At 37.6% G+C, this 55,078-nt stretch overlaps 1 protein-coding gene across 2 annotated transcripts; it reads right to left on the reverse strand.

The window, feature by feature from the left end:
- Window positions 1-2,525: 2,525 nt before the first annotated feature.
- On the reverse strand, window positions 2,526-42,528 carry FRRS1 (ferric chelate reductase 1). 2 transcript variants are annotated; one of them, XR_010382199.1, is made up of 17 exons: window positions 42,496-42,528; window positions 31,180-31,375; window positions 30,184-30,320; window positions 29,030-29,124; window positions 27,287-27,437; window positions 23,875-24,057; window positions 19,618-19,716; window positions 18,275-18,422; window positions 15,999-16,112; window positions 13,322-13,434; window positions 11,645-11,731; window positions 8,472-8,569; window positions 8,179-8,237; window positions 7,197-7,340; window positions 5,888-5,949; window positions 5,546-5,793; window positions 2,526-5,044 (listed from the first exon to the last, which is right to left on the reverse strand). XR_010382199.1 is itself a non-coding variant. In XM_031457667.2 (16 exons), exons 1-16 carry the CDS (start codon window positions 42,496-42,498, stop codon window positions 5,701-5,703), a joined length of 1,782 nt encoding a protein of 593 aa, XP_031313527.1. In that variant the 5' UTR covers window positions 42,499-42,528; the 3' UTR covers window positions 2,526-5,700. The 2 variants fall into 2 exon arrangements, 1 of the variants encoding a protein (XP_031313527.1); XM_031457667.2 differs by having other exon boundaries at window positions 2,526-5,793.
- Between the last annotated feature and the right edge of the window lie 12,550 nt (window positions 42,529-55,078).

Here is a 55,078-nt window from a genome sequence, read left to right on the forward strand (position 1 = left end):
TCTAAGAAATCTCAAAGTTTGGTCTCCCTTGATTGGTTGACAACTATGGCCCAAGGGCCAAATCAACCCCACAGCTTGTTTTTGTATGGCCCATAAGCTAAAAATGATTTTGCACATTTTTGAAGGGTTATTTAAAAAAAAAAAAAAAGCCTATGCTACAGAGACCATATGTGATCCACAAAACCTAAAATATTTCCTACCAGGTCCCTTAAAGAAAAGGTTAGTTAATCCTTGCTTTGGAGAATGGGCTAGAGTTTTTTGATTCTTCTTAAATCAGGTAATTTTGAATTGTCATCTGTACATCATAAAATACTGAATTCTCTTATTTTTCTCCAATGAATGTTGCTTCTTTTGTTTCAGCAGGCAGTTAATTGAGGTGGACTGCAAACTCCATTTCTTGTGTTACAGCTCCAATCTCAGGTCGTCTTTTTTGTTTGGTCTAGCTGCTTTGTGTCTGTTTCATGCATGTGAACATATTCAGGGGTCAACCAGACCTGTGGGCAAACAGGATTTGGGATGCCCTCTCTGGTGTTTTCCTTTCCAAGAAAGGAACTCTCCTCCCTTCACCCCACTCCCTACAGCTGCAGCTGGCCCAGCCATCAGTCATCTGGATTTATGTGCCAGGAACACTGCAGATCCCCTGCCATCCAGCACCACACACACAGTTGACTTCAACTGTTCTGAAGCAAAAAACAGTGAAAATCTGGAACTCCAAACAGTTTTCCTCCTCTGAGTGTGGACACATCGTCTAAATCTTCCTGTTTCTCTTCATTCTCTGGGGCTTCGGGCAGCTGCCTTTTGAAATTTACTCTAGTTTTTCAAAGGAGATTCTATTTGGCAGGATCTTAGCCATTACTGGCAGTGGAAATCACAAATTTAGAATGTTCAGGAAATTCTTCTTCCCAGAGCTTGATTACCATATCTCAGAGTCTGATTGGGAATCAAAAAACTTGTTTAGTCCTTACAAGAAACCCAGAGTACAGTACAGTTTCTTTTATACACGAGTAAGATATCACATGAAGAAGATATACTTCTAAAGATAACGCTCTAGGAACTTCCTCGCCTCTAAACCAGAGCTATAAGACCAGGCATAATAAAAAATCACATTAACTCTTTGATAACGAAACAAGAAATTAAGCTGATACCAAGTTTAGGGCAAGAAAGAAAGAAGCAGAATGAGGACAAGGACAGTGTGTTTCCCAACCTGACTGGACAAGAGCTTAGACGAATCCTTCCTTTCATTCCCATCTACAATGGATTATCTTAAACAAGAACCTTTGTTCTTTCTTTCTTTTTTTTTTTTTCTTGCTTTACCAGAATATACAGATAAATAGAACTTTCAGCCAAAAACTACAGTCCCCCAGGGCTTCCTGGTTGGCATCTGATGCATGTCTGTTCCCACTGCAGCCTGGACTGAAGCAGGATGTGGAGGGGATGACTATCACTTAACACACATCAGAGCCAAATCCTGACAAAAACAAAATAGGTACTGAAGTGAACTTGAATCATTTACTTGATAAGTTATGCCATAAGCTATCTACATCCTTAAGACTGATTTCCCCAGATAAGAAAACAATAAAAACAAAAATAGCCTCAGTTATGAATTCTACCCCAACCACAACTTTCTAGACTTTCATTTTTTTCAAAAAAAAAAAAAAACTCATTTTTATTTTATAGAAGAACCCATCTTTAAGAAGAAAACTCATGATTTTGCTATTTGGGGCAACACTGCTGAAGATACGAATGCATTTATTTTAACAATCACTCTTACCAAAAGATACCTTTAAAAAAAACAGGCTGTATCTTATAAAAACAGGAAGGAAAATTGAGAGGAGTGAAGAATAGGTATTCTCAATTTGTAGATATCAATTATTCATAAGCAGAAGAATCACAATTTAGGATTAATGAAAAGGTTTGTTGTTCTACTGTTAAATGACAAAGACATCTTTGAACAACTCTGCATCAATTGATGATCTGTCAAAATAGTGCCAACAGATGAATCAGTGAAAAACAAAAGTTAAAATATGTTAGCCTGAGCACAGGAGATCCAGCAAGTTCAGGTATTTGAAAACCAAACACACCAAGGTTCATCTTCTCCTGAAAAGAATCTTTCCATGTCATATGTAGAATACAGTTTATTAAGAAGGATTTATTAACCTTTAAGCCCCTTATAATTGAAAATTAGAGGAAGATATTTTAGTATACATTCAATTATCTACTAAAAAAATGTTTTTTAAATAAAGGCATTCAAAAGGAAAGTTTAGACTGTAAGTAGCCTGGCACTTACAGAATAAGAACACAGAAAGTTCACATTTCAAACCATAAGGTACTTGTGATAAAGACCTATATAAATAACAAAAATATAACAGAGAAAGATGTAACATACACAGCTGAGGATATTACTTACACCAGATAGAAGTTAGGTCCTTGGACCAAGCAGAAACTATTAAATAACCACAAAGAACACCCTAAAAAGTAGAATATGTTTCCCTAAACATTTTATTTTAAGAATATAGAGTTTTGCTTGTTTGCTTTGCCTTAGATAGTTCATGTGTTCGTGTGTTACAGGGTCACCGGGATGTAAAGGGAAATACCAAACAATTGTTACAAATAAACGTGGTTAGAAAACAAACAGATCTTACGGTAGCTCACAGAGAGAAAAATGTGACACTGAATATATATATGTTCATGTATAACTGAAAAATTGTGCTCTACACTGGAATTTGACACAACATTGTAAAATGATTATAAATCAATAAAAAATGTAAAAAAGAAAAGAAAAGAAAAGAAACAGAAAATAACAACATTGGTCCATAATTTCAGTTTCTCACTCATAACCCCAACCTTACCACCCTCTCCAAGAAACAAGAAAGACAGAAATGTTTCAAATAAATATTGAGTTAGTAAATTTTAAGGGAAATGCCACCCCAAGATATATTTAAGTACTAAAAATGAAATCACAGCACAAGGAAACAGAAACAAAGAAGTAGTATTATGGCGACACCTACTGGCTAGAAGTCCTCATAGCAAACATGAGACCCAGTCAAAATAAGAAAAATTATTGGAATAGGAAGGAAAATTGATAATTCTAATTCACTACAGAATCAGGAACTTCTAACAAAACAGAACCACCTACATTATTTTATTGCCACAAGGAAAGATAATAACTCTTAAATATGTTCACAAGAGTGAATTTTATTAATTTTGAAATGCAAGTTTACAATCTCCAAAGGCTAGGACTTAAATTTTAAAGTCAAAATAATTAACATGTAAAATGCTATTTCAGCTTTGTAGCTGAATATATAAACACTTTTTTTTAAACTTAAGTATAGTTGATTTACAATTTTGTGTTAGTTTCAGGTATACAACAAAGTGATTCAGTTACATATATATATTCTTTTTCATATTCTTTTCCATTATAGTTTATTACAAGATTTTGTATATAGTTTCCTGTGCTATATACTAAGATCTTATTGTTTACCTATTTTATATATAGTGGTTTGTATCTGCTAATCCCAAACTCCTTATTTATCCCTTCCCCAACCCCTTCTCCTTCCCCTTTGGTAAACATAAGTTTGTTTTCTATGTCTGTGCATCTGTTTCTGTTTTGTAAATAAGTTCATTTGTATCATATTTTAGATTCCACATATAAGTGATGTCATATGATATTTGTCTTTATCTGTCTGATTTGCTTCACTTAGTAAATAATCTCTAGGTCCATCCAGGTTGCTGCAAATAGAATTATTTCATTCTTTTTTATGGCTGAATAATATTCCATTGTGTATATATACCACATCTTCTTTACCCAGTCATCTGACAAAGGACATTTGCATTGCTTCCATGTTTTGGCTATTGTAAGTAGCACTTCTATGAACACCAGGGTGTATATATCTTTTTGATTTAGCATTTTCTCCAGATATATGCCCAGGAATGGGATTGCTGGATCATATGGCAACTCTATTTTAAGTTTTCTAAGGAACCTCCATACTGTTTCCCATAATGGCTGTACCAATTTATATTTCCATCAACAGTGTAGGAGAGTTCCCTTTCCTCCACACTCTCTCCAGCATTTATTACTTGTAGACATTTTAATGATGGCTGTTCTGACCAGCATGAGGTGATACCTCTTTGTAGTTTAGATTTGCATTTCTCCAATAATTAGCAATGTTGAGCATCTTTTCTTGTGCCTATAGGCCATCTTTCTGAATGTCTTTAAAGAAATGTCTATTTAGGTCTTCTGCCCACTTTTTGATTGGGTTATTTGGTTTTTTGTAATTGAGTTTTAAGAGTTCTTTGTATATTTTGGAAATTAAGCCCTTGTTGGTCACATCATATGCAAATATTTTCTCCTGGTCTGTAGGTTGTCTTTTCATTTTGTTTATGGTTTTCTTTGCTATGCAAAAGATTCTAAGTTTGATTAGGTTCCATTTGTTTATTTTTGCCTTTATTTCTATTGCTTTGGGAGACTGACTTAAGAAAACATTGATTTTCTGACATATGATTTTTGTCAGAGAATGTTTTGCCATGTTCTCTTCTAAGAGTTTTATAGTGTCTTATCTTATATTTAAGTCTTTAAGCCATTTTGAGTTTATTTTTGTGTATGGTATGAAGGAGTGTTCTAACTTCACTGATTTACATGCAGCTGTTCAGCTTTCCCAGAACCACTTACTGAAGAGACTGTCTTTTCTCCAATGCATATTCTTGTCTCCTTTGTCGAAGATGAATTAACCCTAAGTGTGTGGGTTTATTTCTGGGCTGTTTTCTTCCATTGATCCACATGTCTACTTCTGTGCCAATACCACACTGTTTTGATTACTGTAAGCTTGTAGTACTATCTGAAGTCTGAAAGGGTTATGCCTCCAGCTTTGCTCTTTTTCCTCCAGATTGCTTTGACAATTCAGGGTCTTTTATGCTTCCATATAAATTTTAGGATTATTTCTTCTAGTTCTGTGAAAAATGTCATGGGTAATTTGATAGGGATCACATTAAACGTGTAGATTGCTTTGGGTAGTATGGTCACTTTAACAAGATTAATTCTTCCAATCTAAGAGCATGGGATATACAAAGATGTTCAATCAGAAGATGCATACTTGCATTTCATTGCTAAGAAATAAATAATAATATTAATAATATGTTTAAATGTTAATGAAAGGGGGTTAGCCCCACTTCCACCTTTACCACAGAAATAACAAAATTCATGGAACAAAGCACATGTCTGAAAAACCGGACTGAAAAATATAGTTTCTCAAAAATCCCTAAGAGAGACCATTTAAATAAACTAGTAAAAATAAATGTTTTCTTTAAAGTACCATAGCACCTTTATAGTCCAAAACACATTTACCTTAATACAACCCCCATTTTATCTTAATGACATCTTTTTTGCTTTTCCAAATAGTTCTTTTCTTAAATGCTAACATCCTTAAAATTTCAGCATAAAAAATATTTGAGTTATTTCTCCTCAAGCACAACATCCCCTTTAAGACTCAGAATTAGACCTGAAGGCTTGACATTGGTTTATAGCCCATAGACTCTGTTGAATGCTGACCTTTAAAGACCAGACTTCAGAATTCCTCTGTAGACATGGCCTGGTCTTCCTAATTAGAATTCATGAACATGCTCTAGGCAGTCGGTACAGGCATAGAGTTTTTTGGCTTGATGATAATTATCACCTGGTCTGCAAAAGCCAAAGTCTTCACATGCTCACAGATGGTTGATTGCAGATAAGAATACAATGAGAAAAGTCAAATTCCCACAGACATAAATTGCTAACACTGCCTTTTTAAAAGCATGACCCTGAAAGAAAAATTGAGATATGAAAAAAAAGGAACTAGAATCATTAAGGTTTGTGTCAATAATTAATAATAACAAAAAAAAAAAAAAGACTTACTTCTTCCTCAGCTACAGTAAATGACTGGAGGATCTGAATTCTATCATCATCCAATATTTCATCTGTCAAGAACAACGTAAGTCTGTAAGGCCAGTAGGCATGCAGGGTAAACTAACTCTCAAAAAAAGCCCTGATTTCTAGTGTTTGCTAATTTCCAGGATGCACGTTCTCCCATTTCAAGCTATTAAATGTTGCAAACTTCTTGAATATTTAAGGCTCTCACAATAGGACAAGCTGGCTACAGCATACATTTGTCAGGGGACTTAAAATATGCCCTCTTCTTCTAGTCAAACCAAATCACCACGTCAACATAAATGCCAAATCAAAGTCTTAACAATCCAAGTTTTAAGTACATATGTAGTTCTTTGTATGTATATTTTTTAATCAAAGTATAGTCAGTTCATATGTATTTTAAATGGCAAGCCATAATCTAGTGGTCGTCAAAGCCCCTTTAAGACTCAAATCCCACACAACATTGTAAATCAACTATATTTCAATTAGAAAAAAATTCAAACCCCATGTATGTGACCCCATCAAGAACCAAAAATGGTAGGACAGACATTTACTACTCTATTCCTAAAAGCCGCCCAGCCTCCTAGATTCACAACATACACACTAGACAACAAACATGTTTCGATCTTAGAAGGCCACCTTTGCTCATCACTTGGGGGGTGCTGACAACTAAATAGGACACAAAAAACACAGCCTAGAATTCAAGCTAGTTTAAAATGTCACTGGTTCTCTACTAATCTCTCCATTCCTACTGGCTACCAGCATGTTACCCTTGTCTGGCACTAGGACCAAAACAGACCTTGCCACTAGAGAGCTCTGGCATCAAGTCCTTCCTACCTCGCTCGCTGGTTAGCTAGCAATCATGATGTACATGGCAACCTCAGTGACAGCACACAGGAAGTCTGCCAAATTGGCGAAACTGGTCTGCAGCTCTGCCCTGTGTAGACCGTGGGCATCTCTTCTCCCTCTTTCTCAGGGGTCTCTCAGCTCCAGGCATTGAGGGCTCTCCATGCGTGCTGGCTCCAAGTCAGACCAGCATGCAAAGTGAAAAATACTTATAAAGAAAGCTTCTTCCCTAAAACTAAAATCTTTCCCTTACATTTTACTCACAAATTCTAATGAATATAAAAAACAAAGGCGGAAAATTTCTCCATTTCTACCACTGACCGAGTAATCACAGGGGAAATTTTTAGTAAGCTACCATGTCAGAGTCAACCATTAGTGTCAAGGAACTAACTATATTCCAATAGTTTGTATAACAGTGCTTCTACATCACGTGGCTTTTGGAGCAGGTTACCTTTTCGAGAGAGCCGGTAAGCATGTATCTCCAGAACAATCTCTGCCCCAACATGCCAGGCTACAAATCCAATCATTGCATAGGTTTTCTGCGGGCCAGGAAGATTCAGCCCTGGTAAATCCATTCCCAGGAACATTGCTGCCACTATGTTGGTAAGAAAAAAAAAAAAAAAAAATATATATATATATATATATATATATGTATATATTCAAATGTAATTCAAGAGGCAACAGTGTGTGTGTGTTACATGCTAGTAAAACATACTAAAAGAGTTTGTGAGAGAAATTAGATTAATATTTATGACCAAATAATTAGTCTTTTTTTTACTGTAAGACTACAAAGGCTAAGATGGGAAATTGTAGTTACGATCTACCAGTTGTTAAAAAAAGAGGCATCCAAATACGTTTTAGGTCTGCAGTGTAGGAAAGGAGAAAAGTACAGAAACCATTTCTGATTATACCTCCCCTTCAGTGAATTTCTACAGACTAGACATGTGAGGGCAGGAGGTATCAGCTTGGGTATTTATTATATAAAGCATCAAAACATACTGGATAATCACACTTGACTTTTGAAAAAGTCCTTCCGCTGGAAAGTACCATCCCCATGGAGAGGACCTGAAAACAGAGGGCAGGGACCCCCACACCCCAGGCCACATCAGCCCAACCCACAACTGACCCTCCATTTCAGCTGCTTAAATGTTTGGTCATCAGCATAGTTTATTCTGCCAGCAAAGGCAAACGCTAAAAAAAAGAGGCTTAAAGGAGAGTTTTGAAGTCCTTTTAAAAACCTTAAAACTGAAATAATGGCTTAAATAGTTACCTCAAGAAATTGCTTTCTGGGTTTCAACGTTTAAGGCTGATTTCTCCTCAACAACCAATTACTCCAATTACTAATGCATCTACAAATCATTTAAGCCAAATTACAACCTGCAGTATAAACAACCAGCAATTATATATGAATAAGTGGCATCGCAGTTACTTACCTGCTATTATTCTAGCAGCTGTTCCCATACTCCAGTGAGTCCAGTTAAACATTTGCCTTCTACCAAATAAAGAACCAGTCAGTATTCTTATAAAGCGATGGAACTACAATTAATTCCCAAGAGAATAAAAAGCAAGCAATTTCCCTCACTGCCTAGGAATTATATATCTGAAATACATTTTAGAAACTTTTAAAGTGAATATAATGTATATTTTATAAAATGCAAAAAAGGAATTAGCCCGCCCGCTAGTGACATCTGCATTAAGAGCATTTATAAATGAAGACTGTAAGTACCTTGGGTCATGCAGGGGTGGTCTGGAGGCTGCCAGGAGAAGCTGAAGAACTGCTAACACCATCACGATACAACCAAGATATGGATGATAGCCTGCGTGCTGAACAAAGTTACGTCATTTTAATGGTCTCAATCTCGCCCATCCATTTAAACCCTCAAGTTAAAAATAATGCACACAAATGTGTTCGTAGGATTTTTCCTGTGCTTTAAACATTTAATAACGATAATGATAGTAATAGGCACCGTTCACCGAGTGTCTACACCAGGCACATGCTTGCTACACGTTATCACTGATGCTCACTGTGATGCCTGCCAGTTAGTTATCAATATCCCACTTGTACAAACAGGGGAACTGAGGCTCAGCGATATCAAGTAATGCATGCGAGGCCACATGGTGTGTAAATGGTTGTGGTGGAATCCAAGCACAGAAGGCTGCCTATCTACCACAGGGATGTTCGATGACCACCAACCTCAGCACATCCCACCTGGGACTACCTAGTATCTGCATGTCAAGAGCAATCAACCTAATGCATTGTAATTATTTGCTCAGACCTCTGTGTTTCCCTGAGCTGAAGGTTCTGTATGATTCCCTGTAACCCATGTGCTTGGCAGAGCTTTAGTCACTCAATAAATGTTTGTTGATTAAGGGACTAAGCTGCACAACCACTGTATTAAAATCACATCTCCTCTGTTCAGAATGAAGGTCTAAGCTAAGAAAAAACATCAACACCGTATCTCAACAGTTTCCACTCTTCTCTCAGTGATGTATACCTGCTCAAAACAGCAAACAGTTGGATCAGACCACTTTACAGAACTATTTCACATAAAAACTGAAGACAAGGACTAAAAAGATGCTCTAACCCACAACATGTTTAGATGGAGGGATATTACAGTCTGCCGTCACTGACCCCCATGCTTGGGTAGACCCTAAAACCTGGGATCTAGAACAAGGACATAGTGGCTTCTAAGCCAAGACAGGAAGCTTTCACAAATCAGGAATTAAAAGCTGACGAAAGAGCATTATAAAACTTTTAGACCATGGACTCAGTTACACTCAGATACGTTATAACCTGGACCATGGAGTTGGAAAAATGCCTCTAATAAAAAACAGTAACAGCAGCAACTAAATTCTTCTATGTGTTTAGAATGTGCTAGGAGCTGTCCTACGTGCTTTCAGTTCATTAGCTCTCAACCCCTACAAAGCCTATGAGATAGATAGTGTACTATGCCCATTTTGCAGATGAGTAAACTGAGGGACAGAGAAGTTAAACAACTTGCCCAAGGCATCCTAGGTAATCAGTGATGACATCAGAGTTTGAATCCAAGCAGCCTGGCTGTAGAACTGTGTGCTTAACCGTTACACTATCCTACTCATAAACAGCAAAGGCTACAAGCTACAAAGTTTAGGAAGTAAGTGTTACCCTTGTCCTGAATACCTGGATAAAATAAGGTTTTAAAGTCTTGAGCTATATCAGAAAATCCTCATAATTTCCTTTCAAAATAATGAGATGCCCAATCTATAAACTACCCAAAAAGCAGGGGGTGGGGGTTTCCTAGGAACATCTGTGACCTAGGATTCATCCAAGTCAGGCCTTGCAGCAACAGCATAAACTGAAATATTAAGTTTTGATAACGAATTCTGCCTGGCTGTAAAACTGCAGGAGCATAATGAAAGCACAGGCTCTGACCTTGGTTAGGTCCATCTCTTACTCTTGATAACACTTACTCAATCATTTAATAAATATTCACCTATACCTTATGTACCAGAATCTGTCCTGAGTGCTTTGAGATACAACAGTGAACAACGTATCAGCAAATATCTCGGCTCTCAACAGAGCTCACCTACTAGTGTGGGAAGGCAGACAGAGAAACAACATAACATGTAAGTAAATTACACGAAATAGCGTCAGGTAGAGTGCTTTAGGGAAAAGCAGCGGGAAGGGGCTCTCTGAGAAGCTTTCATCTGAGCAAAGACTTGAAGAAGGGGGCGAGTAGACGGAGCACGAGCAAGGAGAAGGAAGAATCTCTGCTAGGCTCAGCAGCGGCAGCACGTCTAGCATCAGGCCAGTGAGGAATGAGATGAGCTGTGGGCGAGGGGAGGGGGAGGAGATCAGGCAGAGGGTAGCTGGGAGCCAATCATGCAGGATTTTGACTTTAACTTTGAGTAAAATTGAGAGACATTAGAGAAGCCGGTTTGGGACACAGGAATGGCATGATCTGATTTATATATATATATTTTTTTAATCACTCTGCTTTTTGGTTGAAAGCAGAGTGTGCATGGGCAAGGGTTGAAGCAGAGAGACCAATCAGGTGTCTACTGCAATAGTCCAGGCAAAAGATGACAGTGGCTCAAACCCACATAGCAGCATCAGTGATGGTGAGAAGTGTGTTCGACATGCAGAGGCAATGAGATTTCCCGACGGATTAGATATGCAGTGTGCAAGAGAGCAGAATTAAGAGTAATTCCAAAGTTTTGGCCTAAGAAGGGAACAGCCAACAACTAATATGGAGACGGCAGCAGACAGAGCAGGACTGGGAAGAAAGGTCAGGAACTCCATTCTGGACACATTAGGTTTGAGATGTCTTAAACATGCAAGTTGAGGTCCTGAGTAGACAGCTGGATGTGCGAGTCTCAAGCCAGGGGAGACGCTTAAGCTGGAGATACACACTGGAGAAGAAGCCTCTGTTTCTTCATCTGTGACATGAGGTTATTATCAGTAACTACTTCATTTGAGGCTTAAATTTGATAACACATGTAAGGCACTTAGCACAGCTGCTCACATTAAGAATGCAACTAATGTAGCTTAGTGATAATCATAGCATTAGTTAGAGAAAACCACTTACAGTGTTCGTGTTTCTTAGATACGGTGCTTCCAATTTTCACCACTCCAGTGAGAAAACTCACTAAAGCTATAGTGTATTCATAACGTCTGAGGCAACCTAAAAATACACTTCACTAGCAAATAATCTTCACTGACATTCTCTCTCCATCCCTGACCCCCAACCATGTGAAATCAGTCACCAGATGATTCATTCAAAGAGGAAAGAAAGAGGGGTACGTGCAGAAATATCTTTGTACCCATCATTTGAGAATAAAACAGCGAACCCCTTTGACATCAAAATAAATTTAAAACATACAAATAGAATTAGAACACTCTGTTTAAGATCTGCTTACCCAATTCCAGCCTCTTCTGTAAATGAAAGGCAGAAGAAAAGCAATGAAGGTGAGGGCAGAAGTAGTGAGCATGAGCATTCGATGCACCTGCAAGGGTGAAATGACAAAATGAGAACAGAGTTAACGACCTAAGAGAAAGGAGTTGGCATCACTAGGAAGATCGTGGGATGAGATTCAGTGAAGGCGTGCATTCGATTGACATCTAACCACGATTTGTGGTCAGTTTAAAAAAAAAAAAAAATCTTACTATACTACTGAGCTTTAAAGAAAAACCTAGGATGCCAACCTCGTCATTCAGAGGCATCTGCCCAGACTTCACCTGCACAGAGCAGCAGGAATGGATATTTCACACACAAAGCCAAGTCCATCATTTCCTTCCAAAGGTATTTATTAACTTCTACCACCAAGCACAGTGCCTGGATACAATGAGACTGCAAGGAAACAGAAAGTACTAGTTTCCTGAGGAGCTTGGAATTAATTGAGCAGATAAGAGAAACACATTCGAAATGTACAGTTCATTGTCCAAATGAGGGCAATACTGAGAGTGACCGTGGGCAGTTAGCTGATTACACCGGGATGACTGGTGCAAACTAAAACTACGCAAGGGGAAGAAGGACATATAATCACCATATATGTGTACATGCCATCAGAAAGTAGGACATGTAGTCACCCTATATATACAGACATCTTAGTTTTAAAGACAGCAGAGGATTTGAATTGGTAAAGAGAAGACATAAAGAGTTTTCCAGTTGGGACTATCCACGTGAGAAGATGAGAGAGAGTGAGCAATCAGAGGCAGACACAGACAGGAGCAAGGCATGTGATCTGACCCTGCCAGCCAGTACCTACCCCTCACCAAAAAAAAAACTAAAAAACAAAAAATAAATAAATAAAGCCACCTAGAAAATGTAAAGAGAAACAAATTTAAAAGTAAGTAAATAAAACTGTTTCAGTAAAGCAGTACTGTTTCCTACAAGCAGACACACACATTCTATCTCAACAAGTATTCACTGATCTTCTATATTTGCAAATATCTCTATGACAAATGAAAGATAAGGCTTGTTTTGCTTTGTTTTGAGGGGTATTTACTGGCTCTTGCTCATGTTTCTACCAAAACACTGCCTGCTCATCCCACGGGAAGGAACAGCATGAAAAGGAACACTTTTAGTTTCTCTTCCCACCCACACAGGACGTACACGATCCTGACTGGTGAGCCAGGGATGGTCCAGCATTCACTGGCCCATTAACTAGAGGACATGCTGGGCTGCTTTGCAATGTAGCAAGCTCCCACTCTTTCTTTCTTCTGCTCTACTGCCTTCCTTGGCCCATCTGTACTCAGTGTAGTGGGTGTATTCACTCTTCTAGTCTCTCCTGCAACTAGACATGTAACTCAGGATCATTTGGGTCCCAAGGTCCATGCAACAAAGGGACACACATGGCCCTGATACATTCGCCAATCCAGCCTGACCTTTCATAAAGCTGTCTTTATTTTCATCTTCATTAAGCATTTTGTGTCCATGCTCAGTTGGATAAGAAACCAAAGGGCAAAAAGAAAGGATTGTGAGGATTCCAAAATTACTGTAACCAAAAAAAAAAAAAAATCCCCATACTTCATATGTTTTCATGTTGCAATGTCCAAGTAATGTGGAAATTGCAATAAACCTTTTCTCCACTTACCTGAAACCAAGCTGCATTGCCAAATAAAGCCTTTGACCAAACAGGTTTAAAGAACCGGGCAATCAGGACACCTATGCTAACGGTCGTCATCCACGCCACAAACATTAAGGCACCTACAGGGAGAAAATGTGATGGTTGACAACACAATCTAATTAAGCTGTTTCTTAAATGATCAGGCCAAATGCTTAGAAAATGTAAATAGCCAACAAAATGCATTCAGCTGACATAAGTGCAACCTAAATCTCAATGCTTTTCCCACCGCCACTGCTACTTCTAATAGGTAACACTTCCAAAGCTCTTATATTATGCCAGGCGCTAAGTGCTTTGCATGAATTAATCTAACTGATCTTGACAACAATCCTATAAAGTAGCTACAGTGATTATTCTATTTTTTGCTGGATGGGGAAGGAAAGCATAGAGAAGTTAAGTAACTTCCCCAAGGTTACAAGGTTGGAATTCGAACCCAGTCTGGCTTGAACAATTGTGCTCTTAATCATTACACTAATACAGCCTGCCTGCACTTATCTCAGAACCCTCTCACAACTCACTCCAAAAAATAATGGAAAACAAATAGCACATTATTTCCGAATCCAATTACTGTCAAACTAGAGCTACTAGTAGAAGCAAAATAACAGCCATAAAGATACCTTCTAGCTTAACTGCGATGACATGTATCGAAACTCTACTAGAATGGATAACTCTGGAGAATATAAAGGAATAAGCTAGACTACTTTTCTTTTTTTTTAATTGAAGTATAGTCAGTTTACAACATTGTGTCAATTTCTGGTGTACAGCACAATGTTTCAGTCATACATATACATACATATATTCGTTATCATATTCTTTTTCATTATAGGTTACTACAAGATATTGAATATAGTTCCATGTGCTGTACAATATAAACTTACTGTTTATCTACTTTATATATAGTAGTTAATATCTGCAAATGTCAAACTCCCAATTTATCCCTTCCCATCCCATTTCCCTCCTGGTAACCATAAGTTCATTTTCTATGTCTGTAAGTCTGTTTCTGTAAATAAGTTCATTTATGTCTTTTTTTTTAAGATTCTACATATGAGTGATAGCATATGGTATTTTTCTTTCTCATTCTGGCTTCTTACTTCACTTAGAATGATGATCTCCAGGTCCATCCATGTTGCTGCAAATGGCATTATTTTATTCTTTTTATGGCTGAGTAGTATTCCATTGTATAAATATACTACAACTTCTTTATCCAGTCATCTGCCAATGGACATTTAGGTTGTTTCCATGTCTTGGCTATTGTAAATAGTGGTGCTATGAATATTGGGGTGTGTGTATCTTTTCAGATTAGAGCTTCCTCCAGTTATATGCCCAGGCGTGGGATTGCTAGATCATATGGTTAAGTCTATTTTTAGTTTTTTGAAGAATCTCTATACCGTTTTCCATAATGGCTGCACCAAACTACATTCCCACCAGCAGTGTAGGAAGGTTCCCTTTTCTCCACACTCTCTCCAGCATTTATCCTTTGTGGACTTTTTAATGATGGCCATTCTGACTGGTATGAGGTGATACCTCATTGTAATTTTGATTTGCATGTCTCTGATAATTAGTGATACTGAGTATTTTTTCATGTGCCTATTGGCCATTTGTATGTCTTCACTGGAGGTCTTCTGCCTATTTTTGTATTTTTTTATTGTTATTAAGTTATATGAGCTGTTTGTATATTCTGGAAATTAAGCCCTTGTCAGTAGCATTATTTGCAAATATTTTCTCCCATTGCACAGATTGTCTTTTCATTTTGCTTATGGTTTCCTTTGCTGTGCAAAAGTTTATAAGTTTAATTAGGTCCCATTTTGTTTATTTTTGCTTTTATTTCTATTGCCTAGGTAGACTGCTCTAGGAGAATACTGCTAAGATTTACGTCGGAAAAAGTTTTGCCTATGTTTTTTTCTAAGTTTCTTCCTTCTATAGTGTTTCGTCTTATAGTTAAGTCTTTAAGCCATTTTGAGTTTATTTCTGGGTATGGTGTGAGGGATTGTTCTAACTTCATTGATTTACATGCATGGACTACTTTTCAAATGCAATCAGCTTTCACTTGTAGAACCAGCACAAATCATAGCCTTATTTCTATGCTGCTGCTCTTCCAACTTGGTTCTTTTCATCATTTTGAGTATGTAATACCTAAGTATAGCACTGAGTACTCTGTATGCCCTTTGTACATTGATCAGTTCTTCAATAACAACAAAAAAATGTATCTTTGGAATCAAACTACTGTTATAATTAAACAATCACAATCACAAGCCCCTCTTTTATTAACATTTATTTGAATAAATGGCACAACTAAAGTCTCATAAAAGTTAAAATAATTAGCCCAATGATACTCAATCCTGCCTACAGTAAGAAATGACTAGCATATTTTTTAAAAATTATAGATGTCTTAAAAGCTCCATTGGTGATTTTAATGTGCAGGTAGGGTTAAAATCCACTGAATTATTCCTATCTATCTTTTTAATAAAAATTAGCAAACATTAATATAGATAATGTTACTTGAAAATGTCAATGTTCAAACATGGAAGATTTATGAACATTTGCTAAATTATGCCTGCTACCATTCTTAATCTAGCCAACACAAAATTTATTCCACAAAGTCAAGTTTATTCCACAAAGTAGTAATAATACTACACATGTAACTTACCATGAACCTTCAAAAGGAATAAAGAATGAGATCCTCCTACGTTCTGTGGATAGCCTGTCACATTGTATTTTTCATACGTAATCAAAGGTTGCTGAGAATGCTTATGAATTCGCCCTAAAATTAAAAAAAAAAAAAAAAAAAGACAAATTACTTCCTCAGGAGAGAAGGAAGGGAGAGACAATGGCATGGCATGGAAACAAAATTTCTTAAGGTAATAAAAAGTAAATAAATTTCAACAGAGAGGACATATATAATATTGTATATTGATAATACAACAATACCTAGTAAAATACATAAAATGTATTAATATGATAGAAATATTATGTTTAATATTAATATATGATATAATAATATTTATTATGTGTAAAATTAAACCTTTGAATGTATAGAACTATTCCAATTAGTTTGTGTATGTGAGTATGTATGTGTTTGTGTTCATTCTGGGAATCTATCCTACAAAACTATTCACCTTTTAACTAAAGATACATGTACAAGAATACTCATAGAAACTTTTTCTATGCTGGCCAAAAAAATTTAAACAAGCCAAATGTCCGTCATTAAGAGAATAAGTAAGTAAATTACGGAAAATACATTACTTTTAGAATACAATGCAAGTGTCACAAAGAATAAAATAATTAAGAAATTTGATGTGAAATATATATCAATCTTTGTCCCAAACAAATAAATATTAATAATTTCCAAGAAGAAACATTTATATAGGACACAGGTTACGTTATTTCTCTAAAATGAAACAAACTAAAAATTAACAGCAAAGAGCTACATTTTCCATGTTCGAAAGTATTGAATACTTGGGCTCTGAGGTCAGAGTTTTCCAACTCCAACATTTGTTTATCTGGGCAAATGACTTAACCTCTGTAAGCCTGCTTCCTCCCAGATAAAACTGGGATAATAATAGTACGTATCTAGTGTCGGCTTCCATGAAGCTGAAAATGAAGAACTTGATAACAGTGCTGAGCCAGCAACTAGCACTCATTAAGCACTGAGTAATTTTTATTCATTATTATCGTTTAACCAAGAAGTGATTTTCAAGCTAATTTGCGGTTGCAAGTAGGAATACATGATTTAACCGATAACCAAACCTATCACCCACAACTAAATCTGCAAAGACTCCTAAATTTTCTCTGACACTGAGTAGGTATTTTATCTTGCTTTAAAACCTTTTGAATCTCGACTTTACCTGTAGTATAAAGTCTAAACCACATGATAGAGGAGGCAAGGCTTTTTACAGTTCTGCCTCCCCCACGCTTCTGTTCCTCGTCCTCCTTTACTCCACCCACCCCCTCCATTCTACATGCCCAGCTTCTCATCATTTTCTTTTTTTCTGGGGAGGGGGGCTATTTATTGAAGTATAGTTGATTTACAATGCTGTGTTAGTTTCTGGTACACAGCATAGTGATTCAGTCATATACATATATATATACACATACTCTTTTTCATATCACCATTTCAAAGTAGGCCATATGCTCAAAGTTTGAGGGTAGTAGTATCTCCAGGGAGATGAGTCACTAAATACTACACTACCTTGGCGTTCCTGCTGTTTTTCACAATATCATCAGCCAAGACCTTAAGCAAAATCTAATTCTTATGTACTTCAGTACCTACCAGGGCGTTCTTAAGGATAAACTAAACATTCAAACTCATAAAGTTACCTTAGGCTACACTTGGCATTAGAATCACTTAGAAGAATGGGGGACAGGAAATACAGCACACCTGCAGGGCACCAGGAGGTATTCTTTTTCAATGGGAGGTCCTGTAGAAGTTCACGAAGATGTCCAGGAGCTATTCTCTTTACCTCTCTCCATCTTTCTGGAGAAAGCTCAGGTCCAGGGACATGAGATTCATTTTGGGCAGGTCACCCACAACAGCCAGTTCTCTTGCAATAATCCCAAAGTCCTGCATCTAGTGTCCCTACAAGGGATCTGCCAATGTCCCTACACTCAGGGAAGCGCAAAGTTATGGATTCTTACCAAGTATTTTTTCCTAGTTCAAATACATTTTGCCAGCCAAAAATCACTTTTACCATAAGTATGTTGCCTTATAACATAGTTGACGCTACCTTTACCTAGTTTCAAGGGAAAAAGGTAGAAGGTCGGCCAAAGTCAAACTGTCAGACAAAAATGGAAAAGGGTTTGAAAACTCTTTTTACCCACAAATGTGTATTTTTCAAAAGAACAACTACAGGAGTCTCCCCAAAAAAGGAGGGAAAGGGAAAAAGAGAAAAAAACAAAAAATAGTTTTTTAATCAATATACTCACCATCATCAGCTGCACCATCAGCTAGAAATATGTAGTAGCTTGCATTTAGATCAAATCTATTCTTAACCCCAGGAAGGGTAGCATTCCTCCTGAAAGAGCACTGCATAACACCGTCCATCAACCTCCAGGCCGTATCCTCAAGGGGATCCTGCCAACACATACAATGGGTCTTCTCAGCACTTCCCAAAAATTCGCTAAAAACAAGACATGATCAGAATTCTGACCTGTTCAATTTCCTTTCCCTTAGATCCTCTGTGCACTTAACTGTCTGCAGTGTCATTGTTTCCCTACTTCCTCTTTGAAGAGTACAAGAAACACATTCTCCCAGTTTATTTGTCTTAATCCCACTTGGCAAAAACAGTATTTTTACTATCTAAGTTAGAAACTTTGGCAAATGTACTAACTCCATCTGGCCACTAACACACAATCAAAAACACTGAAGAAACAATTAGCCAGTAATATCCCAGTGGCCAAAATGCAACACGCAACAGGGGAGAAGTTCCAAGCCCATGAGAAAGCCATGCAGAGAATGCAGCATGTCATGAGGTGATAGCCACGGCTTTGTCACAGCTCATTTGCTTGTCAATTGTGTTGTGAAAATGACACTTCTCTAGAAAGAAGACACCTTGGGCACAAGTGCCAACAACAGGCACTTAAGACAATTGCCCAAGACACTGAACCAGTCTCTACTATATGTGCACCTCTTTCTTGCACAGTCAGGAAATTCTGTGTCACTAACATAAGCCTCTCCTTAAAAATCCGCCTGTAAGCTTTTGTAAAGGCGCTGATGCTCTGATGCTTTTAACAAACTGTAACATATTTTTCATAAGATGCAAACAAAAGGGATTTAAGTGACACAAGCAAGAATGCATCTTTTCCTAAAAGAGAAATTTGTCTTGTGCTTTCTTAAGAAAGAAAAGGAAGAGAAAGGGGGCAAAGAAAAGGGGCATGGTGACTGGAGTTAATAATACTGTATTGTATACTGAAAATCTGCCAAGAGGGTAGTTCTCAGGTGCTCTCATCACACACACAAAGACTAACTGTGAGGCAATGGATGTATTTATTAGTTCGACTCTAGTAACCACCTCACTATGTAGAGGGATATCAAAACATCATGCTGTTTATCTTAAATATATACAATTTTTATTTTTTAAAAAGTATATGTAGCAAAAATAAGTAAAATGCAGAAAGGTTTCTCCCTGATTATTGTAAGAGAGGAGCTCTGATGGCAGGCTAACTGCAGGTCGGAAGCTATCTTGCAGCACAGCCAGGCAGGCCACAGTCAGCAACACAGCCAGACGGTGGGCTGGCCAGGTGGAGGTTCCCAGAATCTTCACACCTACCCTGGGGTCCATTACAGGGTGACTTCGCCCCACCAAATGGGCAGGTTGTATGCGCACAGTCTGGTCTTCACGAATGCACACATAAGCATCATCATCACCCTGAAAAACAATTGCAAATGAGAAAAGTTCAAGGGAATTTCAACACTTCGTTTAAAAAAAAAAAAAAAAGAATCTCTAATGAAATCAAATAGTATTTGATGCTTTTAAATCATAACTTAATGAGTTAATCTTAAATGGTATTATGAATTCAAGAGAACTGGCTGTCCCATATATTAACTAAAAATGATTTTGTTATAATGCAAAGCAATACAATTTTGGTGTGAAAAACAGATTAAAACAGATATGTGACATGGTTACAGCCCATAACCCATCACCAGTTGAACATCACTGTCAATGCTTTTGTATATATTCATCCAAACCTATTTATATTTATACCTGTTTTTCTTCCCAAATGGGAAAATATACAGTTTGTTACTTTTTTTCACTGAACTTATCACAAACATTGTTTTGAATATTTATTTAATTAAGTAAACGTGTCCTACAAAGTTTTATAACTGTAAGTGCTCTGCATTATATTGGGTTTGGGGGGTAACTTTTAAGATGGAAAATACTGTCATCAAATATTGCTAATATTGCACACAATTAATAGATTTACTATTACATATTGAGGACAAAATGTCTGACCGCAAAAGGGCATTCCTTGTCAGTCTAATTCTTGTCTATCCTTTAGTCTCCAACATTTCTTAACTCCAAATATTAAATCTTATTTAAATGAGTATCAGAGGGCAGACAGCATCGCAAATTTAAAGCACATTTAAGTGATGGCGCAAATAAATAGTCTGGATGTTAAGTGACTATGTACAGTTCTTTCACCTATTCTAAAACATTATGCATAAACTATGTAACAAGGTCTTATATGTGCTTTAGTCACTAAACTCCTTAAACAAGATCTAAGACTAACCAACTATAATAAATTTTGCTACAAATACCAATATGACATCCTAACATGTTTTAAACTTATTTTTTAAAGTTCCATTTTTGAGAACTCGCAAGCATACAACCTTAGCAAAGCAGTTATTCACTGCTGCACATCTTATATTCAAATCAGAACTAGCGCTGCTCAAGATAAGGAATTTGCTGTCATCGTGACTGAAGCCAGGAGACTACGCACTATGACACACAGACCAACTTCAGCACGACGCCTATTTCTGCACAGGCCACAGACTGAGGATGGTGTTTACATATCTATGTGGCTTTTAAAAATTGGAAGAATGCTATTTCATGACAAGTAAAAATACATTAAATCCAAGTTTCAGTGTCTATAAATAAAGTTGTATTGGAATACAGCCACACCTAATCTATGGACAGTCTGTGGCTGCTTTAGTTCTGCAACAACAGAGGTGAGTAGATGCAACAGTGACCACGTGGCCCACAAATCCTGAAGTGGTCGCTCTCTGAGCTGCTACAGAAAAGGTTGGCTGATCTCTGATTTAAACAAACAATGTGTGTTTTCTAGAATGCTTAAGGGCTTACTGGTGTTTCTTGCACTCAACTTTCATGTAGGTTTAAAACTTTGCAAAACAAAAAGCTGGGGTGGGAGAGAGGAAGAAGAACTTCAGAGGTGAATAAAAGAGAGGAATCTGAGTCACAACTAAAATTTCCTTGAAGACCAGAGAAGTCAGCGGCAGCAATGAGGAAGACAGTCCACAAACGGCCCAGGACGGTGTCTGAAAAGCAGCAAGGAATCAAGAACAGTAGTTGCTTTTTTATTGCTGTTGTCAATCCCTGAGAATGGGGAGTCCAAGAGCGCATCAGGAGGGAAGATAACAAAGTCAGTTTTATAGATGATGGTTGTGTGGCCCGGAGCATGACTCTGGAAGAGAGAAGCTTAGCAGCTGGAAATCCCCATCTGGACACACACAAGGGAGGTCAGGACTGGGATCACTCTGGAATTTGAGCACTGAGAAGTTGTATACAGAACAAAACAGGCAGGGGAAGGCAGAGAACAGAAGCAAGTATAGTGTGTACACTTGTATACTTTATCTCATTTAACAAAGTAGCTGAGATGAAGAAGATATACACACTTTGAAATTCAGTTAAAATTCAGATATTAACAAGTCGTTGTTAGCAAATACATGGAAGTTGTCCTTTCATCAATGTTAGTGATGCGGTCTAATACCAAAACCACTGCTAGCACTAATTCACAAACCAAGTTGAAAAAAGGTATAACTCGGGTTATCTAATCAGTATTCACAACATCAGATACATTCAGAGTTTAAATTTACAATGCGTACTGGTAAGAAATAGCAGGTCATAAAAATACCCTAAAAATTTAAAAATAATCAATAGAAATAACTACTTTAAAAATATTGTTGATGATTTATTTCCCCCAATTTAGGCAAACAGGTGTACAGCTGATTTTAATCATTCAATAGGCTTGCTCTGTAAATCAACAGCACCTGCATGATTAAGTCTTTATAAACATTTTTGATGAGTACTATATGATAAATGTAAGATTTCTATGTAAGATAAATATATCTTGAATCAGAGATAAACGCTTTTGTGCCATCAACGCCTACAACTTAGAACAGAAACCTCTGGTCTACTTAGAGGCTCCTCATCACAACACCCACTGCAACAAAAGTGTCTTTTCCTCTTCTGACAGATTTTATGCGGCCAGAAAAGGAAATCTGTTAGTAATTCTACTTCATGAAATTTGGCTATAAAGTGACTAGAATGTTTTTTACTCAAGTGCCTAGAACACAAATCGAAATGAGGACTCTAGAGATGAATCTTAAGCAAACTACACACTTATTCCAAGACTATCATTGTTAATCCTTTTTGGAGTCGTCTTCAGAATTTCCTTCATAGCCAGTTCCATTCACAGAACAAGCACCACCACCCTCTTTCCTTATTGCTTTATAGTCAGATTTTATTTTTAACCTAGCCTCCTAAAGCACCTAATGCATCCAGCTTGGTTCATTTTTGCCAGAATTGAGAATACGCGAAAGAATATGCTGTAGGTCTAACGGTAATTACAAAAGGGAAATGGGGGAAGTGTTTTGAACAACTGCAATATCGTTTGAACATGTATAAAATTTCCCATAAAAGCAACTTAAAAGGGAAAGAGTCATAATTTCTTCTATGTTATTTTTAGAGACCTATGCCATATCTTCTATCTCATAGGTTTAAGACATACCCTTTGTTGGATGAAAAAAGATAAGAAGTGCACTCGGGAACTATAATAGTAAAACACACATGACATAGCATATATTGCAATGTCTTCCCTCTACAAAAGTTACACCTGGCTTCCTGCAATATTTTCAGCCACAAGAACCACTGTGATCAGCATGCACCTTTAAGGAAAATATTCGTTTTCTATCACAGAATCTCAGGGCTCCTTTTTTTTTTTTAAATATTATTTCCTAAAAAAGTGACGTTAAGTTTAACACTTGACAGGAAGAAAACTTTCAAGAAAGGCTCCTTGCACTTGCTGATGTGGAAGTAAGAGGCTTTCTGCGTTTGGAGCCAACCCCCTCCACAGCCAGCTCTGCTTGAACGGGACTGACACATGTCCTGGCCCGTCATACCCTTCTTCCTCCTCCCTGGGATGTCAGAATGCTAACGCAGCACTCTGCAATTCCACACCACAGCACAAGGCTGCCACCTACAGACCCTTTTAATCCGTTCAGCACTACCCACAGAGAGCAAGAATCAGGTGAAAACAAATGCTGCCTTCTGTAGACCTGACAAGTGAGCCTACTGGTAAAGCACCCACTGGTGCCCTGACACGCCAGCTCTAAGTCTCTGTCTGGGAAATGTGCCAGTGACTACCAAAACGGGGGCAACAAACACAGCAACCCAGGCTGCAGCTACTGGCCAAGGAGAAAACGAGAGGTTGCGAAGCATCACAGACAACAGGAGAGTTTATGCAGAGCGACTTTTTCATAACCGCACTTCTTGTTTTATCACAGAGATAGACACACAGAGGTAGACAGAAAAAGCGGCAAAGCCACTGGAAATAAAATGATTTTTCCAACTTTCCTTAGGACAGCATTGCTCTTAGAGGTATGTAATCGCCAGCTCAGAGCTGCTTAACTTAGAATCTGTTCTGAGTTCATTTCTCTGCCGTCCCTTCCCATCCCTCCCTTAAGTGAGATAATTTGACTCTGGAACCAACAGCTAAACTGCTGTTGATCAGAGGTCATTCCAGCGACTCTCCTTTCATTACCACGTATGTAAGTGAGAGATACAAACCATCCATTGGTCATGAGACAATGCAAAGGATAGATAGCCTTTACTGGGACCACTCATTTCAACCATCACTGACTGGTCATCACGTGTGAAGGACAAGAAGACACAGGCAAGCTCCTTCTCTGGGTCGCAGTTCTCAGGACTCCTAATACAGAACTTCTTGTTCCCACAATCTGAAGTATTGAACTAGAAAAATGACAGAGGGGGGGAAAAAAGTCTTAATTATCAAACAGGCAATTTATTTCCAATGACAGAAGAGCTGCTACCTTGAAGCATGGGTTTTAACAAGAATACCTTTTCATAATAAGAATTGAAATAAGGGAACAAAGACGTATCCTAAATTAGAAATTATCAAAGCAGTAGTTAGGTTTTGAACTTTTAAACTTAATTAATTTTAATTAAAATTTGGAAGACAATATTAATTGGACTGTAATTATGCACAAGAATTAAAATCTCTTTAATACACAAAATATTTCACACTAATTACATTCTAGAGCAAAGTTTCTGGTAAACTTTGAGAAACTTCTCACAGAATATTTAAGTCCACATTGACATTCTTGCCTAAAGGGTGTCCTCTAGTTTTCAGAGATGGAATTTTAAAAAGCAAACAAACAAACCCTTAGCAAGTTTTTATATTTAGATCCTGGACTCTGCTTCTAGAATTCAGGTTCAAATTTGACATTAAAATAACGTGAGAAAAAGTGGTGGTGACTCTTATATATACCGCCACTCCAAATAATGGCAATAAGAATTTAGTAGGGGAGAAACAAAAACAATCTACAGTGATTTAATTCAGGACTTCTTGCTACGGCAAATAAGGAAAAGAGTATTAAAAAATGTCAGGTCTACAATTTGACAGAGCAAATGAGCAGTCATCCTGTGTTAGAATGAGCTGTGACAGCGTATTTGAGAAGAGAGCTAAACACTAATTTAAGTAATTAGATTTAACAGGAACTGTATAGAAAAACTCTCATATCTTCTACTCTACCAATACTTCTGGCCACCAAATGTGTGTGGGTTTTTCCCACACTAAGCAATTCTGTAATTCTCTGTAGATGCCAACTGGGTGCCCTATAATTCAATTCTGTTCTGACACTATCTACTTGAAGTTGGTGTCAGACCCCAAAAGTCCCACAAGACTGTCCCTTCTTTAGATGCCAGTCACAAGTCCCGTGTTGTCACCTGTACTTCTGAACGGTCGGCCACATATTGGAGGCTCCCATGACCACTACCTCGGGTTAATTTACCAAGATGGCTCACAGAACTCAGGAAAATAGCTTACTTACTAGATTATCAGTTTATTAAAAAAGGATAGCAACCCAGGAATGGCCAGGTGGAAGAGATGCCTAGAGCAAGGTATGCAGGAAGGGACACCGAGCATCTCTGAGGGACCACCCTCCCAGCACCTCCACGTGGTCAGCAACCTAGCAGCTCTCTGAACCCCATACTTTAGGAATTTTTTTGGAGGCTCCGTCACATAGTCCTGATGGATGAGTAGCTCAATTTTCAGCCTCTCTTCTCTGGAAAATGGAGAGTGGGGCTGAAAGCTGCAAGCTTCTAATCATGGCTTGGTCCTTCTGGTGACCAGCCTCCATACAGCAGCCCATCAAGAGTCACCTCATTAGAACCAAAGATGCTCCCATTATCCAGGAAACTCTGAGGGATTTTGAAATATCTACATTCAAATATAAGTAATAAGACATATATATTTCTTATTATTTCACAGGAACATAAAGAGAAATCATAGTAAAACGGAGTGAACAAGGCACCAGGAGCTAGGAAATGTGGGTTTTGGTCTCTGTTCTCCCCTTTACTCCATCACGTTTGCTGAAGAACTTACTCTCTCAGGGTCTCCTTACCTTTAACTATGCAACAGGAACTGAAGGACGCAGACCCTGAGGTCTCTTCTAGCTCTCTACCAATGCCATCATCCTGCCACTCTGAACGAACCCCTCCGTAGCTAGAGATTATAAACTTGGCCCAGAGATACAATAAAAAGCTCCAACAAGAGGGATTGGCTTTTTATGTGAATATATGGAAAGATACCAATCCTGTCAATAGATTCCTACTGGGAATCTCAGGTCCAAACTGACTGTGTTCTCCCCAAAGCAGCTTTTAAATAAATAAATGTTAAGACTAAATAAACTGAGAAATGAGTGCAAAGAATAGATCGAATTGTTTGGTCAAACCGAAGTTCATAATAATGTAATCAAACGGCTCTTTGCACATTGTATAACGTAGAAAAGAAGGAAAACAAAATGAGATCTTGTATAGGGGTAAAAAGAACTTTATTTAGTCTTCCCTATGAGAACAAAGAGTTATAAAAAAGACAAGAAAGGGAAGGAAAAGAAAAGATGAACTAATACTTACTGAATATCCATTAAGTGCAAAGCAATTAGAAATCTTACGTTCATTATACTGTTTAATTCTCATAGTGATATTATATAAGAGCTAGATATTATTATTTCTCATTTTATAGGTGAATAAACTGAGACTTTGAGAATTGAGTAATTTGTCCAAAGTCAAACAGAAAGTAGACAAATCAGGATTCAGGCCCAAGTTTGTTCTTCCAACTGTATTTAAGACATTTTTCATTATATTCACTTCTGAATTAATAAGTCTAATTTATCAGAATTACCTTCAGTAAAACCTTTCTAATGTTTCTAATATGCATCACCCTTTCTAAGATATGTTTTTTTAACCGTAATTTTTTAAATCAGAGGGCCTAAATGGAATTCTTTTTTGAGATTATTTGGGGGTGGGAGGTAATTAGGTTTATTTATTCATTTAGTTTTTTTTTTTAATGGAGGTACTGGGGCTTGAACCCAGGACCTTGTGCATGCTAAGCACGAACTCTACCATTGAGCTGTATCTTCCCCACCTCTAAAGGGAACTCTAGCTGGTGAACTTGCAAAAGAGTTCCTGTGGGTCAGCGGTTCAGCATGTAGAACCTCCCAGTACTCTCTGGCCTTAGTGAAATAGGATCGAAGAGTTATATGACCATTTCAAGATTCTCCTCTAAACCCTGTCTAAATTTAACTTGAGCTTTAAGCTCCCTCTCCATGTTTGGTATTTGGCTGTGATGATGAAGAATAAGAAGGAGGAGGAGGAGAAGAAGAACAAAAAACTTGCTGCTTCAGATTTTTTCCCAAATGAAAACCTCCCCACTGCTAGGACAGACTATGTGCAAATGTCATAACCACACCTTGAACATGCAGGGTCTTGCACTCCCTTTATTCCAACCTGTAAGTCATAATGTTGCAATGAGACGTCCTCCTAATTTCCCAAAAGAAATCCAAAAACTTGCTACCACAACCCAGGACAGCTACTCCTCTTCCCCAGGCATAGAACCACAATCTCCAAGGAAGCCGTTCCTTTAGATTGCATTTGGTGAAGCCGTAAAAATGTTACTCACTGATTTGGTTAAATGGGAAACTGGAGGTAATGTTGTTGGCATAGGTTCTACTGTAGCTTCGGGTGTTGTAAAAGGAAGTACATTCGGTTGTGAAATTACAGGACTAGGAATCTTCACCCAGTAGATTCTGTACTTCTCCACGACTGTGACTCTGAAATGCAGTACCAGTGAGATCAGACAGAACCACGATTGTGGCCCTTCACAGTCAAATCAGAAAAAAAGGAGCGAATTAGACACATACGACTTTACACAGGCACACTTGGGAGATACCGCGGGTTTGGATCCAGCCCACAGTAAAGAGAGTCACAGAACTTTTTGGTGTCCCAGCGCATATAAAAGCTATGTTAACACTACACCGTAGTCTAGTAAGTGTGTGATAGTATTGTGTCCAAAAAAATACATATATCTTAATTTTAAAATAACTTATCACTAAAAATACTAACCATCATCTCAGCCTTCAGCAAATTACAGTAGTGACATCAAAGATCACTGATCACAGATCACCATAACTAATATATTAAAAATGAAAAAGTCTGAAATATTGTGACAATTATCAAAATGTGGCACAGAGATACAAAGTGAGCAAATGCTGTTGGAAAAACGGCGCCCAGAGACCTGCTCGAGGCAGGATTACCACAGACCTTCAACCTGTAAAAGAACACAGTACGTGCGAAGCCCCATAAAGCAAAGCACCATAAAACGAGGATGCTTGGGGGTGTCTGACAATGCTGCTAACTCTGCATGAGGCGAAGCTCTAATGACTCTCCTCCACCTCATCACTAAATGAACATTTACTGCTCACTCTTTCTCTCTCCTCTCTCTCCTGCTCTCTCTCTTCTCTTACTTGTCTGTTCTTTGGGCATACTCACAGCAGCCAGGAACGCCAGATCCAGGGACTAAACTGCACAGATTTCTACTCTCTGACACACAGAGAACATACTACTACTACATTTTCATAGTGGTCGTTGAAAATTATTCCAAAGGCATGTGTAGTGGGGAAGCTATACAGAGTCTGCCTAAGCAAACATCAGCTCTTCATGGGTCACACCCTCTTCTTCACATTCCGCGCCACACACAGGCACAAAGTGGTGCCACCATGCACTGGCGACCTGTGCGCAAAACACTGCAGAGGATAGAGACAGGCCGGGAAAGCAGATCTCCCCTTAAATATGTGCCCACGACACCACTCCGGAGTCATCATATGGCTTCAGGACATCCCATTTCCCCCTTGCACACAAGATGAAGACACAAGTACTATTCTAATTCCACTGAATGTCATAATACTGAGGGGCACTCAGGATCTTATTTTTCTGACAGTCTAATATGCAAGTTATAACACTGCAAAAAGAGTCATCCAAATTTCAAGGACTGTTTTTTTTTTATATGCTCATACTAATATAGAAACAAACCAAAAAAAGAAAGTATTTCTCCCTGTATCATATAGACTCAGGCATTCATTGGTGGCTCTTATTAGTGTGAAGGCAGCACAATACTTCATTCACTCAACAAATGTCTATTAAGTATCTTCTAGGTGCCAGGTCCTGTGCTAGGTGCTCAGTACATACTGCTAGAAGAAGAAGAAGAAAAAAAACAAGAAAGCAAAACAACCACTTACATCAATAAGGTGGTGTCATGACTACACCGAACCTCCCCTAGAGGTGAATGTTCAATAGGTATAAAAATAATGATACAGATAATTATTACTTCAACACTGGTTACAGAGTTGTAAACTCTCTTACTCACAGAAACTTTATGTGATTTGGGGCACTGCTTGGAGCATTCCAGTAGACTTTAATTTCTGTTTTTTCATGAGAATTTGTGTGACTCACTGCTGATCCCTGAAATAAAATGGGAAAGAACCACCATTCAGTCACTCAATAGCTCAGCATGGCTGCAACTACTACCACTTTTACAAAGTAATTTATCACTGCATGGCCTCGGTATTCTGATAGACTATTTTATTTAGAACAGGGGTTCAGGTACTCAACAAATACGTGTTGACTGGTTGACACCGAACTAGCAGCTGGCTCTATGAATAAACTAGAGTCAGCAGACATTTAAGAACTAAAGAGAGTTATGAGTGTTGGGTGTGTTAATGCTACACAGAGCCTGCTCATTATTTCATTTGTACTGCAAGTTTATACTTTTTATTAATTGATACAAGTAGAATGCAGAAAAAATTCCTGCCTCCAAATACGTAGCATTAGATTTTAGTAATTCCATTCTCTTGAACAATCTTGTTCCCACCTCCATTCACCTGGCAAGTTCCCACACATTCTTTGAGGTCTAGCTGAGATCATCTCCTCTCAATTCCTTCAGCCTATGGGTAGCACCTCTGCTGCGCTTCCCGCCCACCCTACGTGTGTTCTAATCTAAGGCATCATCTGTTCTACTTATGTGTTTGTCCTATACCCATATGTTCTATTTATGTGCCTTAGGGCAAATGCTCATGAGCTTTACTTATGTGCAAGGAAGGCTATGAGCTCTTCAAAGAACAAGCCTTGCTCATCACCATATCCCTTGCAGGACAGTTCCTGGCATAATAAATGTTCATTGCATTAATGAATCAATTACAAAAATTAGGCCTCTATTCCATTCTAGAAACCTTCAGTATTAACACCCTCCAAAATTCAATATAATAAAATATAAATAAAAGTCAATATTACATAAAATACCAAAAGCTATAAACCCTTCAAGCTATGATCCCATCTTTTCTAGGACACTGATGTGTGAAAATATATTGCCAGTAGAAAATTAGGTGGAAAAGTTTGATCCTCATGAATCTATCCAAATGTCTGCAGGACAAAGGTAATGTCACTGTTTGTCTTGCAAACACCTTCCTAGAGTGAAAAGACCTATAGAAACTGACAGAAATTAGTTTCAAACGAAACACAAACCTGTGTGTCTTCACAGGTCAGAAGCTGTGACACTTGACTGTCAATCAGTGTGAAGGAGCCGACAGGAGGGCCACTCAAGTCCTCAGCGTTACGTGCTTCTAAGAGAAAGCCTTTAAAGGGTGGCCCTGACAAAGTAACTGAGAAACAAACAAAAACATAAGAGGCTTAGCAACAACCTCCCAGAAAACTGCTCAGAGGAGGTATATCACCAAAGCAGGTGTACATACGCAGAGCTACTCCAGGAGCAAAGAGTAGGAATCTTCCCCTAGACAAAGAAATTCTAAACTGTGTCCCACAGGATATTATTCCATGGGATCTAATTCCACAGGGAAGAAAAGGCAGGTTATGGTCAGGGCATGGCCCATGAGGCCAAAGTATTTGAAAAATGCTGGATGAAATTAAATGCTTGTGTCTTTACTGCAAACCCCTCAGGGCCTTTAACATCCTACTTTGCAGAATGAAATCCTAAGAAGCATAATATATACAACACACAGGGCATTCCAGACTTATTTTTTCCATACATCCTTTTTGTTAGAGCGTACCAGTTAATACGTCTCATTTCTAAAGCTGCAGGAAATAGACTTTGTAAAATGCTGTTACAGACACACCTTTAACAGTCAGCCTACATTTTGCTAGAAGAATTAGGGAAACACATGAGATTATACTATATCAGAAAGGATAAGGGTTTAATATTTTAGGCCAGATAAACTTTATTTTCCTCTGCAATTGAGTAAATAGTACTGTAAATGAAGATATATTAAATAATGATGAAAACATTTTTTAAAAGCGATTCTGAATTGGTAGTAGGTATACTATTTAAGTAATATAGTCACCTGTAGGAGTTAAACACAAAAATGAGAAGTATACGATCATGGCATCTTATGAAAACAGTTGAACAGATTTAAATGAAACTGTATAAATCCAGTAATAATAAAGAATCAATGCACAATAAAAGAGTGAAATTCAAAATGTAAATAGTTAGTATCAGCACAGTACCTTTGATCTGATCTCCTGGCTTGAATGTCATCTGGCTCACTGAAATGTTGTGAGCAGGGTCAGACTGCGGGGTGTGACCATGTTCAGGTATCATCCCATGGCACGACTTCGTTACCTTTCCATTGGGATAATTAGCCACAGATTTAACATGCAACACAAGCATGAAGGCACCAAGGGTGTATCCAGGAACAGCCATCTCAAAAAGAAGATTAAAAGCACATTATTTTCACATATAATTAAAACATAAAACTTTCATACCACAGGATAGTAAGTCTAGATGGCTACTTGCTCTCAAAAATCTGTTTAACCACAATCTCAAAAACAGGTAATATAAAGAATGTCATAGGTACAGTCTGACCTGGATTTGAATCTCAGATCTCCCAATTACCAACTGAAATTTTAAGCAAATCACTTAAGTCTCCTTCCTTACCGGAAAAATAAAGAAACGAAAACCCTCCTTTCAAAACTGTTTTAGTAAAATCTAGATACAGTCAAAGTCTGACTAGGAAGATAATAAATGTTAGTTTTCATTAGCGTGATTGGGAAGTAATAAAATGATCCAATAAAAGGAAAAGGTCTTATTCTACTTCATCCTGAAAAACTTAAAGAACAAATAAGAAATGTTTCTTCTGTATTTAAATATCATCACCTGAATAAATCTCTGGTATGATTTCTCCCAACTTCTTATTAAACTAATCATAATGACACAGTAGAAAATTTAACTTGCAACACTGAAAACTAAGGATAGAAACCAATTGCAAGAGACAATACTTCTATTACCTATAGCCCAGATACTTCCGAATTAAGAAACACTATTGTTTGCCCAAGCAATTTTCTTCTTTCCTCCAGTTTGTCTGCCTTTTGCAATCTCCCCAGTAGAAAACCAGTCCCACCCTCGTCCAGCCCACATCAACCACCTCACTTTGTGCATATGTTCAAAACTGGCAAATCAGAATATAAGGCTGAAGGTAGATGGGCAGGGATATGTTAGATGGCAGTAAGTAAAGTCCACACAGTGGACAGGCTGCAGATGGCAAGAGCCCTAGAAGCAGTTCATTCTCCATAGAAATGGGAGTTTTCTATACTGTAACTCTGGTCATAGACAAAACAAAAGCACCCTTAGAATCACCAGCACAAATTATTCTTTTATAGTCATCTAACTTACAAACCCCACATTGGACCAGGGCTAAACTATAAAAATTTCTGCTAGACACCAGAAATTGTGCTGGAGCTACACTCTTTAACCAGCCCACAATCACACCAGTAGCTACGGTCCAACTGTATACCCTTATCTTTTATCAAACATTGAAGCTAGGTGGAATTCTTCTCACTTAAGGGTAAGCAAAAGGAACAAATGAACTTATCAAGAGTTTCTGAAAAACCCTGTATCATAAGAGAAGCACAAGATTCCTTTGTAGACTCAGAGGAAAAGCATAACTTTAAACATAGTTAATTACTATGGGCAGCAACATTTAAGAAAATAACTGCTAAAGAATGGAACAATAGGAAAATTTTCTGTTCAAACATGGTTTTAGGTCCTTTTGTTAGGGGCAGACCTGCTTTTAGGGTCATGCAAGATTTACTGGAGAGGATCAAGGTCATTATTTTAACAATGTGATCTTGGCCAAGTTATTATGAAGACTGAATGCAGAAATAACACCTCACCTAAAGAATGGTATAGTGGGAAGAGTTAGGTTGGTTGAACAAGTACTTACTTGGCACTGATTTCCTGTCAGGTCAAAGTGCAAACAAGACTCGATGTCTCGTCGCTATTATACATTAAGTAGCTCAACAATGTCAATCAGGTCACCTAATCTGTCTCAGTTTCTTCATTTGCAAAATATAACAGGTGAAAGGGAAAAAATTCAGGGCCAACCCTAACATGATTTGAGGAAAGCAAAGTGGAAAAGTGTACTGGGGAATTATTACAGCATGAAGCATTAAACGGGAAAGGGAAGTGACTAAGACACCACTACCTGTCACTCATTAGGAAAATATAACAAACAAGGTCAGAGAGGGAAGCAGACAACAGCAATTTCTTTGTCCTTGGTCAGATACTGACCATTCAAGGTAAAGTTCTATTTCCATTACAATGGTCAAGGACGGTTTTCCAGTTAATGATTTAAGAAACAACATTTTTCAAGTGAATACATTAATTTATGAGCCAGCCTATGCCAACAGATTGCATAGTTATGAGAAGGAATAAAGAGTTATTCATGAACAGACTCGCAGACTTAGTAAACAATCTTATGGTTACTGGGGAAAGTGGGTGAAAGGGGATAAAATTGGGAGTTTCGGATTTATAAATGTTAGCTACTATACACAAAAGCAGATTTCAAAAAAAGTTTCTTTTGTATAGCACAGGAACTATGTTCAGTATCTTGTAACAACCTTTAATGGAAAAAAAAAATGAAAACAAATATATGTATGTACATGCATGACTGGGACATTGTGCTATAAACCAGAGACTGACACATTGTAATTGACTGTACTTCAATAAAAAAAGTTATTCATGGAAACATTTAAGCTAAAATTATGGAATGTGAATAATGATCTATTATGAGATTATCCTTCAAGCACTGGAAAAACTCCCACTAATTTTTACAAGTTTTTAATATTCACATTCTACCATGGGTACAATATAGGGAATTAAAAAAAAATCATAACTTGCATTTTGTCACCCAAAGATAGAGATAGACCTGTTCGTTTAAAAGGTTAAAAGAGAGGTCATCCTGATCCTCTAACTGAAATAATTCCCAAACCTAATGAGATTTATATAGTTTTCTTTTTTGCCTGAAAGACAGGCACTTAGTAAAAAGGTAAATGACTGCTTATATCATGTTCTACATATACCCCACACAAAGGCAAAATTTCAAAACAAATGTATTCATTATTATTAAAATACCAAATTCTTGTACTTGGATGAATATGTAACTATTGTGACTCTAAACCAAAGATATTAATCAGGGCAATATATTTATTACAACAAAGTGAAATTCAGATAAAAATGAGAAAAATCCAAATGAAAAATATTTTGATGTAAGAAAAAAGACTATGTGTTAATTAGGGGTTTTTTTAAGTAAATTAGTCATTAAATATTTTTTTTTACTGTATGACTTCAAGAACATGTGAGAAAAGGAAAATGTGGTAGAAAGCACAGCTTTTATAATAATCATGTCAGATGATTAAGTTAGCAAATAACTAATCAAGTCTAGTCATATTGCATTCCAGCTCTAGCTTTCATTATTAGTCATTTGTTTTAAATGAAGGCATCAAAGGAGTTCAAAAGTTAACATACATACAAAAAATTGTGGGAACCAGCCCAGTAACACCTACGCTCACCATCCAAGATATGAATGTAAGCAAACACTGAGAGTCTTTATTAATGCATAGGTAGGCGGTAACAAGGTTTTCTTAATTATGAAAAGTCGTAAAAAAAAGAGTTTACTATAAAATATCTAAAAATAATTTGGAAAATGATTTTTTTTGCTATATGCTGTGGGTTTTAAAAAAATTTTTACCACACTCAAAGTAAGAAATGTTTTTATATTATAAACCTATACACATTTCAAGAGGCACTTTTTACCTTTACTACACATGATAAACTCATTTATTTTCTATTCCTTCCTTTTTTTTAATGCCGGTTACATCTTACTGAGTTGTTATTTCACAACCTACTGGTGAATCTCAACCTGTGGTTTGAAAACGTTACTTTATGGCATATATAGACCATTAAGTTTTGGTCTTGAATTGTTTTAAATTAGGAGTTTCAAGGATTTCAGTAAAAAAGGAGAGTTCTCAGAACAACAGAAGAAACAAAAAAGCCAAGACACAAGGAGGATTTTGGAGGTAGGAGATGGACTTACCCAGTGGAAAATGTCTTATTCTGTATTATTTCATCTGTGAACCTGAACAAAAACTATAAATATGGCTAATAAATTAGCTTTCTCACAGAAACCTTCTATATGAGGAAAAAAAAATTTCCCCCAAGTAGTATTTTTTATATTATTATTTTTATTTTTTCTTCCAGTCTTATTGAGATATAATTTACATATAGTCCTAAGTTTAAGGTGTACCTCATAGTAACTTGACTTACACACATCATGAAGTGATTACCATCCATCAGACAAAAAAACTAGTTTAATTAACTGTTGATGAAAAATTAATCAGAAATCAATCTAAGAAAGACGGAAAATTTTATTTGAGCCAAACTAAGATTATAACCCAGGAGACAGTCTCTCAGAAAGCTCTGAAAACGGTTCCAAAGAGGTAACAGGGGAGGCCTGCATACATGAGATTTTAGAGAGAGGGTACATGCAATCAAGTTCACGTCTTGGTAGAAGGTTAGTATTATTCACAAGGAACAGATATCTTAGTTAATGTTTTTAGTGTTTAGACACTGGGTCAACAGAATTTCTCCTGAAAATTTCTGTCTAAAGGCCTGTTCTGCCAGTTTTCCCAAAGCACAGAGTGCCCCATCCTGACCCTTGCGCTGAACTCCTTTCAGGGTGTATGGTGGGTCAGTGACTACAGAGGCTAATGACTTGATTCTTATAGAAGTGGAGGGTGGGCAACATTCTGTACAATCTCTTCCCTTTTGGTCTTCATTTCGACCAAGGTTTGGGAGGCATTTTGTGAGCAATCTGTCCCATGGCACTAGGAATACTCATTCCCAGGTCACAGAGGACTTTGTTGATAGGCCACTCAATGTGTTATTACTGGACTAGGCCCTGTTTACAGCAGCCAAAAGCCTCCAGACCTCCTGTCTTACTAGTCTGTTATGGTCTGGGAAAGTTTCCCTCTTGTTGCCTCTTCCCACATCTAGAGTTACACTATTACAATCACTGATCGTATAGTACCAAATACACAGTCAATCATTTCAGGTCTCCTTAATCATCACTAAATTTATTTGAGGTTCAGTCACACATTTGGTAATACAAGAAACAGTAACGTTGTAATACAGGCAGAATATAAATAATATAGCTAGTAACATTAATAAGCTTATAAGTTAAGTATTTAAGCTAAGAACTTCCATTAGGTGCCGCCCAGAATCTCCCTGATTTCCCCAGCTCATCTGCCCAGTCTGTTCTGCACCAATCACTATCTTTAAAGGAAAGGATGTATTGGCATTGTACACGAAGTTCCCCAAAGACATCTGCATGTACAAGGTGAGTGGCGGGTCATCATGACCCCTTAACAGATTGAGAAAGGAATATCATCTTCTAAGGAGTTACGTGGTTGAGGCCAGAAGAATAAAAATTGATCTTTATGCTTGAGTAGGTATTTTTGCCTCTGGGGGGATCTGCTTAACCCGTAATGCAGATACACAGTGCACACTAGAGGGGAAGGAGGAGGCCCAAACGGACAGAGAAAAAATTTTATGTTTAAGTTTCTCTTGTTCTGCCTTAAAATGTGAATTTTTTTCATCATAACCATAATATAAAAACACTGCAATCACTAAGGCACTTGAATGCTCCTTTCAGAATTTCCATCACCTATATTCTACAAAGTTTAAAGTAATTAACTACTTCTTATTCAATATTGTTTTCATTTTACTTTATTACTAAGATTACAATGACATTATTTCCTTTTACTTTGTTGTAGTATCAAATTTTTCAATCAATTTATTAGTTAAACACGCTTCTTTTGCTTCTAGGCTTTTGGCCTAGAAACAGAACCACCATTTATAATACCATCTCCATTAAAAAGTGGAGTTGAAATTCCAAGCTGAATTAGAAATTAATTCTGAGACACAGCACAAGTGCAATTTCAGCATTGCATCTGGGATCTGGGGCAAACCTTGCAGGCCTGTGACCAAAACCTAGAGGGACTGGGGTTAGAGGTTAGGTTAGAATGGGTGCTCACTTGTAGAGTGGCGGAGTTAGGCAGAAAGAGTTTTAGAGAAGTAGGTAGAACCACAGAAGAATAAGGAGATTGAAAAACTCAGAAAAGTTCAGACTAAGCACAAGAGGTATATGAAAAGCAATGAAACGTCCATGACAACAAGAAGGAAAGGATTACAGTTTTACTATAGAAGAGGAAGAAAGGGGAGACAGCGTGAAGAAGGCAGAGGAGAAAAAAAAAAACGATGTTTGGTAAGAACCTGGTAGATACTAGAGCTAATGTAATCCTTACAACAAGCAGGTAGGACTATCATTTTAGAGATGAAGAAACTGAGACCAGGGAACGCACCCTAAATCGGGTGTAGTTTTAGGATTAGAACGTAAATCTAACCCCAACATCTGGATTCTCTACACTCCACATCATTGCTCCCTTCTTGGAGAGAGAGGGACATGGAAAGTAAACAGGCACAGTAAGGATCCAAATTTCACAAGGAACAACGTGAGAGGGGGCATACTGTGACAAACTTGAAATCTAAATCAGCCTACTGAATTCAGAATGTTGGGTCCACTCTCTGAGTCTGAGCCACAATGTAGAAATTCCTTTCATGGAACTAAAGCTCCTGAAAAAAATGATACAAAAACCACTAGTTCAATGCCTAAAAGCACGAAGCTGTCAGTAAGTGGTAACTGCCATTATTTGTTACCACTCTTGACTTTCCATATCGCCACTATGTGTGCATTTCTTCTGTACACTATAATGGTTCCACGTACTTATTTCATCTGCATTTAATTCATTCAAGCCTTCTGAAATATTTCAGAAAATTGGTTCCTCTTCTTTCCAGTAATTTAACTTTACCTTCATAAAAAACCTTCCACATCAAGAGTTAAATTGACTTTGATAGCTGAATCTCAAATTATAGGGAAAATGAAAAACAGGCCAAGTATTTCCATGTCCCCAGATAAAAATGTTCCAGATTCTATTTTCACAGCAGGAAGCACAGAGAAAATGATTTTTTAAATTAATAATTAGAGTGATGATATTTTCAGCGAAGGTTCTAAAAAACAAAGAGCATAAAAAAATGGCACACTGGATATCAATTTGGTATCTGTCAGGTTTGAAAACGTAAAATGGTTGAAAAGAATTTTGAAAAAGAAATTAGAGTTTAAATGAAAGCAAGAAAAAGTAAAAGGAAAGGTAGACAAAACCACTGAAGAAAATGGAACTGGGAGCTCTCCAACCTAATCCTGATTCCCCTAACTAGAGCACCATCAGAAAGCAATTTTTCCACTTTCTTTATTTATTCTCTGGAAAAATGACTGAAGCAAATATCTCATTACAGATAAGAGCTCCCATCTGGACCATTCCACATGGCCCCAACAGTCCTGTCCTCAAAACAGTATTAGGTGCTAAGTGGAATGGTCCCTTCTCTAAAGACACAAAACTAATAGATGAAACAAATGCAAATACCATTAATCTATCATTTAACTGATGTTACTATTTGTTGAATCCTGTTCTATTCCAGTCAACACAGTAGGTTCTTTACCTGTATGAACTCTAATCCCTGAAAAAAAAAAACAATACAAAGTTTTTTGTTGCCTGGAATTTGAAGCTCACGAGGGTTATTAAAAACTACTGCTTAAAATTCACATAGGGACAAATTAGGGAAAAAAAAAACTGCATTTCATTATAGAGATTTAGAGGTACAGGAGAATACAATAATAGAAGAGCTAAGGGCTTATAACGTATCAGGCATCATGTCAAGGACTTAGCACACGTTCCTCAAAACAATCCAGGAAGGTGCGAGGGTATTTCTGTCCCCAATATGTAAAATAGGGCACTGATAAGACACTTGCCAATGCCCCTGAGCGGTGAGGAGTGTAGTCTCTGGTCTAGTTTCTGAAGTTTTAACCACTAAGCCATCACAGCTTCAAATCAGACCCTTAAAGCTGACACAGGAAATAAGGCATTATGGAGAAAAAGGAATTCAGAACGAGCAGTTTGAATGGGAGCAATAAGACAACTAGAAGTAGAAAGAGAAAAGTGACAATGGACCTTGGAGGGCAGTGAAGAACAGCCTGACTAGGTCCAAGGTCAAATGTTAGAAATAGTCATTGTAAACAATATTGTAATTAAGTCTGGTTCCTCTTCGAGCCCCTTACATGAAGATATCCATTCTCGAGAATTTTTCCCTTGATCCCCACATTTCTCTACAGGCTCTTTACTTATATTGCCTCAATTATCACCCCCGAATAACATTTCCCATATCTTTCAGATGCCCCCATCCCACATCTCCACAATGCTTTGACTCAAATTTCCAACTGTATATAGGTTTCTGGACAACAATGAGCTTAATTTTTCTAAAACGAAATCCATGATTCTTTCCTCCAGACTAGTTCTCGCATCTGACTTTCATACTCTGAGGGTGGCCTGTCAACACATTCCTAGTCAACTAGACTTGAAAACCCAAATTCCCTAGATTTGACTCCAAACTTGGGGAGCCAATTTGGGGTCTTTGGAGGTCGACAGCAGATTCGACCTCCATCCTCCCGCACACCTACCTATCCCTTCTGCATCTCTCTTCTACCTTCCGTTCCCGCTATTAAATCTGTCTGCTGTTTTCCATTCTGCCATCACCTTCAAGCTAAAGTCTTTAGTGACATTACTTGTCACTCAGATTAACAAGACACTCTCACTTGGCTTCCCTGTTTTTGACTCTCCATTTTCATCTATGCTACACAACACCACAAGATCAGTTTCCTAGAGCACAAATCTCACCATATCACTACTCTCCCCCAAAACCTTCAACAGCTTCCCAGGAACCATTCAATTAAGGACAAAAGCATTAGGCATCTAATGTGTTTTCAGCCCAACCCAATTGCAAGGATGTACCATTTGTACTTATTTCTGGAACAAGCACCACACTTTTTTTCTATCCATGTTCTGTCTTCTAACTGGGGCCTCCATTATTTCATCCATCAAATTCCTAGCCATGTAAAAATGGATACGTGTTAAATGGGAAAAAAAAAATAAGCTACAGAATCTCTGTACACTGTGCTTAAACTATGTAAAAAATGTTCATTGCCTATGATTTCATGTAAATACAAAAGACTAATAACATCCAACATAAGCAAGGACGTGGAGAAATAAGGACACTCACAAGGTCAGTGAAGAGTGTAAATTGTCACAATATTTTGGAGGACATTTGACAGTGTCCTACTAAACTAAAATATGTTTAATGTTTGACCAAGGAGTATCACTTCTAAAAATTTGTTCTACTGAAAGCCCCACACAACACAGAGCACAAGGAACATAGTCAATATTTTATAACAACTTTGCCTGGAGTAAATTCTATAAAAATTTGAATTATATGTTGTACACCTGAAACTAATATAATACTGCATGTCAACTATACTTCAATTTTTAAGAAAAAAAGAAAAAGAAAACCCCACGCAATCATGCAAGGGTTATTTGTAATAGCAAAAATGTAAGACAATTTGGGTGGTTTAAAAAATGTACTATGCTATATCCAAACTCTAAAATCCTGTGTACCCATTTAAAAGAATGAAACAGAGTAAACAAGGCAAGGAATAACAGCTAATACTTACCGAGTGCTTTCCAGGAGCGAGGCATTCTTTTAAGTGCTCTGCAAGTATTAACTCATTTCACAAAAATCCTAAGACATGTATCTGTTAGGTAGAAACATGCTCACGCCACACTGAGGGATGAAAACAAGCCGACTACAAAACTACATGTAATGTAGCAAATACATGTAACGGAAAGAGGAAAAGAAAAAAAAAAACCTTTGCACCACGCTTTAACCATTCTCAGCAGTTGTTACCTCTAGGAGAGTGTTTTCAATATCTGAAAAGGAATGGACTTCCTCTTTTTAACCCTCTTTGAATTATGCATGGTTTTCAAAGTTTGTAGCGCTTTATAACTTAAAAACACCACAAAACATGCATATGTGAAGACTGTAAGGTAACATGTTCAATTAACTATAAGGTGTTTAGATTTTTTTTCTTTCTTCTATTTTCAAACATTCTATGTTACTTTTACTGTTTTTGTTTGGACTTGTTTCAATAAATGAAACATCCACCTCTCTTTCGAGTTCCATTTAAAATGCCATCAACTACTCTGTCCCATGGGACAGTGTGCAGTAAGGGCTTTGAAATCACATAGACCTAGGTTTGACTCCAACAGGCACCACCTTAGTGACCTCAGGCAAATTACTTAACCTCACTGGGCCTTTAATTTCTCATTTTGTTAGAGACAACACTACCAACATCAAGGGCCTTTGTGAAGATTAAATAAATAACATCTATGAAACATCGAGGAGCATAGTGCCCACCGTAAACCAGGTCTTCCATTAAAATCCTTTCTTCATAGGAATCTTGGCTAATTCTGCCAACCTTAAATAACCACTCTTCTCAGAAGCTCCATAAGCTTTGGGTTTTGCTAATAAAAAATTTTAATCACATTTTTCTGCCACAACTGGTTGACCTGTCTTAAGGAAAATTCCTGGAGGCAGCAAAGGCATTCTACTCATTGACTTCCTTTCCCAGTGACTAGCAGACAACCTTTTAAACAGCGCTCAATGCAATGCAGTACAATGTGACTTCCAGAGAATCTGACATTACCTAAGTGGACAAATGTGAAACAGAAGGTATAGCCAGGCAGAAGAATTAACACGTTAGCTTGTTTTTTAAAAGACTTAGTAGAGTTCATCCTTTTAAACAAAACTATCCTGTAAAAAGTCTAGCTCATTGTTTTCAATAAATTAATAGATCAAATTTTAGCCTCCCAAAATCTGCACTACCCAAGTACAATACTTGAATCTCTCCACTTTTTCTTTAATTTAGAGAAAACAGAAAATATCTGAAACTAAAAAGTTTGGCTTTGTAAAGAAATATTCCCAATATTTACAAGTGGAAAAGTTCCCATTGGCCCTAGGGCAGCAAACGGAGCAAAAAATAAGGGCAGAGGTAACACCTAGTCATCCCAGAGCCTTTCTGAAATTCTGAAGACACACCGAAGGTGAGGGAGAGGTGGGGAGAGCTAAGATTCCTAACTTAAAAGACACTAAAAACCAAGTAAGGCTCTAAGCACCCTCATGTAGGTAATTATACCATTAGGTTTAAATATGCTTAAAATAAAATTTAAAAAAATTTTAAACACTGATGAATGAATAAAGTCGATGCTTTTCAGGATCCCAAACTCCTCTCTACTTACAATCACCCTTTTCATGGGATTAAAGCTCACAGCCAAAGTCATGGGATATGTTATTAACCTAACTCGTTAGTGAACACCCATTAGCACAACACAAGCTCCAGAACCCAGTGAGTTAATAAAGCGTCCAGCGTCACCGACAGCCCTGGCCAGCATAGGCGCCTGCTCTTAGTACTGTCACCCAGCTGGATTCAATTTTTAAATGCTTTGCAAAGAGCTCTGACAAAGAAAACAGGAGACACTTACCATGAGAAGCAAAGGCAGCCTATCTGACTTCCGGTTTTGTTACAACTTGTATCTGATTTCAGCAGCTGGGTGGAGCCAGTTTACCCATAACGTTTGGGAACATTTCCCAAACTAAGCTGCAAAACTGGATTTGCAAGGCCAGTACTAGTTTTAGAACTCCATTCGTGAGAATTAAGTGTTCTGTTTTACACAAAGGAACACTTTTTAAATAATTGTTCCACTGAGAAAATTTTTTGTCTTTAGAGTTGTATACATACATACATAAAATACATGCCTGTTCTATACAGCTCTAAGTAAAGACAAACAAAAGAACCTATTTGTGCTTAGTTGCCAAATTTAGAAAATTAAAGTATAGGATGCCCTGTCACATTCAAATTTAAAATAAATAACTAATCATTCTTAATGATTCATAATCTATCCTATGCAATATTTGGGACATAATTACAGTTTTTAAAATGATTCTTTTTTTCCTGAAATTCAAATTTACCTTCTATTTTATCTGGCAACTCTATCTAGAGAACAGCAGTAATTAGCAAACTATTTCAATTAACCACAAAAGGTGTAATAGAATCAAATTGCATAGAACTGAAAACTTTCCTTTGAGAGCGTAAATGACATAATGCAAAAGAATTCTTTTACTGTGCAAAATTTACCTTGGAATTTAGGAGTTTTGTTTGTTTTTGTTTCTTTTTAAGCCTTTAATCTTTGTAGTCTCAAGATTCTTTTGCAAAGGAAAATTTTCAGGGCTAGAAGACAATGTTCAGACTATGACTAACGTGTGCAGACTGGAAAATACTCTGTCACACTCGCCTTGACCTGTGATCACTGCTTGGCAATCAACACTAGTAAACTCTCTAAAACCACTTCAAAAGAGGGAGAGGAGAGACGAAATGAGATAGGAGGGAAGGGGGCAAGGCACAGTCATTCAAGGAATAATAGTAATTAACACCAAAATGGCATAAGATTCCACTCCCAGTAGGTCTTGAGAATTAAGGTGGCGGGAGATTTGACTTCTAGTAGACCTTGAGCTTCATTATATGCTCATTGTAACATTAGCATGATAAACAACATGCCCACAGGACCATGACAGTCCCAAGGCTAACCATAGAAGGTCAAAGAGTGGGTGGTAGCCAAATTCCTGGGAATCCCAGCCCCTTTCCCAGGGTAGCTGGAATAGTCCTCCCACTTGTAGGCGTGAAACTGCTGAGCCCATAAAAACTGGCAACACCATGCCTTGTGGCCGCCTCTCTCTCTTCCTCCTCTTCGGAAATGGCCTGCACTCTGTCTGTGGAGCGTGTACCTACTTTTACTTTAACCTGAGCACCCAACCCCTACTCCTCACGGCCCTTCTCTTACCTTTTGAAACAGCCTACACTCTATGCAGTATGCATCTCTCTAAATAAATCTACCTTTACTCAACTGTGGCTCACTCTTGAATTCTTTCCTTCTGGAAGCCAAGGACCCACACCTGATAGGGCACATCCCAGAGGCTCCATCGAGACCTGGCACACGGCCCTCCTCACACCCCACATCTGTTTTTCCTGCATCAGAAAAACACCATCACTTTAATCTTTCTCTTCAGAAACTTGGCACAAGTAACAGATGCCCCCTCTACAGGATTTTAAAGAGAGGCTTTAATTAAGGAAGACACAGCTCTGGTTTTCTGTCCTAAAGCTGCTTGGAACGTGAATGAACTTAAACATAAGTCAGTTGATCTTCAGTCCTTCTATATAAAGCCTCAGGTGGTGAAATAACTTTCTACAGTTATAATGAGACTCTTTCCAGGAATAGGCCCCAGTGGATACTTACCACGCCAAAAGCTTGATAAAAAAGTCTATAAAACAATTCTTAGCATATACTATCATAATCCTTCATCCTAAAGCACTCTTAGGAAGCAGTATGGTATAGGAGAAAGCTGAATGGGGAGATTTAGCTCTATCTAAAGCCACCCTTTCCAGGCCTATCGTTTCCCTTCATGCCCCCAGTTATAATTTCTCTTATCACTTCCTCCCAGAAGTTCACCTCTACCAGGCTCTTTCTTCATCACTTGCTTGTCAGCTGCCAGAAAGGGAACTAAATTTATTAAAACGTTCAATGGACCTCGGACTCTGAGAAGTTGATACTATCCTACTGGATCCCACTCTCATGTCTCTAAATTAGCAGTTCTTAAATTTTCTGGTTTCAGGACCCCTTTGCAACTCCTAAAAATTATTGCAGCCCCAGAGATGTTTGGCTATGGGGGTGATATCTGTCAATATCTATGGTATTAAAAATTAAAACTGAGAAATACTTAAATACTTACAAATCCCACAAATTGATTTTTTAATTGAAGTATAGTTGATTTACAATGTTCTGCTACTTTCAGCTGTACAGCAAAGTGATTCAGTTATACACATATATTCTTTTTCAGATCCTTTTCCATTATAGTTTATTACGAGATATTGAATATATTTCCCTGTGCTACACAGTAGGTCCTTGTTGTTTATGTTTTATATATAGTAGTGTGTATCTGCTAATCCCAAACTCCTAGTTTAACCCTTCTCCCCTCCCCTCTTTGGTAACCATAAACTTATTTTCTACTTCTGTGAGTCTGTTGCTGTTTTGTAAATAAGTTCATTTGTATCTTTTTTTTGTTAGATTCCACATATAAGTGATATCATATGATATTTATCTTTGTGTGACTTACCCCACTTAGTATGATAATCTCTAGGTCCACCCATGTTGCTGCAAAGGGCAATATTCATTCTTTCATGGCTGAGTACTAATCCATTTTACATATGGACCACATTTTCTTTATCCATTCATCTGTTGATAGACATTTAGGTTGCTTCCAAGTCTTGTTTTTGTAAATAGTGCTGCTATGAATATTGAGTTGCATATATCTTTTCGAATTAGAGTTTTCATCTTTTCTAGATATATGCCCAGGAGTAGGATTGCTGGATCATATAGTAACTCTATTTTTAGATTTTTAAGGAACCTTCATACTGTTCTCCACAGTAGCTGCACCAATTTACATTCCTACCAACAGTGTAAGAGGGTTCACCTTTCTCCACTCTCTCCAGCATTTATTATTTGTAGACTTTTTGATGATGACCGTTTTGATTGGTGTGAGGTGATACCTCATTGTAGTTTTGATTTGCATTTCTCTAATAATTAGTAATGTGGAGCATCTTTTTATGTGCCTATTGACCATCTGCAAGTCTTCTTTGGAGAAATATCTATTTAGGTCTTTTGCTCATTTAAAAAATTTTTTTGATATTAAGCTGTATAAGCTGTGTGTATATTCTGGAAATTAAGCCCTTGTTGGTTGCATCCCTTGTAAATATTTTCTCCCAGTCCATAGGTTGTCTTTTCATTTTGTTTATGGTTTCCTTTGCTGTGCAAAAGCATATAAGTTTGATTAGATCCCATTTGTTAATTTTTGCTTTAATTTTTTATTAGCCTTGAGAGACTGATCTAAGAAATATTGCTACAATTTATGTCAGAGAATGTTTTGCCTATGTTCTCTTCTAGGAGTTTTATGGTGTCATGCCCTATATTTAAGTCTTTAAGCTATTATCCCACACACCTATGGTCAATTAATCTTTGACAAAAGAGGGAAGAAAATACAATGGAGAAAAGACAGTCTCTTTACCAGTTGGTGTTGGGAAATCTGGTCAGCCGCATGCGAATCAAAAAAGTTAGAATACGCCCTCACACCAGACGCAAATTCATTTTTAAATGACAATAATAAACTCATTATATACTGACAATACTTTTTACCATTGCTTTTATAGTTGTTTTTTAAATATAAGAATTTAGTGAGAAGACACCTGCACCCCAGTGTTCATAGCAGCACTATTTACAATAGCTAAGACATGGAAACAGCCTAAATGTTCGACAGATGACTGGATAAAGATGTGGTATATTTATACAACAGAATACTATTCAGTCATAAAAAATGACAACATAACACCATTTGCAGCAACATGAATGCCCCTGGAGAATGTCATTCTAAGTAAAGTAAGCCAGAAAGAGAAAGAAAAATACCATATGAGATCACTCATATGTGGAATCTAAAAAAAAAAAAAAGAAGAAGAAGAACATAAATACAAAACAGAAACAGACTCATAGACATAGAATACAAACTTGTGGTTGCCAAGGGGGAGGCAGGTGGGAAGGGACAGACTGGGAGTTTGAAATTTGTAGATACTGACAGGCATATGTAGAATAGGTAAACAAGATTATACTGTATAGCACAGGGAAATATATACAAGATCTTCTGGTAGCTCACAGTGAAAAAGAATGTGATGATGAATATATGTATGTTCATGTATAACTGAAAAACTGTGCTCTATATTGGAAATTGACACAACACTGTAAACTGACTATAATTCAATTAAAAATGTTCTAAAAAATGAAAAAAAAAATTTAGTGAGAAGAGTACTACTGTTTAAATTTTTACAAATCTCGTATATGTGCCTGGGTTAATAGAAGACAGTTGGATTCTCATATCTGCTTCTGTATTCAATCTGCTGTAATAACATATAACAGATCATGTAGCCACTGGAAAACTCCACTGCACACTTAGGAGAGAATGAGAGTGAATAAGGCAAATGAAGTACAGCAAGAACAATAGTAACCATCCATTTTGACCAAGGCACTTGATTTTCCTATCTAAGTCTCACAAGAACTCTAGGTGAAAGGTATTTGTTTTGGACATTATGCAGCTGAAAGGGCTAAGGTTGTGCCTGGCTAAGTAAATAACCCAAGGTCAGGGAAAGGAAAGTGGTAGACAGGGTTCCACTCTCTACACTGAGCTTCACTGCCAAGTCCAAATGAGGTCTGATGGACCAAACTTATAACCTTTCCTATTATAGTCAGCATTTCATAAAAAGTACATTCATGTGGAACATCTCCAATTGATCAGACTCCCTCAACTCAATAAATCCAAACCGATTGTCTAAAATGGACTGATTCTCACCTGGCCTTTAATTATGTCCATCTCATCCAAATTCACCCCCTCTTGTCTATCTCCACTGCCATCATTCTGGCTTCTGTCCTCATTACTTCCTAAGTGGACTATGATCATTACCCACTAGTTGCCTCCAGCTTCTCATCAACCCAGTTAGCTATCCCACATGCTATCATGTTTATCTTTCTAAGGTATAACTCACATCTTGTAATTCTCCTGCACAAAAAATCTTCACTTACTACTTATTACTGAATGAATATCCAGATTCCATAGGCAGATGGCCAAATGAAATAATATCTATATATCACAGAGCCTGGCACAAAACTAAATATTTAATAAATGGCACTTAAAAGCAAGAAAAGAAATTTTGAGTTGTAAATGAAATGCCCCATCTTCCCAGTGGTTCAAAATAAGATATTGCTCCAAAATTATCCATGAACTTCTGACCAAACTCTGTGCACTAAATCCATATTTTACATGTTCTCTGATAACACAAAGCCATTCTCAGCATTAGATGAGTAATAGCAGTATCCTTCTTCACATTTTTCTCACCCATCAGTTCAAGGTCACTTCACATTATGCTCCTCTAAACACAGCCTATTCCTTAAATTATTCAACACAATGACTTCTCTGTGATGAATGATCCTGAAGAAAATCTATCACTTGACCCAACCCCTGGCTAGAGTTATCTGTGTCTTCAAAGGTAACTAAAATTATTACTGAGACCCAGTTTTGACTTATCTAGACAACATTAATCTCTTCAAAAATATTTTTACTTTCACCATAATTTTTCACTATAAAATCACTTGGAGATGACCTAAAGTTAAAACAGTCTACTCTAATATAAACACATAGAGGATAACTCTTTGTGGAATAAGACATTGCCTTCTAGCAATTATTTTCAAGTGAGATAGTTCTTTGTTGTGACATACTGTCCTGCTCATTGTAGAATGTCTAAGCACTCCATTACTGCAGCTATTAAATACCAGAAGCCCTGCTCTATCCATTAATAGTGATAATCCAAAAAATGCCACTACACATTTCCAAAGTTGCTACAGGAAGCAGATATAGGGTATAAGACTGGATCTACTCTGGGTCCCAATGGAATGAAGCATTTTGCTTTTGAGGAAAATAAGACCTGAGTACTACCCCATTTTTGTAATAATACTGCTTCTTCAGGTTGAAAGATAAACTCAAGAGAAGCCTGGCTTAAAATGAATGTGAAAGGCAAAGGAGTGTGGTAAAAAGAACACTAGATCATCCTGGGAAAAATCACTTATCCTCTCTATTTTTGTTGCATTCAAGAGTGAAAATGAGGGGCTACAACCAGAACTATATATTCTCTAAGGTCTCATGCCAAATTCTGAATGCAGCTTTTTGATAGCCAAGAAGAGGCTCATAATGGACCAGAACAGTACTAGATTTTTAGTGTGAAAGGTCACTTTTTAAAAAAAAGGAATTATCACAATCAACCAAAAAATATTTTGTCAAATACCTACTATATGGCAGATTCTGTGCTAGGCACTAACCTATATTTGAACAAAGTGGCCATCCATCTACTCTAATATATTATGATTTCTTAGGTGGATGATAAGAGAAAGAAAGAGAAGGAAGGAATGAAGAATGGAAGAAAGGAGAGGGTTGGAAGAGGTGGAAGGAAGAAAGGAAGGGGGCACAATTACCTGGTGAACCCATGTGCCTGTAGACATGCAGTCTTGTAGCTTTCCAGACATCTGACCTGACCATGTTCTTTGTCCAATAGCAAACACTGTATGTTTTATGAAGATGAGTTGGGTTTGCATTTGCATAAACACCTCCACTCTTATAGCTTCAACTTTCTCCTTGATGTTAATAAACACCCAATATATAATTACAGCCCTCACATTTTATATAGTAATAAATTCAAATCTTGTTTTCTTGCTTTCAAGCCAATTGAACATTTTGCCACTCAGAAACTGAACTCACTCTATTTTCTCCTCTACCAACACTTGTAGAAGGCTGAATAGTGGTCTCCAAAAAGTTATCTGTATTCTAATCCTTGGAACCTATGAATGTTACCTTATATGGACAAAAGAAAGAGGGAGGAAGGGAGGTTGCAGATGTCACTGAGTTAAGAATCTTGAGATAGATCATCCTGGATTATCCAGGTGTGTCCAAACAGCAAACACAAATATCCCTAAAAGAGAGGAAGAAAAAGATTGCATACAAAAGAAGAGGAGAAGACAATGTGACCACAGAGGTAAGACTGGAGTGATGTAGCCACAACCCAAGGAATGCCAGCAGCTACCAGAAGCTGGAAAAGACAAGGAACAGATCCTCACCTAGATTCTCTGGAGGGAGTGTGGTTCTGCCAACACCTTCACTTTGGCCCAGTGATATTGATTTCAAACTTTTGGCCTCCAGAACTGTGAGAGAATAAACTTCTGTTGTTTTTTGTTTGTTTGTTTGTTTGTTTTTTGGTTTTGCTACCAAGTTTATAGCAATTTGTGTCAAGCAATAATCAATATTGAGACTGCAAAGAACAAAGAGCTTGATTTGAGGTCTTAGGCATTGCAATTTGGGAGACACAGATTCAAGGAAAACCAGGAGTGTTCTGGGGAAGAGAAAGAGTCCAGGACCCATGGAAACAAAAGCCACACAGCTGCCAAAGAACCATGATTGACCCCAGTGCAAGTAGGGAAACATTATCCTCAAGGAATCATGAGCTGCCTTAGGGCAAGGATCCAACAAACAGATAGGCTGCCAAGAGCCACCCTTGGGTAAGGGTCCAACAAGGAACCTAAGTTGGACAACGAGAATCAAAATGACAGATTTCATCCATGCTGACATGCACACAAGTCACACCTCCTCAGTGGCCTCTGGGCTCATTTTACAGAGCTCTCAGCAACATCAACTCCATTGCCATTTTCCTTTTACAACTATAGCCACGGGAAACTTAATCAACTCCTCTTTTCAATGTCTTATTTTTATCAATCCATGGTACCCATTTTCCTCAACACTCAAGCTAAATCTGGAAATGACTTTAAACTTTTTGTCTTTTTCATGTTTTATAGCTCAGAGTTTTTCAATCTAGAGCCACAAATCATTTGTTAGTGGATTATAAATCTCTAGTGGTCACAATCAGAAAAAATATTAGTGAAATAAAACAGAAAAGAAACGATTAGAGTGCATTATATGATAAGGGTAAATAAATGCTGTTTTATGAGTTTTCCTGACTATATCTGTGAGTAGTTCTGTCCTTGTTTGTGAGATAAAATGTACTTCTTACTGTGGGTAACAGCCCAAAATGTTGAAACCAACTGCTTTTAATATTTCCCCAAGTCAATTATCAGTTCCTTCTTTCTCAGTACTGTCAGGGAGGAAGATGTTTTCCTCTATCCTTCTAGCTTCCTCTGGCTAGCCCAAGAATTAAATTGATAGGAGACAGAATAACAGGAAAAAATCAAACAAAAGTTTAATAACAGTTGTACAGGAGAGAGACCTAGGAAAATTGAGTAACTTGCCTAAATGGCCTAAATCCTCACCTTAAATACCATCTTCAGCTAAAGACAAAAGAAAATGTTAGGGGTAGTGGTCTGGGGACTTCAAAGGGGAGGAAGGCATTTGTTATAGAGATCAAAAAGCAAATGTTTAGTAAATAAATGTTTGCTAGGCCACACAGAGACTATGAGACACAGAACGGATTGCTACCAAACTCAGGTTCGGCTACGAACTACTATGGCAAGTGTTAGTTGGAAAAGAGATTGCTTTATTTAAAAAGGCCAGCTACCTGAGGAGAAGGCAAACACATTTCCAAGAACCAACTCTGAAGATTCTGCTTGATCTTTACAGTTTTTAAAGAGAGAAAGGGGAAGTTAACTGCAGGTAATCATTTGGGTGTGGGATCAGAGTCTCTGTCATCTTCCACTGTGTGCAGACTTTCTTCTGATTGGTTGGTAGTGAGATAACAAGGTGGTGTTCTGGGCTGAAATTACCATCCTCCTAGTGCTCAGCCTTAAGTTACCGTTCTTCACCTGGGTGGGGGCCTTAGTTCGTGCAAACAAACTCAAAGATATATTATTATCTATATTCCCTGAGGAGGAACCAAGACCCTGCCCCATTGCTTCTTGACTGCTTCTCCTTTGTTTCTGCATTCCCTCCCTTCCCTGATTAGCAACTGCTTGAATCTGCCCTTTGGTATTCAGGGAAGGTCAAGGAGGCAAGGAATGAAGCCTATTTCCTACAAACAAGAAATGGAGGGACACGGAAAGAACTTGTATCCAGGAGGCCCCCACAGGGTCCTGCTCAGTTTCAGACTCTGATTGCTAGCCCCAGCTGAGTTTCCCCCACCACACCTAGCCCATGTCTCTGGTAATAGGTCTGTTTTGAAATAGACCCTTTATCTAAATTCTTTAGGCAGCTAAGGGGAAGGTAGAAGAGAGACTTCCTGAGCCTTCTGTTTCTTACGTACAATCAGCCTAAATTAATCTTCATGCCAAAGAGACACATTTTGGGTGGTAAATTTTGCTGCCCTACAAAACTTACACGCAGGTCTTCTTCCCATCATTTTTTTCTAAGCAGAGGAACATGGTGCTTGGGAATCAGTTCACCCACAATTTAAAGATCAGCTCCTTCACTAAACTTTGTGATTTGGACCTCTGTGAACCTGTTTCCTCATCATAAAATGAAGATCATAATACTTTCCTCATAATATTGTTGCGAGGAGTCACTGAAATAATACATGCAAAGTGCTTAGTTCAACGTCTGAATGTAAAAATTGTTCAGTAAAAAGTATGCACTATAATTATCTATGCTCAAGTTCTTTGAGCTATATTAGTAGCTTTTTAACTAGTTTCTCTAATTCATCTCTCATGATCCCCATTAATCCTGCCGACAACAGTGCAACATCAGATTAATCTTCCTAAAGTATTACTTTTATCAGTAATATCCTCAAATGAAGCAGAGCCCTGTGGGGCCCTCACAGGTACAAAAGCCTTTCTGTGTCCCCTGTTTCTCATTTGTAGAAGAAAGGCTTCAGCCTCTTAGAATTTCCCTGAGTTCCAAAGGGCAGATTCATTCAGTTACTAATTAGGGAAGTGAGGGGATGCAGAAACAAAGGAAAAGCGGTCAAGAAATAATAGCGCAATGATAAAGCAGAGTCCTAGTTCCTGCTCAAGGGATACACAGAAAAATCTGATAGTATCTTTGAGTTGTTTACGGGAACTAAGGTCCCCCTACCCAGATGGAGGATGGTGACTACATGCTGAGATCCCAGACTGATGGAAACTATACAGTTGATGACTGAGATTCCTAGAATAGAGCCCTGTCACCTCACCATCTACCAATCAGAAGAAAGTCATACACCCTGCAGCCCTCATCCTAAATATTGCCTTTAAACACTCTTCCCTGAAAACCATCAGGGAGTTCAAGTCTTTTAATCAAGAGCCACAGGTTCTCCTTACTTGGTCCTTGCAATAAATATTTCTCTCCTCCAAACTCTGCCATTTCTATTTGTTTGACCTCACTGTGCCTCAGGCACATGCACTTAGGTTTGACAACAGTGCTGTGGTTTACCATTGCTTATAGAGTTAAATGCATCCTCTTTCTAACATTTAAAGCACTCCATCATCTGGCCACACTTACAATAGTCTCATTGCATTCCCAGGAAGTATGGCTGACTAAATCAATTCATTAAACACAAAGACTCATTCCCGTCTTTCCACATTTGCTCATTCTGTTCCCTTGTCTCCCTAATTTCTACCTGCTAAATACAAGATATTTGTCAAGGTTTAGCAAAAATCACAATTCATTCATGAAACTTTTCTGATAATCAGAACTAATGTTAAGTTTCTTCATTATAAAATGACTTCATGGCCACATAAAAAAAGTCCTATTCTCTGAAGTCTGGCCTCCTTAGGTTGAAATCCCAGCTCTATTCTTGAATAGCTGGTAGAGTTCAGGCAAGTTACTTCATCCCCTAATCTCACTTTCTTCGTTTGTATAAAAAGATAATGATACGTGATGATTTCATGAGACACTATCTCATACTATCTCATCATACTGGTACTAGAATGACCTTGAAAACTTGCTCATGACACTACTTTTAATGTCTTGTATCAGAGTAAGAAAATAACACATTACATAAGCTGGCATTCCCACACTGAAGCAGTCATTAGTAATTGTAACACTCTTTACTACTAAACCTAACCATGGCTCCAGACCCTTCTCAATACATTACACTGAGTAGTCAATACCAATGCATGAAAATTTGCACTGTCAATGAAAAAATTAATCAGTCTAGGAAATAAATGGAAAATTTTATCCGAGCCAAACTGAGGACTCTAACCAAGGAATAGCCTCTCAGAAGGCTCTAAGAACTGTTCTGCCTGTTAGAGGTCAAAGCACAGTTATATAAGTTTTTGAAACAGAGAGTTGTACATTAAATGATGTATTACTGACAGTTTACACAACCCAGATCTAAGTGTACCAGACAGTAGTGGGTATCGTGGCTTCTTACAAGACTAAGAAGGAGTGTTATCTTTTAAGTTGTCCTGTTGATGCTGAGAGAATGTTGCTCTTAATGGTTGAGGAGACATTTCTTTCGATGGGGACACTGTATAATGCAGACACACAATGCACAGTAGAGGGGAGAGAGGAGGCCAAAGGACAGAGAAAATTGTTTATGTTAAAATTTCTCCTGTCTTGCCAAAAAATACGAATTTTATTTCATAGCACTCACTATAAGTAATCCTTGTGACACTATGTCATTACTTCCAATTCTCTTAGGAACTCAAAAAATCCAAGTTAAATAAAAGGTCTTACCTTAATTTAACTGGTAGAAAGATAACCACCTGGACAGCCCCTTCTTTTATTTTGCCCCTCTTCAAACTTAATTTGAACTCAGTTCATTTTAAGGCCAGATTGTTGATTATAATGAAAACATGACAGACATTCTTTATCCTCTGTAATTACATTATTGTCTTTTGTAGCACTTTAATTTAGTGCAAGACAATATTAATCTTTCTAATTATGAGCCACAGAATGGCACCATTGATCAAAGTAAAATATTAAAAGTTTGGCTCAGCTTTTCCAAACTATTAATAATATTTCTGTTGATCACCTAGAGACCCAACCTTGTAGGAGAACAAAATCTGCCACCCCAAAATGTGTCTCTTTGGCATGAGAATTAATTTAGGCTGATTATTATTAAGAAATAGAAGACTCAGGGAGTCTCTCTTTTACCTTCCCCTTAGCTCCTTAAAGAAGTTAAGGGCCTGTTCCCAGAATAGAGGTATCACTGGAGATACTTGCAAATAGTATGAATTATGTGTGGTAGGCAGGGAGGAACCTAGCACAATCTGACAAAATTCTTCTCTGTGTCCCATTTTCTCTGCTTGGTGCAGCAAACATTTATTTACCAAACGTTTGCTTTTCCATCTCCATGTAAATTGCTGTCTTCTCCTTTGAAGTCCCAAACTACTATCCCCAACATCCTCTTTTGTCTTTAACTGAAGGTGGTATTTAAGGTAGGGGTTTAGGCCATGTTGGCAAGTTACTCCGTTTTCCTGGGTCCCTCCCATGTACACGTTATTAAGCTTTTATTTGATTTTCTCGTGTTAATTTGTCTCACATCATTTTAACTCTTAGACC

The sequence above is a fragment of the Camelus dromedarius genome, chromosome 9 (genome assembly GCF_036321535.1).
Source record: "Camelus dromedarius isolate mCamDro1 chromosome 9, mCamDro1.pat, whole genome shotgun sequence".
Taxonomy (NCBI): domain Eukaryota; kingdom Metazoa; phylum Chordata; class Mammalia; order Artiodactyla; family Camelidae; genus Camelus; species Camelus dromedarius.

What these genes read in the sequence shown, in the direction of transcription:
- FRRS1 (XM_031457667.2), bottom strand. An exon ending in TGTCTCATGACCAATGGATG is followed by an intron (nt 19,717 to 23,874) that starts GTTTGTATCTCT and finishes ATTGTTTTTCAG; the next exon opens with GGTGATGATGATGCTTATGT. An exon ending in AGCTGCTAGAATAATAGCAG is followed by an intron (nt 7,341 to 8,178) that starts GTAAGTAACTGC and finishes TTACCAACATAG; the next exon opens with TGGCAGCAATGTTCCTGGGA.